The sequence below is a fragment of the Hyperolius riggenbachi genome, chromosome 4 (assembly GCF_040937935.1).
Source record: "Hyperolius riggenbachi isolate aHypRig1 chromosome 4, aHypRig1.pri, whole genome shotgun sequence".
NCBI classification, from domain to species: Eukaryota; Metazoa; Chordata; class Amphibia; order Anura; family Hyperoliidae; genus Hyperolius; species Hyperolius riggenbachi.
This window is the reverse complement of record NC_090649.1, coordinates 483,727,401-483,799,489: the sequence shown is the minus strand read 5'-3', so window position 1 is coordinate 483,799,489 and position 72,089 is coordinate 483,727,401. Positions and strand designations below refer to the sequence as shown.

Genomic DNA, 72,089 nt, shown 5'->3' with positions numbered 1-72,089 from the left:
AACCTAAAAAAATGAGTTTTACTCTCCTGAGTAGAGTGACCAGATTTTTGTGGGTCCAATCTGGGACGGGGAGGGGGGCGGGGGGGGGGGGGCGCGCGCAGGACTGAGGAGCACGCAGCGACGAAGACTGGAGGGAGGGGGTTGCGCCGCTGCGGCGTGGCCATGACATTGTATGGGCGGAGCTAACGTAATGATGTAACCGCGAGGCATAAGAAAGCAGTGTTTACGCCATGATGTGGACAAACGAGACTTTGCATCATGGGTGTGCAGAAACTGTGATGCTATTAGTATACCGTAACCACAAAGCAGCAAACATAGCCATCTATGACCATTAAATAATAAATGCAGTAACAGTTACCCCGGACACCAGAAAATAAACGCAATGGGCAACATGTCAGCACAAAATAAATGCAATGCGGGCAACATGTCAGTATAAAATAAACGCAATGCGGGCAACATGTCAGTACAAAATAAACGCAATGCGGGCAACATGTCAGTACAAAATAAACGCAATGCGGGCAACATGTCAGTACAAAATCAACGCAATGCGGGCAACATGTCAGTATAAAATAAATGCAATGCGGGCAACATGTCAGTAAAAAATAAATGCAATGCGGGCAAACATGTCAGTATAAAATAAATGCAATGCGGGCAAACATGTCAGTACAAAATAAATGCAATGCGGGCAACATGTCAGTACAAAATAAACTCAATGCGGGCAAACATGTCACCAGAAAATAAACGCAATGTGGGCAAACATTTCACCAGACAATAAACGCAATGCGGGCAAACATGTCAGTACAAAATAAATGCAATGCGGGCAACATGTCAGTACAAAATAAACTCAATGCGGGCAAACATGTCACCAGAAAATAAACGCAATGTGGGCAAACATTTCACCAGACAATAAACGCAATGCGGGCAAACATTTCACCAGAAAATAAAAGCAATGCGGGCAAACATTTCACCAGAAAATTAACGCAATGCGGGCAAACATTTCACCAGAAAATTAACGCAATGCGGGCAAACATTTCACCAGAAAATTAACGCAATGCGGGCAAACATTTCACCAGAAAATTAACGCAATGAGGGCAAACATTTCACCAGAAAATTAACGCAATGCGGACAAACATTTCACCAGAAAATTAACGCAATGCGGGCAAACATTTCACCAGAAAATTAACGCAATGCAGGCAAACATTTCACCAGAAAATTAACGCAATGCGGGCAAACATTTCACCAGAAAAGAAACGCAATGCGGGCAAACATTTCACCAGAAAAGAAACGCAATGCGGGCACACATTTCACCAGAAAAGAAACGCAATGCGGGCAAACATTTCACCAGAAAAGAAATGCAATGCGGGCAAACATTTCACCAGAAAAGAAACGCAATGCGGGCAAACATTTTACCAGAAAAGAAACGCATTGCGGGCAAACATTTCACCAGAAAAGAAACGTAATGTGGGCAAACATTTCACCAGACAAGAAAAGCAATGCGGGCAAAGTTCACCTAGAAAAAAAGCATTTACTCACCTGGCAGAAGTCTCCGGCCTCTGGCGCGCTCCTCCCGGGACCACCTTCCTCCTGCATATCTCCCGCGCTGACAGGGCTACGGCAAGATGGCGCCCGAAGCCCTGTACTGGAGACACAAATAGTCTCCAGTACAGGGCTTCGGCAGCCATCTTGCCGTAGCCCTGCTCGCCTGCCGGTGTCTGAACAGACACCGGAAGAGGAGGCTGGAGCGGGGCTGCAGGCAATGAACTGGCACGGCGTCTATAGATGCCGCTGCCAGTTCAAAAGGAGAGAGTGGCCAGAGTCCCGAGGCCGGGACGTCCCGCTGCTGAAAGCGGGACGTTTCCCGGGACCTCATTAAGCCTGGGACAGCGGACCCCGAATCCGGGACGCGTCCCGGGCAATCCGGGACGTCTGGTCACTCTACTCCTGGGGCTTCTACCAGCCCCCTGCAGCTGTCCGGTGCCCACGCAGTCTCGCTCCAATCCCCCTGGCCTCGCCTGCAGCCACTTCCGTTTTCGGCGACAGGCCCTACAGGCCTGGGAACGTGAGTGATTCATTGCGTTCACCGTTGCAATAACGCCCTCTATACTGCTATTGCGGCCAGGAACGTGAAGAGTCACACGCATTCCCAGGCCTGTCGACGCCTGTCGGCGAAAACGGAAGTAGCAGCCGGCGGGGGACAGGTGCATCGGAGCGAGACTGCGTGGGCACCGGACCGCCGCAAGGGGCTGGTAGAAGCTTCAGGTGAGTAAACTCATTTTTTTAGGTTGCCTTAAGTGTCCCTTTAAGGGCTCTGCCTTTGACATGGGAGACCTGCGTTGGAATCCTGGCTAGGGTCAGTACCTATTCAGTAAGGAGTTCAAGGCAAGACTCCCTAACACTGCAGGGTGGCATCTTATCTATATCCCAGTGGCTGCAGCTCTTGAGCTCTTTGAGTCCAACAGGAGAAAAGCGCTATACAAATGTTTGGGTTATTATTGTAGTGGGACTTGACACCTCTGGTGACAGTTCTGGGCCAAAAACAGGTCCGATCTGATTTCAGTTGTTTTTCTGATACATTTTGTACAGAAGTGATCAAAAAATCGATCAGAAAAAACATCAGAAATCAGATCCAACCTGTTGTAAATTATTGATTTGAGCTGAAATCTGACAGGTAACTGCATGGTGTGTAACGAGCATTAGGCTTTAGGTAAACATCAGGGAGAGGTAATTGGCACATTGTTAGTATCATTTATTCACAGCGCTCAAATTGTCATTCTGAGATCTGCACAAACAAGCTCCGGGTGACAAAAAGAGAGACAGAGTACTGGCTGTGCCTTTTCTGGTAACTTGCTTTGGGGCAGATTTATCACCTGCTTGTAATTAAACTCAAGTTATAGATAATTAGTCATTGTCATTGTTGCAATGTGTTGTTTTGCTTCCCAGAGATCTGTACCGGTCTGTTCTGCCTCGTACAAAAAACAAACAAACATTTAAGCGGACCTGAACTAGGAACTTCCTCTTTTTGCACTAAAAGATAAGTTAGCGCATAATAATAACAACCTTAAGGCTGCTTTCACAGTAAGACGTTTCAGGCGCACGTTAGTGCAGCCTGTAACGCAGCCTAACTTACAGCAATGTAAGTGCAATGGGCTTTTCACAGTGCTCACGTTGCGTTACATTGTAATGCTGCACGTCAATCTAGAGTGCAGCATGCTATAGCGTTAGAGCGGCTTTGCGCGTTAGCCTGCTTGCACAGGCGCAGTGATTAGCCACATGCCTAATTAATATTCACTGCACTGTGCTGACGTCACTGGCGGGACCACGTGATGCGGAGTGTTCCGCTCACGTGGTCTCCACCAGCGCATGCGTACTATAGTATGCATCACGGACACATCAAAGAGCCACTTAACGCGGCCCTTTGCTAACGTCCTCTGCCACCACCACCATGCGTTGCGTTAGGTGCACGTTATGCGACCTTAACGTAGCACCTAACGCAACGTCTTAGTGTGTAAGTAGCCTTAAAGAAAATGTCTTTGTAAGGGCTGGTGCACACCAAAACCCGCTAGCAGATCCGCAAAATGCTAGCAGATTTTGAAACACTTTTTCTTCTTTTTCTGTAGCGTTTCAGCTAGCGTTTTGCGGTTTTGTCTAGCGGTTTTGGTGTAGTAGATTTCCTGTATTGTTACAGTAAAGCTGTTACTGAACAGCTACTGTAACAAAAAACGCCTGCAAAACCGCTCTGAAGTGCCGTTTTTCAGAGCGGTTTGCGTTTTTCCTATACTTAACATTGAGGCAGAAACGCATCCGCAATCCAAAAAATGCCTCACCCAGGCATTTTTCGTTTCTGCAAAATGCCTCCCGCTCTGGTGTGCACCACCCCATTGAGATACATTGACCAAGCAGATCCGCAGCCGCAAGCGGATCGGAAAACGCCCAAAAAGCCGCTCGGTGTGCACCAGCCCTTATAGCTGATAGAAATCCTGCAATAAATCTGCAGTTTGTCTACTTCCTCCTTTCATGGAAGCAGGCATAGGGTTAATGTCTTGTGTTTACAAATTAGCATTTTTGCCAAGGCAGCCAGCTGTCAGCGCTGAGAGATCAAATTACAGTTGTGGCCAACATGACAGATCACTTCGGCAGATAATCGCTCATCATCAGTTAGTGTACAGAGCAATGAGCGATCTTGTCCAAGAATTCTAGGCCACTTCCCCCTACATCCTGCATTGTTGAATGAACCTATTGATTAACAATTGTTTGGTATCCTTCTTGCTGTCTTCTCATGTTGTTCATATCACATCGCTTGACGTCTACTGTATTTGATTGGTGGACAGTTTATCATTGGTTTCTCACAATTTAATCTTGTGGTGGCTATGTAGCTTTACTTAAGACCCATAAAAGAAACTTTATATAGATTTCTAACTTTTTCTCCCAAAATATTCCTGCATTCCAGGTTGTTGCAAAGTTAATAAGCAATGTAGGGATGATCGGAAATGCTGATTACCGATCTCGCCAATTTTCAATTTCCGTTTTCCAGTTTCGATTTACAAGGAGTCTTTTTTTTTGTTGTCATGATTTGCACTCCCTGATTGGCCAAAAACTTCAGAGTTGACTCTTCATTCTCTGATTGGTTTAATGCTTCAGAGTTCTGTGATGGAGTTTTAGCCACTCTGCGATCACCTGACACCAATTGGCGGCAGCAGTGTGGCTCCCCGAGGACCGCCTAACGCCATCCTGGGGGCGGAGATTAGCAGAGAACGCACGTGTGCATGTGCGACCGTTCCCTGTCGAGACGCGGAGCTCCGTGATCAGCCTTCCAGCCCACGGCATATGTTATTTATATGTACAGCACTGCAATCTCCTGCAGTGCTGTACGGGGTACAGCTCTGTCACTTCTGAAGCCTCCTTCGGCGGCGGAAAGCAGTATTTGACCAATTTGATCGAAGCGCTGGAACGAGGGATCCGTGAGAGGAGCGGAAGGCTCTATAGGACCCAGAGCCTCCCCTCTCCTCTACAGGACCCAGAGCCTCCCCTCTCCTCTACAGGACCCAGAGCCTCCCCTCTCATTAGGTGAGTATCAGGTTCATTTTTTAAAAAATATCGGTCCCCATTCACTTTAACATCCTGTGTTTACCAATCAGCTCTCTGCCATGGCAGAGACACAGCTGAAGAGCTCAATTAGGCTGGTGATTACTAATCACAGATGAGGGGGAATTAGACAGGCTGAACTCTCTAAATACATACAAGGTGCATTTCTCTGTTTCCTTCTGTCCTGTGCAAGAGTGCAGGGTCACTTTAAATGCTTAGATAAGAAGGCAGCTCTCTTTCATCGCACAGCGTGATATCGGATCATCATTAAAGTTAGCCGGACCTGCTGTGTATTTATTATCTGGTTAGCAAATATCTGCAGGCGAACAGGTTAGAAGCAATTTAATAATACCGCGGGCTGCGGAACTAATTGGAGCCCAGATGAGGATGACTAAGGGAGTGTTTTAGGCGGAAAATCTCAATTAGTCGGCACAGACGTTGGGAAAGGTCATCGTCGTCCAGCGAGTTATTTTCTGCAGATTGCTCGGATTCTCATTGGTGGAAATAATCGGGATTTAATTTTACTGCTCCCATTAACTAAAACCAGCATAGTAAAAATGGACGAGCGGGATTTTATTCATTCTTTGCTCAGGACGGGGTCACTGCTTGTGGTCCTGATGCCCTACAGAGCAATGGTAATTACGGTATCATGGAATGTACCCTTTTATTAACCATCTTAGCGGTATGGACGAGCTCAGCTCGTCCATCACCGCCGATGGCTGCCGCTCAGGCCCTGCTGGGCCGATTTCCACCAAATAAAAAGCAGCACACGCAGCCGGCACTTTGCCAGCCGCGTGTGCTGCCCGATCGCCGCCGCTCTGCGGCGATTCGCCGCGAGCAGCGGCGAAAGAGGGTCCCCCCAGCCGCCTGAGCCCAGCGTAGCCGGAACAAAAAGTTCCGGCCAGCGCTAAGGGCTGGATCGGAGGCGGCTGACGTCAGGACGTCGGCTGACGTCCATGACGTCACTCCGCTCGTCGCTATGGCGACGATCTAAACAAAACAAGGAAGGCCGCTCATTGCGGCCTTCCTTGTTTATTCTGGGCGCCGGAGGCGATCGGAAGAACGCCTCCGGAGCGCCCTCTAGTGGGCTTTCATGCAGCCAACTTTCAGTTGGCTGCATGAAATAGTTTTTTTTAAATTTAAAAAAAACCCTCCCGCAGCCGCCCTGGCGATCTTAATAGAACGCCAGGGTGGTTAATGAGTGCCATAGCCAAGCCATTAATAAAAGCCCCCCCCCCCCTTTTTTTTTCATTTTAAAACTTAAGGGACACCCAAGGTGAAAATAAACTTATGAAATATACAATTGTATCTATCTTCTCCTAAAAATTATATCTAAATAATATTTAAATCTACTTTTTAAACCTTGTTTAGACTATGCGCGCTGCCGTGTGCATTTTGGCAGTGCGCATAGTGTGCGACAGACAGCCCTTCTAGCGTTCCCATCATATTCGCTGCACTGCAGTGCGATGCGCTATCGCACTGCTGCACGCATTTTCAGGTAGTGAATGGGATCTGCAGCGCATAGTAGCGCAGATGGCGTGCGATCGTACGCATTGCATTCCGATCGCACAGCCATCTGCGCTGATTGATCTGAACGAGTCCTTAAGGTTTTACTGTTTTATTGTTTTTGCTCAATGACACATTCACTGAAATATGCCAGAGCTAAAATCTATGAACTCTTGACCCTTTTTATCTCTTTCCTGCTCTCAGAAGCCATTTTCTGCTAGGAAAGTGTTTTATAGTTGTAATTTCTTATCAGTGAGGGTAACACTGTAGTCACTTCCTGTCTGAGTCAGGACTGAGTCAGTCACTTGCATACCTGATGTTTAACTCTTTCAGGCAGAGAAAGAAAAAAAGGAACACAGCATAGTTATTTGTGTGCTAGGCACTGTACATACACATCTGTCTCATCATGTCACATGTCACCTCGGGTATCCTTTAAGGTGGCCATATACTCATCAATTTTCCCTTTTGATTCCTTGCAGATTCAATTTATCTGCTGAGAATCCATCTCCTAAAGTTGTCAGATTGATTAACTGTTGATCGATTTTGTCTAAAAAAAACAATCGAAAAAATATTGATCTGGCATGATGGAAAATGTAAAACAATCAGGAGTGGGGCATTGAAAATTGGCAGATCGATGGTTTATAGCTTTGCGCTAAATCGAACAGTTCAACAATACAATTGGAAGGATTTTCAGTAGATTCCCTGTTAGAATCTATTGGAAATTGATGTGCCGTGCATGGAAGGAATCAATTCCTTCTAAATTGATTTTTTTCAGAAAGGACTCAATCGTTTTGGAACATGGAGTGGAAATCTATAAGTGTATGGCCAGCTTTACTGTACTAGACAATGACAAGGGGGTGAGTAAATAAGTTTCTCTTTGTGAATTTTTGATAGTAACAACAGTTACTGGTAGTTCTAGTGACATAAACTTTATCCACACTGTAGGTGCTCTTTAAAGTGTATCCAAGGTGACATGTGACATGATGAGATAGACATGCCTATGTACAGTGCTCAACATATTTATAACTAGGCTGTGTTATTTTTACTGCCTGAAAGAGTTAACCTTCAGACATGCAAGTGACAGTTTCTCTCTTGTCAAATTATAACATAACCCACTGATAAGAATTACAGCCGTAAAACCTTTCCTGACAGAGAAACACTTCTGAGAGCAGGGGATGGATTATAAAAGGTCAATAGTTCATGTATTTTAGCTCTGGAACACTGAATAGACTGCCATTGAGTAGAGACAATAAAACATGAATCTAATGTACTACTACTACTTTGTCATTGTTAAAGAGGAGCTATCAGCCAGACTATCTCAGGAAGAAAAAACATATATAAGTAGATAAATACTTGCTTTACTTACATAACATATGTATTGCACTGTCCGCGTTTTGATTTTTGTGATTTTTCTATAGTAAAAAAAAGAGAGAAAATCCTTCCTAGGATTCTCCATTTTAACTGTCTATCTTGAAGCCAATCCTGATGTAATTTCCTCCCTTTCTCTCCTATGCCTGATTGTGTATGCATTGTTCACCTTCCTACCAGTCTTCAGGCACTCCCATTCAGCTTTGCAGTAGGAAGTGCATTGTCTCAGTGTAAGAAATATTCACCAATCAGAGAGGAACAGATGTGTGGAAGGGGAAAACAGGAGGGAAAGAGGCTTCAGACAATCAGGCTGCATTAGTGAGGGGGAAGTAGAGTAGCAGAAAAAGACAACCCAGCATGCCGTGCAACCTCCTTTGTGCGGCAGATGTACCAAATAAGAGTCAGGTAAACTGGGGAATGATCATTTATCAACAAAAAAAGTAATAGTGATATTAACTTTTAGATTGCCAGGTTAGAATCCTTATTACTTGTTTACCAGGTAAAAATAAAGAATTGATTTTTGATTTTATGCCCAACAGTTACACTTTAAACATAAAATAAAACCATGGGATATCTAAAAAGGTCATTTTAGGAGTAGGAGGATGCATACAATTGTTTATATCATCAGTTTGTTTTTACCTCGTGTTCACTTTAAGTTCTGCTTTAAGAAAAAAAAATACAGTGGTAAGAAGTTTTATAATACATATACAGTATTTGTTCTGCCAGCTATTCATCTTCTGCCTGAGAACAATCTGTCCCCGAGACAGACTAACCTCTTTTATTCTGAGGATAGATGAAATATATATATTCACAAGGAGGAAGAAACTGGAGCTGCATGATACATAAGCCTGAATGCTTAGCACTATATCCCCTGGCATATTTGCTTTATTGTAGACCTCACAGATGTATCAGATAACTATCAAATACTTTATGAATTATTTAAGGTGTTCAACTGAAACTGTCAGAGACAAATGAAATAGGGCCAGGCCTGAGCATATGCCATATGGGCATCACGGAGGACAGGAAACCCAGCTCTGGGTACAAATGTAACTATACCGCATGATAGCTTTGTAAGCAAGGCATCCACACCGTACTTTGTTGTGTGAAAGGAGCATAGTCCTGCCAACGATACTGTTTTTAAAAAAAATATGTGGCTAGGTGACTTGAAGCAGCAGAACTGGAAAATGAACGACAGAGTCTGAGGACAGGACGGCGTCTGTTGCTTGGCACAGCCAAGTGGGAGGGGCACGGACTGCAATTCCTGAGGAGACTGCAGGCTGCCGGTCTGTAAGTCTGCAAAACAGGAAGTGGCTAGTGAGTAGTGTTGCCCTCAAATTTTCGCCAAAGTTATTTTCGCATCGAAAATGGCATCTTTGATTTCGAGAAAAAATTAGCAAAAATACATTGTATTTTAGCAATATGGCAAACATTTGCAGAAAAAAAACTTTTTACTGTAAAAACGCAAAAAATCATTCATTTTTAGTGCAAACAAAATTGAAAAATCACAAACGTATTACAAAACGATTTTCAGTGGCATTTTCGCTCAAAAGTCTAATTTAACATTATTTTCATGAAAATGAATGCAAAAGAATACCAGAATTTTTCGCTCATCACTACTAGTGAGATTCTTTTTATCAGGTAGTTTATAATTAATTTATTTAAATGTATCAGAGACGTTGTAATCAAAGGGATTTATACTTACCTGGAGATTCCTCCAGCCTCCTGTAGTGCCCCACGCAATCGGTGTTCATCCATTCCCGTCCATTCCGCCGCTACCAGCCCTGAGTTAAAGAGAAAACATAACTAAGAATTGAACTTCATCCCAATCAATCAGTAGCTGATACCCCCTTTTCCATGAGAAATCTTTTCCTTTTCACAAACGGATCATCAGGAAGCTCTGTATGGCTGATATTGTGGTAAAACCCCTCCCACAGTGTGATGTCAGGGCCATGGTCTTGACATCACACTGTGGGATCCTTGTTGCATTGTGGGAAATAGCAGCTGTTTACAGCCGTTTCGAAATGCCAAAAAAGCAAGCAGCATCTCTTTCCACTGACATCACCTGTCAGCAGTAAAAATGTCACCATGTGATAAATGTCAGAATGTAAATCAAGGAGAGGAAATATTTTACAATGGGCAAACACTGACTAAATTATTTATACATAATTATTGTAAAAATAAAGCACTTTTTTATTACATTATTTTCACTGGAGTTCCTCTTTAACTTAAAGTACTGTACTTAAAGAGACACTGAAGCGGAAAAAAAAATATGATATTATGATTTATATGTGTAGTACAGCTAAGAAATAAAACATTAAGATCAGATACATCAGTCTAATTGTTTCAAGTACAGGAAGAGTTAAGAAACTCCAGTTGTTATCTCTATGCAAAAAAGCCATTAAGCTCTACAGACTTTCAAAGTCTTGGAGAGGGCTGTCTTCTGACTTTTATTATCTCAATTGTTAGTGAAAAATTTTCTTTTTCTCTGCCAGAGGAGAGGTCATTAGTTCACAGACTGCTCTGAAAGAATCATTTTGAATGCTGAGTGTTGTGTAATCTGCACATATTAGAGAATGATGCAATGTTAGAAAAAACACTATATACCTGAAAATAAACATATGAGAATATTTTCTTTGCTCCTAATCTTCTAGTAATTATTCATAGTACACAACCAATTCATTATATCATATTTTTTTTTTCCACTTCAGTGTCTCTTTAAAGTAAACCAGAGATCACAATATCCTCCAGCCCCATAAGCATGTGTGAGTCCCTCACCGTCCTCCCGCCATCTGCCGTTCAGCCGCGATCAGCCCCGGTAACAGCTCAGTCATGTCAGTCTGGGTCTATTGCATGTGCACAGGAGGTCCGCGCATGCGCAGAAGACCCAGGATGTACCGGGCTGAGCCTGTTACTGGGGCTGATTGCCACTGAACAGCAGAGGGACTCACACCCACACATGCTTATGGGGCTGAAGGAAGCCCGGGTAAGTATCGATTCTTTAGATATTGTGATCTCTGGTACTCTTTAATGAGTTTCTACATCAATAAAAAACAATTTCTGCCACAAGACTAGGAAAACATTCTGGACTTGGTGACATGTGACATGATGAGATAGACATGGGTATATACAGTGCCTAGCACACAAATAACCATGCTGTGTTCCTTTTCTTCTTTTTCTGCCTGAAAGAGTTAAACATCCAGATATGTAAGTGACAGTTTCTCTCCTGTCAGGGGACCTTGTCAGACTGCAGCGTAACCGTCACTGATCAGGAATTACAGCCATAAACTTATTTCCTGGCAGAGAACAGCTTCTGAGTTCAGGAGATAGACAAAACAAAGGTTAATAGTTCATACAGTATATTTTAACCCTGAGACACTGAAAGACCGTGTCACATAGCTGAGTCAGTAAAACATTAAACCTACTTTTACAGGTGTAAAACAGTACAGTAACTAGGGGTTCTAAAAAAAAGGGTCATTTCTAGGAGATTACCTAGTCACCGGGTTATTTTCACCTATGGGCTACTTTAAAAAAACTTAAGTCGTGTTCCAGGGTTTGAATTCTGTCTTAGCCAGTTACCTGTTCAATAAGGAGTCCTTGGGCAAGGCTCCCTAATGCTCCTAGGTGGCATACTGAGTGCTCCCTGTTATAAACTGTTCTTATCACCGTGCTTCGACACCAGTAACTTCTTACAGTTACGTCTCACAGACTGTGAGATCACTTGACTCTCCACACAGCAAACAGGAAATAGACTTTCTCAGGCTTCTCCAATGTTTCCGTTATTTATTCAAGTCACAGAAAGACAGATAGATACAGTCATCATATCCTAGCTATGCAAATCTTCATGTTGCTCGTGATTAGACTCCCTACCGAAGTCTATCAGGTACCTTCTTCCTACCTACGTTACACTAAACTACCTATGTACAGCAAACATTATATCAGATTACATAAAGGAAGAACATGCTTAGAGAAATAATTGGGTTCCAGTCAGTATTGCGAGCTAGTGCGGAAGGAAGAAGCAGAAGTGAGTTCCCCATCGCTCGCTCCAGATTTAATACCGACTAGGAAAGAGTTAAATATGACATCATCTTCGCCACCCCCTATATCAGTCTATTGGTGGACCCACTCATGGTGTCATCATACCCGCCTACTCGATTAATAATCAATGAGACATTTGACATACATGCAGGAATGTGAATATTTACAAAACATGACTGATGTTTATTGTTCCAGGCCCAGGTCAGGGAGACCTGCGGCCTTGTTCAGAACAGCTTCTTGGTATGTTCTAGTTCTGCTGACAGAACTGCAGATTTTCTCTCTTCAGAGAAAATCCCCTTAAAGGGCAGGTCTGCTCATCAAGCCTTTTTGACTAACTCAGTCCAAGTAACTGAGGCCTACTTAAATTATAACAATCCCCCCTAAAACGGCTTGACCCACAGATCCCAGCGTCTGAACCTCCCAGTACCTGGTTTCTTTCTTGTATGTTTCACTTTTCGATGTTCGTGCTCACACAACTTCTCTGCTCTAGGCGGTTACCCCTGGAAGAGAGAGAGCAAGACCTCTTGGTCTTCCTGTAACCAGGCTCTCTGGGGAAGCCCTACTTCTAAGTCCCTCAATACCACATGCTCAGCATTTGCGTCACTTGCGTATCACTCACAAACTTGCATGACCACAGAAAAGTGAAACTCGTTTGGTTGTTACAAAACGGAGCAGTGCCAGGTGCCTTCTAAAAGAGCGCCTTTATACAATCAGCTCCTAGGTACTACTAAACCTATACCCGTAACCCTGTATATCCCTTAATTTCAACTATTGGTTCAGTAGATTGTTTATGAGGCACCAATCTCTGGACCGGTTAATTTATTTTACGTAATTTTAACCCGCAACCTCACCTGGATAATGATGCCTAAAGTTGTCATCCCCATCCAGACGACCAGTGGGTGTAGAAAGAACTTTGGAACTGCAGATGCCCCGTCCGAGTGTCCCTGGAACATCACCGGAACCTTTGTCCACCAGGGCAGACTGGAACTCACCTGCTCATTTTTGTGCTCTACCTCGTTAAGATCACCTGTATCATGGTAAAATCTTACCTTTAACTTAGTGTACTGTTTGTTTAACCTTTGTAACAAAATGTGGTCGTCTTGGATCAAACCCTGTTCCCCTTCGTCCCATGTCGTGTTCTCTTTCAGGACGGGAACTACCCGTGAAACTTTGACCTTTAGAGTTCTCTTAACAATTTGAGAAACAACGTCATCAAACCTGGATGACAGGATCCATATGGGATCTCCACTCACACAATCTGTTCCCCTTGGAAACTCCCCCTTATCGGAACAATTATGAGAATATACCTTGAATGTATCATTAGACCTTATGTTAAAAAACCAAACCTTTCCTTCAGCCACCGGAACTATCGGTTGGGCTTCAGGGTGGATCTTTTGAATGGTAGCCTCGCCTTCTGCGTTATTGAGCCTGCAGGCTTCTTCACTAAATTTGACTTGCCCCGGCCAACGCAGGAACTTCTGCAAGAATTGCCCACATGAGGACAACTCTACTTGCTTCACCTCCCCGTCTAGCACCAAAAAAGGTTGACCTCTCAGGTCCTGGTGTAAGACACGGGTTGAGGTGGGAACTAAGGAAGTAGCTGTGCCTAAAGGAATGTTGCACCGTTTCCATTTGTTCACCCAAACATCTCGAAGCTGCCATGCAAAAGATCCTTCTCCAGAAAAATTAATATACCTCCCCTTGTCCAATCTCTCGCTGACAAAATATGTCCCCAGCTGTCCTGATTGGACCTCTTCCCCCCTTACATCCTGAGGCACAATATGTACCTGAGGTCGGGAAGACTGTACTCTCTGCAATCTTTCGATTAAGAGTCCCTCTTCACTTACCCAACTATCCTGAGGATAAGCTGCTGCATATGGACTGTGTAATATCGTCCCCTGTTGTGACCCGTGTGGTGTGAATGGGGTTCCCTGTGTGGGCTTTCCCTCCCCCGGGACCGCTCTCCCCACCCTCTTTGTCACCTGGAAATGTGGCTTGATCTCGATTGTTACTTCTTGTTTCGAGAACCACCCACCCTTGGCTTTCCAGCCTTTACGTGTGTATAGTTGTTTCAGAGGCACTCTCTGTTGGTAGCTCCAGAGTGTGATGTTGTCCCCTGCGTCTCTCTGGTATGAGAATTGACGCCTCCTGCTCGTTCCTCTCCAATCTGGAACCATCTCACTCTGCATAACCAAGACAAGGTACCCCTGAATCACACACTCCACCTTTTGCATGTACCCATTATACTGCAATGTACCTTTTAACAAACCTTTGGATCGGTGCATTGATTCTGGGAGTGTGGCATTCAATAGCAGATTTATACTGCCATTAAATTCCCACTGCCCGCACACCTGACCCTTCAGACCTTTTACCCACATTGTGCCATGAAATTTGTTTTCTCCTGGCACAAGTGCTCTTTCCCTCCATCCCTGCTTGGTCCATCTGTGCCAATCAGAGGGAGGTGTGAAAGGATCAGTACCTTTGTCACCCAACATTAACATGCTTGGGCCTTGCATTCTCATTAACCCCTTATTATACATGAGAATGTCCTCTCTTCGTTCTCCTAGGACGAAATGGCAACCTAGGATCACCATCAGCACGGTACTCCTCATTATAAAAGCACCACCTTGGGAAAGAAAAACATTAGCAATTTGCACTATGCTTTGCTCAGACAGTTTTTTTTAGACGTTTTCCGATCTCAGGAACCTCGGTTTTTAGTCTCTTTCCAATTTCAGGAATCTCGTGTTTTAGTCTCTTTCCAATCTCAGGAATCTCGTGTTTTAGTCTCTTTCCAATTTCAGGAATCTCGCTGTTCTCCAAGCTTAGATTGGCATCTGGAACCTTTCGCGTATCCGACTGACATCTCCAGCTTTGCTGCCAGCACGGCATCTGTCTCAAATCCATATTGCCAAACACCTGAAATCGAAATACAAACAAATCAATTCTTATTAATGATTTGGGATTCGCCCTGCGGCTTGTACTCTTTACACTTTAAATTGATCAATATATATCGTAATTGATCTCGTTGCTTTATGGTTCTCATGAACTCTGTTTACTCTTATTGGTAGATTGGAGTTAAACTTCACCCCCCTACCTCAGTACTATCCTCAGTACTTACCTGTTTAACATATGCTCCCGCGGACTTCACCTTTGGAAGCTCGCTTCACCTTTGGAAGCTCTCACCCCATTGCAGCTCACTCCACATCCCCCCCTATCTGTCCATGCGCGGCCGTCGCATGCACAGATTACGGATGCCACACCTGTTGCTGCTTTGCAGGTGAGCCTGCAATGCACTTACTCATTTTCGCATTTACTTATCTAGAACTTCATTGCGATACCAGCTCTGCTAGAAGTTCTGTGTGTTGTACCCTCTGATCAATGTTTGCCGTGCCACCACCTAAACTACCAAAAAATTGCTGCCTCCCTGTCGGAAGGAGCACTTTGCACTTAAACTACACAGGGTGCAGGGCTAAGCATACCAGCGTCACATGCCTGTATGCAGATCCCTGAATGCCCACTTGGTAGGTAGTCACATGGCAAACACCGTACTGATACACTGTCACACTGTAAACGGCAATTCTATCATCTGTATAATTGCCCCTTGAACTGCTGTCAGTCCTTGTTCTTTGTGCTACAATTGATAAGAGCTGGAAAAAACATATTTGACCAATCAGTGGACGAAAAAAAAACGCACAAAAAAAACCAGCCCCAGCCCAGCATAGACCTCTCAGTCCAGCTCTGGCCCTGTCCACGACAAAAACCGGAAACCCGGATTGGTCAACTCCCTTTTCTTCCAACTCCGGCACCCCCCCTGATGCGCTGTCCCCCCTTTCCTATTGGGAACTCATGCTGCACCACCCATTAAGGTGCCTAACTTACAGGAATAATCCCATAAGCAACACAGTACAGACCCATTTCCGATCTGTACTGCTCCGTGTGTCCCTGCACCGAGCTGGGAAACACTTCCTATTCTGGCATTCCTTTCCATGGACCCAGGGAAAAGCTCTGGGGAAATACTTTGAGAACCGAGACACCCAGGAGAATGTCTCTGTATTTCTACCCCCCTCCCTTTCAGCTGCTCTGCCCGGAGCCGCGAGCACAGCCTGACGTGACGTGGATCCCCCAGCCCCTCCTCCCCCCCTGCCATGACGTGTGGGGGCCATGACTCTCGGGGGCGGGCTCTCTCCACTGCCGCCATTTTGAGTCCTGGACTGCCAGCTAAAATTGGCTGCTCCCATAGCAGCCTCTTGTTCCTATAGACCTCAGGAGAGAAAACAAAACTCACACAAAACATACATTTGTTATGCATAGTTACACACAGCATCTATACATTTTACCGAGAGTTTCCGCTACCTATACTCTCTGGGATGCTTGCCAAACTTGAGACCAACCGCGTCACAGCTGCAATGCTAAATATTTTACATCCTAGCATCACCCAGGAACGTGGAACCCTCTCCCTCCTCACAAAACATCAGAACAACAGAACAACAGACGAGCTGGCTGAACAACATAACAGATGCAGATATTTACAAGCATGTTAGCAGCTCTGACTGGAAATAGATAAGCTTGCACCTCTCACTACACTCCTCTCTATCACCTCTCCCTCCCATCCAGTACTAACAGAAGCACCGCTGGCTTATCTCCTGCTGCGGGGGACCCCCCCCCCCCCTTTTTCCCAGCCTCTGTAGAGACGGGGAGAGAAGAGAAGAGAAAAAAAAACCCAATCGACTTCTTTCCAGCAAAAACATGCCTGAGACAAATGCAGAGATAACCACTACGTAAATATACATGCTTGAATCCGAAGAAAAAAAAAACAAGCACCTAAACTCTGAAAGCAGCCTCCCCCCTCCCACCACGCGCGAGAGAGAAGAGAAGCCTGCAGCCACCATGCTGCAATTAACACAGAATGTACACATTAACACATTAACCTCCTCTCATACAATAAAGATAATGCAACACAACAACGTAAAACATACTTGCCTGAGCAGAAGACTTTGTAAGCCTGCGAATTCGACCAGCTTTTGGCAACTTTCCACGACACTGAGTGGATCCCTGGAACTACTGAGCGTCAGCTCTGTGTACCCACACTGGCTCAGCGGATCAATCTCCAGCGGCAGCTGCCAGCCGGCCTCGGAGCTTCCAGACACCTGCGATCCGGTTTAGGCTAGGACTGATGTGCACTTTCAGTCTAAGTTTAACATCCACGAGTGTCGCCGCTGGTTCTCTCGAATTGCAGCCCGTGTGTGCTCGGCTCCCACACACTACTCACACCAGCTTATCAGTCTCAGCTTGATAAGCTTTACAGTCCGTGTCCGTCTATTCCGCTTGTTTTGCTGTGGAATATCTTGAAACCATTTTCCTTCGGCCCCGGCCCCGTCTGCCTGTATTGCTAGGCAGGGAAGGATTTCAGGCACCACTGTTATAAACTGTTCTTATCACCTTGCTTCAACACCAGTAACTTCTTACAGTTACGTCTCACAGACTGTGAGATCACTTGACTCTCCACACAGCAAACAGGAAATAGACTTTCTCAGGCTTCTCCAATGTTTCCGTTATTTATTCAAGTCACAGAAAGACAGATAGATACAGTCATCATATCCTAGCTATGCAAATCTTCATGTTGCTCGTGATTAGACTCCCTACCGAAGTCTATCAGGTACCTTCTTCCTACCTACGTTACACTAAACTACCTATGTACATAGCATACATTATATCAGATTACATAAAGGAAGAACATGCTTAGAGAAATAATTGGGTTCCAGTCAGTATTGCGAGCTAGTGCGGAAGGAAGAAGCAGAAGTGAGTTCCCCATCGCTCGCTCCAGATTTAATACCGGCTAGGAAAGAGTTAAATATGACATCATCTTCGCCACCCCCTATATCAGTCTATTGGTGGACCCACTCGTGGTGTCATCATACCCGCCTACTCGATTAATAATCAATGAGACATTTGACATACATGCAGGAATGTGAATATTTACAAAACATGACTGATGTTTATTGTTCCAGGCCCAGGTCAGGGAGACCTGCGGCCTTGTTCAGAACAGCTTCTTGGTATGTTCTAGTTCTGCTGACAGAACTGCAGATTTTCTCTCTTCAGAGAAAATCCCCTTAAAGGGCAGGTCTGCTCATCAAGCCTTTTTGACTAACTCAGTCCAAATAACTGAGGCCTACTTAAATTATAACACTCCCTTAGTGGCTGCAGCTCTCAAAAGCTTTGAGCCAGACAGCAGAAAAGCGCTATACAAATGTTAGCATTATTATGTTGGGCTGTTTTTTACTTTGTTGTACAATGTACCATCGATGAAGAGCATCCCAGGCGTGAAGTGCCCAGGGGGCGGACCTACCACGAAGTCAAATTAATCACATGATTCAGGCGGCAAAATCTAGGGGGCGGTGTTTGGACAAGCAGTTTGAACCACCTGGTACCTGTCTCCTCTCTCGCCCGCCTTCCTGTCACTCACACCACCCTCCTCATACATGCATTCCCGAATCCCTGTCCTCATTCAATCGGTGGCACTTGCCGCTCCGCCCTTCCCTATGACATCATAAGCAGGTGAGGTGTCGATATATGCCTCCTATCAAGGCATGCGACAGTAAAACCCGATTGCCGGCGAGAGATCGCCATGGCCAGTCAAAGAGGAAGCTTTGGCACGCGACCAATCAGGTGGGGGTGCTAGTACCAGACCGGCCAATCACAGCCGCCCGCTGCTCCTTTTGCTAACTGGTGCTGATGATCTTACAGGCGGGACCATGGCACCGTCATTGGGCCAATCACTGCACTCAATCAGTAGCAGTGCCAAGGCTTCCCTTCTGACTGGCCATGGTGATCGCTCGTTGGTAATGGGATTTATATGGGGGTACATGATATGAGGTATACATAATGGGGGTATATATATATATATATATATACAGTAAACATATATGTATGTGTTTCGGGAGTGGGGGAGGGTTGTTGGTCCATCCTCCAAAATTTACTTCAGGCAGCAGAAAGTCTAGAACAGGCCCTGGAAGTGCCAGAGTCATTTTTTTTTTCATTTTAGTGAGGGAAAAACTCTTTAATCACGACCTACAGAATCTCTCCAATGGGTACTCAGACAGCAGTAAAATCCTTGAATGTTTATATTCCCTGTCTACAGTATTTAAAAGAAAAAAATCTGGATTTTGACTTTATCACCCTGTGGAACTGTTCTTTAAAATCAATGATATAGTGATATATGGCAGGTGATATCCCCATCACAACGCAGGAAGGACGCCCAACACAGAATTTACGGTGAACCTCTCCTCGCTGAAAACTGGCAGTTTGTAGCAGTTATTGACAGTGTTTTATTGTATTGTTCTTTCTACAGGCCGGAGTCATCGTAAATTACTGCAGCATTTACATCTCAGGCTGGACGTGTTTATTGAAGTTCATTACAGGTTATCCAATGACGATATTTTAATTCAGCCACAGCTGCTACTTCCTGCCAGAGCAAACTTCTCTCTGTTCTGCACTCGCATACACGTGCAATTGTATTCTGAGGTACTGATGTTCTGGGCCCCGTATGTATCTTTTTGATATATTTGATTTGATACAATTTTAGAATAAAGCAGTCTACACTGAGTATTGCTGCATGTTGTTTCTTATGCTACAACTCCTGTATCCCACCGACATCAATTGGAGGATGACATCATAGTCTGGAGCCTGGAGGACCCACATGAACTCCTGGGGCAGGTCGAGCTTTTCCTGCTATTTTATAATGTGGGTTGTATGCTGGTAAGCATTATACCTTTGTTTGGTGTTGGAATACACACCTAATTGTGGAGATTCCAGATTGCACAGTGGAAATTACTATAAGATGCTCCTGACCATAAGACGCACTTAGGTTTAGAGGACAAAATTAGAGGGAAAAATATATATATATATACTTATCCTGGTGCATCCATGGTGAAGGGGCATCTTGTGGATTATGCCCCCTTTGTATCTTAATCCCCCTGTTACCTCATGTGTCTCCCTGCGCCCTCCTCTGTCCTCCTTGTGTACTCCTCTATGCCTCTTTGCGTCCCCTTGTGTCCTCCTCTATACTCCTTTGTGTCCTCCTCTGTGCCCCTTTATGTCCTTCTTGTGCCCCTATGTGTCCCCCTTGTGTCCTCCCCGTGCCCCTTTGTGTCCCCCTGTGTCCTCCGTTTGTCTCCCTTGTGTCCTCCTCTATACTCCTTTGTGTCCTCCTCTGTGCCCCTTTATGTCCTTCTTGTGCCCCTATGTGCCCCCCTTGTGTCCTCCCCGTGCCCCTTTGTGTCCCCCTGTGTCCTCCGTTTGTCTCTCTGTGTCCTCCTCTATACTCCTTTGTGTCCTCCTCTGTGCCCCTTTATGTCCTTCTTGTGCCCCTATGTGTCCCCCTTGTGTCCTCCCCGTGCCCCTTTGTGTCCCCCTGTGTCCTCCGTTTGTCTCTCTGTGTCCTCCTCTATACTCCTTTGTGTCCTCCTCTGTGCCCCTTTATGTCCTTCTTGTGCCCCTATGTGTCCCCCTTGTGTCCTCCCCGTGCCCCTTTGTGTCCCCCTGTGTCCTCCATTTGTCTCTCTGTGTCCTCCTCTATACTCCTTTGTGTCCTCCTCTGTGCCCCTTTATGTCCTCCTTGTGCCCCTATGTGTCCCCCTTGTGTCCTCCCCGTGCCCCTTTGTGTCCCCCTGTGTCCTCCGTTTGTCCCCCTGTGTCCTCCTCTGCATGGGCACAGTACAGGGAGTCCCTGACATTGCGGTGGGTTGGAGGTCCATACTGGCAGGCATTCACAAGTCAGGAACTCTCTGCAATTAGACTATATTACGCATTGACATTTTCCCCACTTTTGGGGGAGAAAAGGTGAGTCTTATAGTCTAAAAAATACAGTGGGCTTGATTCACAAAACAGTGCTAACTGTTAGTACGCTGTGAAAAGTGCTTTGAGTGAAATTTTGCGTTATCACGCGAGTGTTAATACGCAAAAAAATTACATTAACGCGCGAATGCGAATTTTTGCGCGCGAAAAGCCGTGCTAACAGTTAGCACCGTTTTGTGAATCAAGCCCAGTATCTGCTTTGACCTGCACTGATTTGTTTATATATTGTACAGCAGGAGACACTGGCAGCGCTTCCAAACAGAGGCTGCACCCGAATTGAGTACCTGCAATAGATGTGCAGAGCTCCACAATTGTGGACTAAAATACACAATTGTGGAGCTCTGCACATCTATTGCAGGTAGTCAATTCGGGTGCAGCCTCTGTTTGGAAGCGCTGCCAGTGTCTCCTGCTGTACAAAACTCATGTAATTATACTTATGGCTAGCTGCATCCATGTGCATCAATTTGCATTCAAATTATAGATTAGGACTAGTACATGATTTGCATTTGATTTGCATTCAAGGCATGTATTTAGCCCTGTGGGGCTCTGCATGCCTCTGTTGGTCTACAATTCAGTTGGAGCCTATGAGCGCTGTCATTTGTTTGTCTGTTTGTTTATATATATTGCTTTGGACTTTTGACATTGTTCTCTTTTAGCTGTGACTGGTCGTTTACCTACATCCATTGGCGCTGATTTCCTTTTGTTGAGTATTGTGTTTTGCCCCTCCAGGTTATTTCTGTATAATGGCTTTACCTCCAGTGTGCTATTACTTTCTCCAGCAGTTAGGTTCTCCTGATGCGGCAGGTGAATGCTGTGGACCCCTGGGTAGCACGCTCCCCTCGTACATCCTTTCCAGAAATAGAAGCAAGAGCCCATCGCACCTGCAGCAATCACACTGAATCATCAAACCATTAAACCCCAGCCTGATTTTCCATCTTGGCAACAAGCCATGCAAATGATTCTCTTTGAATTAAGCAGCTTCTCTGAAGTTCAGGGTGGTCCAGCAGTTGCCGTGTATAAAGAGGCGCCAAGTCTCACGCCGGACGTTTTATCCATACGTCGGCTCGTAAAAGGTACATTATGTCAAATATCGCAATAAGCGGCAGTGTGAGAGCCGGCCCCAGGAATTCTCTGAAGATGTTCTGCGTTTTAAAGATAAACGTTTACAAGTGTTATCCGAAGTGTCTCTACAGCGCGGCACCGATGTAAATATTTGTCATACTGTCGCTTTAATGTGGAATGTATCTGCTGGATAAAGGTCAGGATGATTCCGGGTGACGCCTGAGGATTTTATGGTTTTCTGTCTCCAGCAAGCAACTCATCCTTTCAATAGGCATTTCCACCTCTGAGAAAACTGTATTTCACTTTGGTCAGCTTCATATACTGCAAGGGTTAAAGGCAAACATTACACCTTTACAAGGGGAGGCTGCAAAGGGAAGAGGAGGCTACAAGTGGAAGAGAAGGCTGCAAAGGGAAGAGGAAGTTGCTAAGAAAAGAGGAAGTTGCTAAGAAAAGAGGAGGCTGCTAAGGGAAGAGGAGGCTGCTAAGGGAAGAGGAGGCGAAAAATGGAAGAGAAGGCTGCAAAGGGAAGAGGAAGCTGCTAAGGGAAGAGGAGGCTGCTAAGGGAAGAGGAGGCTGCTAAGGGAAGAGGAGGCTGCAAAGAGAAGAGGAGACGAAAAATGGAAGAGAAGGCTGCAAAGGGAAGAGGAAGCTGCTAAGAGAAGAGGAGGCTGCTAAGGGAAGAGGAGGTTGCAAAGGGAAGAGGAGGCGAAAAATGGAAGAGAAGGCTGCAAAGGGAAGAGGAAGCTGCTAAGGGAAGAGGATGCTACAAATGGAAGTAAAGGCTGCAAATGGAACAGGAGGCTACAAATGAGGCCAAAAAGATAAGAAGAGGAGGGTGCAAAGGGAAGAGCAGGCTGCTAAGGAAGAGGAGGCTACAAATAAAAGAGAAGGCTCCAAATGGAAAAGGAGGCTGCAAAGGGATGAGGAGGCTACAAGTGGAAGAGGAGGCTGAAAAGGGAAGTGGTCCAAGTGGAGGCTGCATATGTATGAGGAAATTGCAAAGGGAGGGGGATACAAACCAAAGAGGAGACTATCAATTGAAGCGGAAGAGGAGGCTGCAAATGGAAGAGAAGGCTGAAAATTAAAGAGGAGGCTACAAAGGGAAGAGGAGGCTACAAATGGAAGAGGAGGCTGCATATGGAAGAGTAAGTCGCAAATGGAAGAGGAGGCTACAAATGGAAGTAGGATAAAGATGTAGTTAAACATGATTTGGGAGACAGTTTTTTAATTGTATGTTATGCCAGATTGTAACTCAATTTGTAGTTGGGAAACCCATTTAAATGAACTGAAAGCTGGAAGTACCACAACAGAATGTAAGTATTAAAGTACAACTGAAACAAGAAGGATATGTGGAGGCTGCCATATGTATTTCCTTTTAAGCATAAGCAATGCCAGTTGCCTGGCTATCCTCCTGATCCTCTGCCTCTAATACTTTGAGCCATAGACCCTGAACAAGCATGCAGCAGATCAGGTGTTTCTGACAATATTGTCAGATCTGACAATGCATGCTTGTTTCTGGAGTGATTCAGACACTACTGCAGCCAAAAAGACCAGCATGACTGCCAGGCAACTGGTATTCACTTAATGCAAACTGGACGGATATATTTGTCCAGTGTAATTGTGGAGACCAGTTGTGCACCACCAGTTTGTTACTAAACGAGGCACATGTAGTATCATTTTAACCATGACAAGTTTTAGAATACATTTTGGTGTGTTTTAAAGCTTGGACCCACATCACATAAAAAATAGGTAGGGACAAACTCAATTCAACATAAAAAGTTATTTTCAAAATTGTTTGAAAATTGTGATCAAACTCGTGAAAGTTTTACTGAAATTACAAGAAACATACTGTATGTAGTAACATTTTAACTGTGATAAGTAGTAGAATAGAGTTTAGAGTGGTTTAGGGTTGAGGTCCATGTCTTGTGTATTCTTTTTAGTCACAAACTGAATCAAAAGCAATAACATTTTAAATATTCTGTACCAAAATAAAAGACTTGTACAATGAAAACAACAGTGACAGAATATCAAAGAAAATAAATATATATTGTTACCTTAGGAACTTGGCTTTTTAAGTATGCATGCCATGAGGGTATATTACCATTATTCTTGCAAATAAGGTCTTGTAATCATCATGAGAAAGCAAAGACACAAAACGGAAAAAAGACACCTTTATTTCCAAATACAATATTGTCACCATACATTGTATTAGGGACATAATCTAAATGTTGTAGTAACCAGGATGGATAAGAACATAAAATGTGTGGGTTTAACTTATAGTTCACTGTTTATTGTAAAGCTATAATGGATGAAAATGGAAAAACAGTGTATTTTCTATTTTTCCCATTATTTTCCCTTTATAATGCATAGAAAATAAGGTAATTACTAAACAAAAATATCACTCACTAAAAGCCTGTTCTGAAAAAAAAAACAATATATAGATTATTTAAGTATGATAAGTAGTAATAAAGTTATTGACAAATAAATGAGAGACGTGCTGATAACGTATGTGAAAATTGCTCTTGTGCTAAAGTGGTTTAAAGGAAATAAATATGGCAGCCTCCATATACCTCTTAGTTCGGTTGCCCTTTAAATGACCATAATACCACGTGATCAGCCAGTATGGCGAAGAGGGAATATTAGGCATGGAGGACAGTGTGCCTTGCTTTCTTCTCTCCTTGCCTTGCTGTCAGTCATAAATTAATAGCATGTTGAAGGACAACATTAAACGATCCATCCCTGTAAATAGATGTAGGACTTGCCATCTCTCCCTTCCTGTTGCTATTTTGATGCAGCCTTGGACGCAGGTGATACTAACAATGATGGATGCTGAATATCAGCTGCCAATCATACTTAACCATCATTTAACAGGACAATCAGCTCCATCTGTTAGTTCATGCCTTGAATACATTATATCAGTCCTTCTTTTACAACCTGACAGGACGGAGCTCGGCCAATGCTTCCTCATCAGATAGTCATGTTGGTGTGAGCAGAAGCTGTCACGTCAGATTGTTCTGGAATGAGCCGATTACAGACCATGATATTAATCACACAAAAAAAAGGTAAATATAACTGAACTAACTTTTAAACCCCAAAACGCTGGTCCTGTTACCTTCAACTGTCCAGATTTGTACTTTTTGCTGCCATAGGCCCACTATCACCAGCCACTCCCTGACCAATAGCATTTGTCTACTAATCCCCCCTCCCCTACAAACAAATTCGCATGCACACACACACAATTTAGATGCACCTTTTCCCAGCAAGAGGAGGTAGCCTCTCATTTAGTATAAGTTGCTGTGCCCCAGTATAGGTAGCCTTCCCCCCTCATTTAGTATAGGTATCTTTTTCCCATTATAGGTAGCTGTCCCTCCAGTATAGGTAGCTGCCCCTCCAAATATAGGTAGCTTCCACCCCAAGTATAGGTAGCTGCCCTCTCCCCATTATAGGTAGCTGTCCCCAAGTATAGGTAGCTGTTCCCCCAAGTATAGGTAGCTGTTCCCCCAAGTATAGGTAGCTGTTCCACCAAGTATAGGTAGCTGTCCCCCCAAATATAGGTAGCTTCCACCCCAAGTATAAGAAGCTTCCACCCCAGGTATAGGTAGCTGCGCTCTCCCCATTATAGGTAGCTGTTCCCCCAAGTACAGGTAGCTGTCCCCCCAAATATAGGTAGCTTCCACCCCAAGTATAGGAAGCTTCCACCCCAGGAATAGGTAGCTGTTCTCCCAAGTATAGGTAGCTGTTCCCCCAAGTATAGGTAGCTGTTCCCCCAAGTATAGGTAGCTGTTCCCCCAAGTATAGGTAGCTGTTCTCCCAAGTATAGGTAGTTGTTCCCACAAGTATAGGTAGCTGTTCTCCCAGCAAGAGCAGCTGTCCCCCCACCCCTGCATAGGTAGCTGAATGTCTCTGCTCTTTCCCATCCTTCCTGCCCACCACTCATAACAGACCTTTGCTGCTCCACCTCTCCTCATCCACAAAGGGCCCCCCTCGCTCTCCATGCTGTCAGCATAGTCAGCGGTGACCTGGAATGAAGAGAGACTGACATCGGTGAATGGTATTAGTGGCCAGCTGCATACAGGAAGTGACATAACAGCTAACTTCCTGTATACCGTGGCCAGTGATACCGAGCACTGATGTCAGTCTCTCTTCATTCCGGATTACCGCTGACTATGCTGACAGTGTAGTGAGTTAGAGTAACACTTTGTGGAGGAGGAGAGGCGGAGCAGTGTCACCAGGTCTTTTATGATAAGCGGTCAGGGGGCGATGGTGAAGAGAGGAGCCACTCAGCTACAGTAGCTACCGCTCTCAGGTTATGAGCGGCGGGCCGGCGGACTTACAACTACCCAAGAACCTATCACTCTAGCTTCCCCTGCGCCCTAGGCACTGGCCTATGCAGCCTTTGCCCAAATCCAGCCCTGCTGTCTTTCTTTTACACCTCATTTGGCTGTTTAATAAATTCAGAAGAATAACAGTCGAGGATAATTGAGGTGTAAGATGGATTTCCGGTAATTCATGGTGGACAAGTAAATCATGGATTAAAGGTCTCAGGTAGGGATGGTTGGAAGTGCCAATTTCTGATTCCGCAAAATTCCAGTTTCCACCAATGGGGATTACCAGTTCCACAGATTTCTGATTTCTGTTTTCCGATTTTCGAGTAGTTTTTTCTTTTTTAACAGTTAACAAGCAGCAGCAAGCAGTTACCAGGCAGCAGCAAGTAGTTACTAGGCAGCAGCGAGCAGTTACCAGGCAGCAGCAAGCAGTTACCAGGCAGCAGCAAGCAGTTACCAGGCAGCAGCAAGCAGTTTCCAGGCAGCAGCGAGCAGTTACCAGGCAGCAACAAGCAGTTACCAGGCAGCAGCAAGCAGTTGTGAGAGATAGTCAGCCTTGTGGAAAAGGGTCCTTAGAATAGCAGACTGAATACTTTAAAGCGGTTTAACACCCAGCATTACAACTTTGATTCAAAAGATTGCTTACAGCTTAGAAACTATTATGCCAGATTTTTTTAAGCAGAAATTCACTGAATGGGTTAAACATGACATTTTAGTGTTGGATTTAACTAGGAATTCGCATCTGTGCTTAGCTTAAAGCCCCATCTACACGATACGATTCTTTGTACGATTCAATTACGATTCTATTTACGACCCGATTAAATCCGACATGTCCGATCAGGATTCGATTCAATTCGATTTGCTATTGCAAAACAATGGCAAATCGAATTGAATCGAATCCCAGGAGCAGCTCAACAGATTGTGATCGGTTTCAGCCTGAAATCGATTCACAATCTGTTTGCAGTAAAGGCAGCCATACAATCCCTCTCTGATCAGATTCGATCAGATAGGGATCTGTCAGCTGGTCGATCTAATGGCACATCGACCAGTGTATGGCTACCTTTAAGTTACAAATGTATCTTTGTTTGGAATGCAAATAGACCTCTGAAAAGCCTGCTGGGGAAGCCTTCTTTGTTCTCTCAGAGAAGTGTTTGTTTATTACCTTGTAAATAGATACATTTGTAACTAAACCTAAGCACGGAGGAGGATTTCTAGCTAAATGCAGCACTAAAATGTCATGTTTAATCCATTCAGTGAATTTCTGCTAAAAAAAAACCTGGCATAATAGTTTCTAAGCTGTAAGCAATCTTTTGAAGCAAAGTTGAAATGCTGGGTGTTAGACCACTTTAATATGGGGGCGATGCTTGAAATCATTGTTCTTCCTCTGTTAACCATGGTTACCTGCAAGGAACCGCGAGCAGTCATCATTGCGTTGCATAAAAAGGGATTCAAAGGCAAGGATATTGCTGCTGCTAAGATTGAACCTAAATCATCCATTTATCCTATCATCAAGAAGTTCAAGGAGAGAGCACATTAAGAGGGAAAAGAGCCTTCCTATGCTGATTGATTCTTATCATTTGGCACTGTTATTGGCCTGAGGAAGTGGGCTCAGACCCGCGAAATGCGTTGCCTGTGCTAAATAAAAATCTTTTGTAATTTACAAAGATTTCATCATTGAGGTAAGACACCTCATTATTTTTTCATTTTTAAACAGTTTTTTGAAGCTTTTTTACAACCAGGGTGCCTCTTTTCACTCTTAATGTGCATAGTACACCCCTGTATATAATCTGGGTGGTTACAGCCCACACGTGGCTCCCACCACGGTGGACATCTGTCTCCGTTTTTTCTTCAAGAGAGCGACCATGTCCGGGTCTTTCCAGGACCACCCGGAGTGGAGTCGGGTTCATAGTCTCCACCTGCTACCAGTGGTTGGTTGCCCCTTGCAACCCTTCTTTGTGAGTAACATTTTTCTTCCTATTATTTTCCACACCAATTATTGACATACTGAACTACTGGGCTCCCGTCTTTTTGTCTCCTGACCCCATTCTTCAAGGAGAGAGGTTCAATTGTTGTGAAGACGGCTTCAGGACACACAATAAAAAGAACACACAATAAAAACAAACATGGATTAGGATAAAGTGGGGCTCTAGGCAAGGTAATAGCTTCAAGGCCCCCCCATGGCCCCTTTCATAAGCTGAGGTATAGAAGGGTCAAACTAAAAGGCCAGGTGGGCCCCTTGATGGCCACTAGGCCCTAGGCACCTGCTTAGGTTGCCTGGTGGATGATCCTGCTATAAATAGAAGTACCTCTTGACGTAAATTTACCTCATGTTAAGGACATAGTTTTGCATCCGTATATTCCGGCCGCGTGTAATTTGGCGCTGAAAGAAGCTGAAAGACTTCTCTCTCTGCTAGGTAATCTCTGGGAATATATCAATCATATTCCCTTACTGATTACCTATTATTTCCTTTCCATCGCATAATTTGTGGTCTGGCTATCGCCGGCACCTGAATTACAGAGATTCTGTTGCAATTCTGCCTGCTATAGCTGTAATTAACATTAAGGCGTATGGCGAAAGCTCAAACCCAGTGCAGCGCGGGGCCAAATGTGCACCAAAATGACCCGATTCGCTAGTTTCTGTCTACCTACATTGCTCAGTTCCTCATACAGGGAAATTTTCACAGCGAGTACCCATGTTGTTTTACCACTGCAACATTATAGATAACTAGGCCTAAGGCCCATTTAAAAACGGGCGCTAGGCTCTGGCCGCGACACCTGCACTCCCTGCCAAACTTCCTCAAAAGCCATGCTTGCCGGGCGTGCACACGCACTGCGCACCGCACACACATGCCCGCCCCCTGACCCCATCCACCTCCTGTCCCAACGGCCGCCCCGTGCTACACGTGCAAAACACGGACACAGGGACAGGAGGAGACACAGGGGTTTTATAGTGTAGGATGGCACAGGTGTGGTACCTAAACATAAATACACTGAGAGGAACTTTAATCAAGGATTCAACTTCATCCCAATCAGTAGCTGATACCCCCTTTCCCGTGAGAAATCTTTACCTTTTCTCAAATAGATCATCGGGAAAACCTGTATGGCTGATATTGTGGTGAAACCCCTCCCACAGTGTGATGTCATGACCATAGTCCTGACAGTTTCCTGTCTGTGAACCTTGTTGCATTGTGGGAAATAACAGCTGTTTCCAACTGCCAAACAACCAGTATCTCCCTCTGTGCATTTACTGTATATAGCTATAAAAAAATAACATTTTAACCTATCGCATTGTTAGGGGGAGTGGTTATCCATAATGGCAGTTGTTTTTTTCATGTCTGCCTGCCAGTAGAAAAGATGATGACCTGCAGGCTGATTGTCGATCAAACAACATGAACAAATTCCATTGCGAATATCAATCATTTCTTGATCTCTCTTCTATGTTTTCACTTCTGACTTTGCAATGTATTGATTTATTTTTTCTCCTTTTTGACTCAAGTTCCTGTTTAAAAGGGAACGAAAAACTACAGCAAAGAAAAGTGCGTCACAAATTAACATTCTGCCTCTGCGATCCCCGTGCCACCGTCAGCGCTGTAATTTATTCGATCTCCGATGCTAATTCCCATCTGAAGAAGAGAAGGTGGCCGGTGGAGCGCCGTGGGTGAGATGTGAAAATAAACATATGGGGTTTATTCAGAAATAGTACGGCAGGACTGGAGGAATAATTAGCTCGCTACGCGCTGCCAAGTCTCGGAGTAAAATGGAGTACTTCCCATTGTTATGTGGAGGAAGCGCCCTGGCTCGCCGCTGCTCTGTTCGCTGCCTTAAAATTAGAGATTACAATATGTAAATTATTGAAGAGTCTCAGCCCGCATCCTCCACCGCTTCTCACACTTGGTTCCATTCATCTTTGTAACCTTCATCATTCGGTGCATCGGTCACGTAAAACCGTCTCATGATCAAATACAGCTGCCGGAGCGTAACTGATGTGTCCGTCAAAAACACAGGAAGACACAAATACAAAATTCAACAAAGAACAGAGTTACCAGCTTGCCCAGACTTCCAGGACAGTTCATGACTCCAGAGACGGGATTGGTTCCTGTGTAAGATTGGGGTTGCAACCACCAATAAATCAGATCTTCCTAAAGTTAACCTGAAATAAAAAAAACAGAGATACATGCTTTTATTTATTTATTTTTTTAAATCTATGTACTATGAGTTTTGGCCGATTTTTTGTGTTGTTTTTTTTTTTTTTTTTTTTCTGGTGCATTCCTTTGACTGTATGGCCACATTATCCAGCTAGTTAGAACTGGAGGTGGTTTGCTACACGAAAAAAACAATGCTGCACTTTATGTTGGGAATGCGGCAGTTTGGATACTTCCAGCACACCGCGTTGCATCTTGTTAAAGGGGTAATACAGTGAAAAACTGTAAAATTTAAAATATGTGCAAACATATACAAATAAGAAGTACATTTTTTTCCAGAGTAAAATGAGCCATAAATTACTTTTCTCCTATGTTGCTGTCACTTACAGTAGGTAGTAGAAATCTGACAGAAGTGACAGGTTTTGGACTAGTCCATCGCTTTATAGGGAATTCTCAGGGATATATTTGTTTTCAAAAGCACTGAGGGCTGGTGCACACCAAAACCCGCTAGCAGATCCGCAAAATGCTAGCAGATTTTTAAACGCTTTTTTTTATTTTTCTATGGCGTTTTGCTAGCGTTTTGCGGATTGCTGCTGCGGTTTTCAGTATAGTAGATTTCGTATATTGTTACAGTAAAGCTGTTACTGAACAGCTTCTGTAACAAAAACGCCTGCAAAACCGCTCTGAAGTGCCGTTTTTCAGAGCGGTTTGCGTTTTTCCTATACTTAACATTGAGGCAGAAACGCACCCGCAATCCAAAAAATGCCTCACCCAGGCATTTTTCGTTTCTGCAAAACGCCCCCCGCTCTGGTGTGCACCACCCCATTGAGATACATTGACCAAGCAGATCCGCAGCCGCAAGCGGATCTGAAAACGCCCAAAAAGCCGCTCGGTGTGCACCAGCCCTTAGTGAATGTCAGTTGCTCTGTCCAACTACCAAAAAAACTGTGTAGTGAGCAGGGAAGCTGGCCAGCATCATTGTTTAAATCCTTTTTAGGTAATATCTTTATAAAGAAGAATAAAAGCCTTGCTGAGAATACCCTATGAAGAGATGGACTAGTCCAAAACCTGTCACTTCTGTGAGATTTTTACTACTTACAGTAAGGGACAACAACATAAGAAAAAAGTAATTTATGGCTCATTTTACTCTGGAAAAAATGTACTTCTTATTTGTATATGTGTGCATATATTTTAAATTTTACAGTTTTTCACTGTAGTGTCCCTTTGAGGGCTCGTTCCCACTGTTGCGACGCGATTTCGGCCGCATTCCGACGCTTGTAAAAACGCATGCGGATGCGTTTCCACATGCGTTTTTTCCCGCGATTTCGCGTGCGATTTCGCATGGCAGGGTGCCATGCGAAATTAACCATGACACTGCCAGGACAAAATAAAATTGAAAAAGGTGCGAAATCGCACGCGAAATCGCGGGTAAAAACGCATGTAACAAACGCATGCGTTTTTACTATTAAATACATTAGCGGCGATTCGCATGCATTCCACTCGCAGGCGAATTCGTTGGCTCTTTTGTGCGTTTTTTTACCGCTGAAAAAAACGCACCTCAACAACGCTACAGTGGAAACAGGCCCATCCACTTGCATTACATGTGCGAATCTGCATGCGTTGGACGCATGCAGATTCGCGATAGTGGAAACGAGCCCTGAGTGTGCAAGTGCATGAATGCATATGCAAATGCATAAACTTGCATGGCCCTTGCGACGGGAATGCGTCAGGGAATCGTAACCCTGGGTGACGCAGATCGCAAGCGTGCAAGGGCCCTAAAGAGGAACTGTAGTGAAAATAACATTGAATAAAATTGCTTTTTTTTTTTTACAATATTGATTTATAGATTATGTAGTCAGTGTTTATACATTGTATAATCTCTCCTCCCCATGTTTTTCATCTACATTTGAAATTTATCCCTGGTGGCCAGAGCTGGGTCCTCCAGCACCCAAAGCTGAGACACCGAAGTGCGCCCCTTTATCCCTCCCACTGACTGCTATTAGACTAAAAGGCACTCCAGGGCCCCCAACACCTTCATCTCAAGTTATCTGGCTTGCAGTCACTGCCATGTATCCCCTTTTCTTTTTTCTCTCTGCTTCAGCACAATAGGGGAATTATAGCTGAGTGAGTTGTGTGCCCCCCTTCTACACTGCGCCCTGAGGCTGGAGCTTCTCTCGCCTCTGCCTGGGCCCTGCTGGTGGCCACAGCTTTAGTCCTGTCAGGTGATCTCTGCAGAAGAAGAAAAGAAGCACTCTGATAGTGTATTGGACAAAGGCGCACCGCATCAAAATGTGCGGTCTACACCTCAGCTGACGGAGCTGGCACCACACCCCTCTGTGCACGGCGTATATCGATGTATCCGTGACAGGAGAACATTGGTGTTCCAGGACGTCTATTGTGGAGAGATAAGCTTTTATACTTTTAAATCTTGTAAGTGCAATGGCATTTGTGCCTTTAATTCTTATTAAACGGTAATACACTATTTGAGCGCTCCTTTTCGTCTTCTTTTTTTTTTTGCTTAGTTTCACCACTTATCCCAGTGACAAAGACCAGAACCGCAGAGTTCCTTCATACCATTCAAGAGAGCTGTGAACATGTGAAAAACATTATACCACCAAAGGCTAACCATTTGCGTATCTTAGGTGGCCACTAACGGTCCAATTTCTAGCGAAAAATCGTTCGAGCGATCAGAAATTCTGATCGGATGAAAAATTGTTCACTACACCATCAACTAACCAATCATTGCTTCCTATCGATCACGACCACCAAGAAAATCCAAATTTCCTTTCGACGAAAATTCATTCGGGCGACATTTTTCTAACTCGTTCATAATCGATTGTGTCCACCAATAGAGATTATTTACAACCAATCCGATCAGAATTTCTGATCGCTCGAACGATTTTTTGCTAGAAATTGGACAGTTAGTGGCCAGCTTTAGTGGGGTTTTTTTTTTTAACTCTGCAGAATGTTCGTTACTGAGAGTTCTATGCACAGAGGGAGGTACCGCTTGCTTGGCAGTTGGAAAAAGCCATTATCTCCCACAATGCAACGAGGTTCACAGACCAGAAACTGTCAGGGTCATGACATCACACTGTGGGAGGGGTTTCACCACAATATCAGCCATACAGTCCTCCCTGATGATCTATTTGAGTAAAGGAAAAGATTTCTCATGGAAAAGGGGGTATCAGCTACTGATTGGGAGGAAGTTCAATCCTTGGTTACAGGTCCTCTTTAATTGTCAAATTGAAATGACAGCGATATTTTGTCAGTAACACGGCTGTTTCCTCTGTTTATTTGTGTCTTCTTGTCTCCTTGAGCCACTCTGTGCCACGCTGAGAGGCGTATGAATCCGCTGTGTTTGTAGCATTCATATAACTGTCAAATTTCAAAGGATTCTGTTAGTTTTACATGAAAAACAAACAAGAGATGTTCCTGGCTGACAGTTAGGCGTGAGTTGCTGCCTGAGTGGAAAAAAACAAGACCACAAATAAATAACAGGCATGAAAACATCTACAAGCTGGCAAAGCATCCCTTGTCAGAAAATATCAAACCTGAGATTCAGATAATTACATATGCGTGTTTTTATGTGTGTGTTTTGTGAACAAGTGGCACTGTGGCACTTTAAAAATCAGTAATGAATAATATTAATGATAGAAATGTGTAACTTGTAAATAGTTACTTTTTGACAAAAAAAAATTGCCTTCTGATCAAATACAGGAGTCCTCCGGGCCCCTTATTAGTTCACTGCATTGACTCCCTGCCCCTAAAAGCTCCTGCATCCTCAGGCCACACCTCCCAACTTTTTGAAACAACAAAGAGGGACACTTAAAGCGGTATAACCCTGACATAATATTCAATAAAAACATGTTTTCCTACTTTTTATATGCCATACGGTTAGCATATTTGCTTTTGTGCATAAGTATTATTATTCATTTAGAAATTACACGTTTCTAAAGTACACTTATTTTGCTCTGAGAGCTGACTTTGCATTTTATTTATAACTGCTTTATTCATCCTCCAACTTAATCAGAAAGCATCAGAAAGCATTTATGCTTGTCTGACTTTGTTCAGGGGACCCGGCAGTGTAAGAGAAGGCTTTGTTTACATTTCTCAATTGATACAATAAAACACAAGTTAACATTATGTAAAGTTCGGAAGCGGCCAGCTCTGCTGGAAGGGAAGCTTCTAAAGCCTGTGTTAACTCTTCGAATGCAGTTCTAGTAAAAAACAAAATGCTGGTTGTATATAATATGCTGTAAAAAATGTATTAGAGCAAAGTAGAAATGCTGGGTTTCATTCTGCTTTAAGCCACACCCATAAACACCCCCCCGACACACCCCTAGTCACGCATACCATAAAGATTTCATTGGAAAAATAGGTTGTTTTATAATTCAAACCACACTTGTCCTTTTTTATTATTATTAGTTTTTCTTCAAAATAACATTTGAAACTAAGAAATAGATCAATGTAAAGGACAGGAATGATGTTTAGAATCAATTAAAATCATTTTTTCAGTAGAAAAATACATATATTTACATAGATCTGGTACATCAGTCCTGAAAGAGTGACAAATGAGGAGGAAAGAGGGACAGGGCCCCCAAAGAGGAACAGTCCCTCCAAAAGAGGGACAGTTGGGAGCTACGCCTCAGGCGCCTTCAGAAATTCTGCCCTCCCACCACAGCTTCATAAGAACTTAGAAGATAAGGGGATTTTCATGGCAGGAGTGGAATAATAATTCTGCAGCACGCATAGGGCTTGATTCATGAAGACAAATAACATGCCTTATCCGAGTTAACACGCGTTATCAGAGATAACACGCCTTATCAAAGTTAACATGCCTTAACAGAGTAGCATAGCGAGCACTACGAACCCGCAGGAGCTCAGGGCAGGAGCTAGTCATTGCCAATTAGCATGGCATAAGTTTGTAGCGCTACTCTGATAAGGTGTATTAACTTTGATAAGGTGTGTTATCTCAGATAAGGGGCCTGATTCACAAAGCGATGCTAACCCAGTTAGCACGCCTAGAAGACTTTAGGCGTGATAACCATTGCACCACGCTGGTGAAAAGCAAGTTTAGGCGTGATAAGTTTAGGCGTGATAAGTTTAGGCGTGATACGTTTAGGCGTGATAAGTTTAGATTGCGCACAAAGTCCCGCTCGCAAAGCAGCGCCATTAAACTCTATGCGAAGTGCACCAGACTTTGCTAGCGCGAAACTTTTGATCAGCTGTGCACTGCGGTGCTAACCCAGTTGGTGCTATAGTTATCACGCCTAACCTTATCACACCTAAACTTATCACACCTAAACTTATCCTGCCTAAACTTATCACACCTAAACTGAGTTTAGGCATGATAAAGGGCTTTTCACCAGCGTGCTAACTGTTAGCACCGCTTTGTGAATCAAGCCCAAGGTGTGTTAACTTGGATAAGGCATGCTATTTGCTGAAAATTTCTTTAAACAGAGGCACCAAAATAGGATAAAAGCCTCCAAAAACACGCGTCTAAAAACATGCTACTGTAGCGTGGCCGAGCGCCTCTGGGAAGTGTGGCCGATCGCCCCTTCCCAGAGGCGCTCGGCCACGCTACAGAGTTTTTGGAGTTTCTCCGTTTATTGCCTGATGAAGCGGGATTGTGCCCGTGAAACGCGTTGCAAAGTGGAGTATTTATACATTTCATTTTATTTTATGATATAAATAACAAATCCCTGTCTGTTTGATCTTGAGGGAAGTAAGTCCACCGCTTCCCCCTTTTAAACTGTTTTTAGATGCTTTTATCCTATATTGGCGCCTCTGTTTAATGTAATTCTCAGCAGTATATAGTCCACCCTTGGTGGAGGGGTGGACTGCGCAGTCCGCTCCGGCCCACGAGGCGGTGATTGACAGCGCCGATCGCGCAGGCGCAGTACAGAGCGACCTCCAGGTCGCTCTGACGTCATCGCCGGGGCCCAGGTCAGAGCTCCGGCAAACGGGTGCGGGCAGAGCTGCGGTGAGAGAGGTCCTGGGAGCTTGGGGCTGGAGGAAGCCCCCGGTAAGTAGCGTTTATTTTACTATAATTTCCCTCAACTCCTTTAAGGCTAACTAGTTCATCAATTATAGGAATGAGGTATTTATGGCAAATATAAGACCCTTAATTATTTGACACCTACATAGTCTTAAGGTGCGTGCAAACGCACTACCGCCGACACCGACGGGTCTTTCAGACCCTCCCGCTGGGCGGACGTTCAGCTGACAGTAGTGCATGTATACACGCTGTCGGCGGACTGATTAGGCCGTTTCTGAACGATCCGCTCAGCGGATCTGTCAGAAACAGTCTTATCAGTCTACCAATACACGCTATTGGTACACACGCACTACCGTTGGCTGAACGTCCGCCCAGCGGGAGGGTCCGGCGGACCCGTCGGTGCCGGCAGTAGTGCACCTTAAAGGTGCATACACATGTCTGATTTTATGCCCGATTGTCGTTCAAACCGGACAAATGAACGACTTGTCATTCAAACAAAAAGTCATTCAGACTCCCTTGTACACACAGACGACAAAACATTTGAAATGCTAATTACAGGTAATTTACATGTCGTTTGACTGGTCATTGGACTTGATAGAACAATGGACTAGATCAAATGACTGATCAAACGATTTGTTGTTTATAAGTTAATTAGTGTCAAACTAATAGACTTTCAAAAAACAAGTGGTTTGTATACATGTATGGACAGTTATTCCACGGATCCGCCAAGCAAATCAGTAAAAAATGCGGCAATCAGTCTGACGATCGTTCGTACACACGCCAAACTGCCGTTCAAATGACCGGTTTGAACGATAAGTCGTTCAGAAATATCAGACGTGTGTACGTACCTTTAGGCTTACATGGAGAGTGTTTTACAGACCCTATCCTGTTCAGTGGCGCTGGAGCCTGGAAACAGTTAAAAAGGACCCAAATTTAAAATACAAGATTTCAGAAATAAAATCTATTTTCTAAATTATAATAATAAATAGCAGCCTTTTTTCAGTTGCATGATGACAAATATAAAATATTTTACATTTATTGGAGGAACCCCTCCCTCAGTGGCGTAGCTAAGGAGCTGTGGGCCCCGATGCAAGTTTTACATGGGGCCCCCCAAGCACTCTATACATAACAATTGATACGGCGCACCAAAATCTGCCATTGGCAACTACAGTGTCAGAGGTGCAAGAAGGGGATGGGGAGCAGCTTGTTAATGATTACCCCCAAGCACTCTATACATAGCAATCCCTGCCAATGGTAACTACAGTGTCAGAGGTGCAAGAAGGGGATGGGGAGCAGCTTGTTACTGATTACCCCCAAGCACTCTATACATAGCAATCCCTGCCAATGGCAACTACAGTGTCAGAGGTGCAAGAAGGGGATGGGGAACAGCTTGTTACTGATTACCCCCAAGCACTCTATACATAGCAATCCCTGCCAATGGAAACTACAGTGTCAGAGGTGCAAGAAGGGAATGGGGAGCAGCTTGTTACTGATTACCCCCAAGCACTCTATACATAGCAATCCCTGCCAATGCCAACTACAGTGTCAGAGGTGCAAGAAGGGGATGGGGAGCAGCTTGTTACTGATTACCCCCAAGCACTCTATACATAGCAATCCCTGCCAATGGCAACTACAGTGTCAGAGGTGCAAGAAGGGGATGGGGAACAGCTTGTTACTGATTACCCCCAAGCACTCTATACATAGCAATCCCTGCCAATGGCAACTACAGTGTCAGAGGTGCAAGAAGGGGATGGGGAACAGCTTGTTACTGATTACCCCCAAGCACTCTATACATAGCAATCCCTGCCAATGGAAACTACAGTGTCAGAGGTGCAAGAAGGGAATGGGGAGCAGCTTGTTACTGATTACCCCCAAGCACTCTATACATAGCAATCCCTGCCAATGCCAACTACAGTGTCAGAGGTGCAAGAAGGGGATGGGGAGCAGCTTGTTACTGATTACCCCCAAGCACTCTATACATAGCAATCCCTGCCAATGGCAACTACAGTGTCAGAGGTACAAGAAGGGGATGGGGAGCAGCTTGTTACTGATTACCCCCAAGCACTCTATACATAGCAATCCCTGCCAATGGCAACTACAGTGTCAGAGGTACAAGAAGGGGATGGGGAGCAGCTTGTTACTGATTACCCCCAAGCACTCTATACATAGCAATCCCTGCCAATGGCAACTACAGTGTCAGAGGTACAAGAAGGGGATGGGGAGCAGCTTGTTACTGATTACCCCCAAGCACTCTATACATAGCAATCCCTGCCAATGGCAACTACAGTGTCAGAGGTGCAAGAAGGGGATGGGGAACAGCTTGTTACTGATTACCCCCAAGCACTCTATACATAGCAATCCCTGCCAGTGGCAACTACAGTGTCAGAGGTGCAAGAAGGGGATGGGGAGCAGCTTGTTACTGATTACCCCCAAGCACTCTATACATAGCAATCCCTGCCAATGCCAACTACAGTGTCAGAGGTGCAAGAAGGGGATGGGGAACAGTTTGTTAATGATTACCCCCAAGCACTCTATACATAGCAATCCCTGCCAATGGCAACTACAGTGTCAGAGGTGCAAGAAGGGGATGGGGAGCAGCTTGTTACTGATTACCCCCAAGCACTCTATACATAGCAATCCCTGCCAATGGCGACTACAGTGTCAGAGGTGCAAGAAGGGGATGGGGAACAGTTTGTTACTGATTACCCCCAAGCACTCTATACATAGCAATCCCTGCCAATGGCGACTACAGTGTCAGAGGTGCAAGAAGGGGATGGGGAGCAGCTTGTTACTGATTACCCCCAAGCACTCTATACATAGCAATCCCTGCCAATGGAAACTACAGTGTCAGAGGTGCAAGAAGGGGATGGGGAACAGCTTGTTACTGATTACCCCCAAGCACTCTATACATAGCAATCCCTGCCAGTGGCAACTACAGTGTCAGAGGTGCAAGAAGGGGATGGGGAGCAGCTTGTTACTGATTACCCCCAAGCACTCTATACATAGCAATCCCTGCCAATGCCAACTACAGTGTCAGAGGTGCAAGAAGGGGATGGGGAACAGTTTGTTAATGATTACCCCCAAGCACTCTATACATAGCAATCCCTGCCAATGGCAACTACAGTGTCAGAGGTGCAAGAAGGGGATGGGGAGCAGCTTGTTACTGATTACCCCCAAGCACTCTATACATAGCAATCCCTGCCAATGGCGACTACAGTGTCAGAGGTGCAAGAAGGGGATGGGGAACAGTTTGTTACTGATTACCCCCAAGCACTCTATACATAGCAATCCCTGCCAATGGCGACTACAGTGTCAGAGGTGCAAGAAGGGGATGGGGAGCAGCTTGTTACTGATTACCCCCAAGCACTCTATACATAGCAATCCCTGCCAATGGAAACTACAGTGTCAGAGGTGCAAGAAGGGGATGGGGAGCAGCTTGTTACTGATCACCCCCAAGCACTCTATACATAGCAATCCCTGCCAATGGCGACTACAGTGTCAGAGGTACAAGAAGGGGATGGGGAGCAGCTTGTTACTGATTACCCCCAAGCACTCTATACATAGCAATCCCTGCCAATGCCAACTACAGTGTCAGAGGTGCAAGAAGGGGATGGGGAACAGTTTGTTAATGATTACCCCCAAGCACTCTATACATAGCAATCCCTGCCAATGGCAACTACAGTGTCAGAGGTGCAAGAAGGGGATGGGGAGCAGCTTGTTACTGATTACCCCCAAGCACTCTATACATAGCAATCCCTGCCAATGGCGACTACAGTGTCAGAGGTGCAAGAAGGGGATGGGGAACAGTTTGTTACTGATTACCCCCAAGCACTCTATACATAGCAATCCCTGCCAATGGCGACTACAGTGTCAGAGGTGCAAGAAGGGGATGGGGAGCAGCTTGTTACTGATTACCCCCAAGCACTCTATACATAGCAATCCCTGCCAATGGAAACTACAGTGTCAGAGGTGCAAGAAGGGGATGGGGAGCAGCTTGTTACTGATCACCCCCAAGCACTCTATACATAGCAATCCCTGCCAATGGCGACTACAGTGTCAGAGGTACAAGAAGGGGATGGGGAGCAGCTTGTTACTGATTACCCCCAAGCACTCTATACATAGCAATCCCTGCCAATGGCAACTACAGTGTCAGAGGTACAAGAAGGGGATGGGGAGCAGCTTGTTACTGATTACCTCCAAGCACTCTATACATAGCAATCCCTGCCAATGGCAACTACAGTGTCAGAGGTGCAAGAAGGGGATGGGGAGCAGCTTGTTACTGATTACCCCCAAGCACTCTATACATAGCAATCCCTGCCAATGGCGACTACAGTGTCAGAGGTACAAGAAGGGGATGGGGAGCAGCTTGTTACTGATTACCCCCAAGCACTCTATACATAGCAATCCCTGCCAATGCCAACTACAGTGTCAGAGGTGCAAGAAGGGGATGGGGAACAGTTTGTTAATGATTACCCCCAAGCACTCTATACATAGCAATCCCTGCCAATGGCAACTACAGTGTCAGAGGTGCAAGAAGGGGATGGGGAGCAGCTTGTTACTGATTACCCCCAAGCACTCTATACATAGCAATCCCTGCCAATGGCGACTACAGTGTCAGAGGTGCAAGAAGGGGATGGGGAACAGTTTGTTACTGATTACCCCCAAGCACTCTATACATAGCAATCCCTGCCAATGGCGACTACAGTGTCAGAGGTGCAAGAAGGGGATGGGGAGCAGCTTGTTACTGATTACCCCCAAGCACTCTATACATAGCAATCCCTGCCAATGGAAACTACAGTGTCAGAGGTGCAAGAAGGGGATGGGGAGCAGCTTGTTACTGATCACCCCCAAGCACTCTATACATAGCAATCCCTGCCAATGGCGACTACAGTGTCAGAGGTACAAGAAGGGGATGGGGAGCAGCTTGTTACTGATTACCCCCAAGCACTCTATACATAGCAATCCCTGCCAATGGCAACTACAGTGTCAGAGGTACAAGAAGGGGATGGGGAGCAGCTTGTTACTGATTACCCCCAAGCACTCTATACATAGCAATCCCTGCCAATGGAAACTACAGTGTCAGAGGTACAAGAAGGGGATGGGGAGCAGCTTGTTACTGATTACCCCCAAGCACTCTATACATAGCAATCCCTGCCAATGGCAACTACAGTGTCAGAGGTACAAGAAGGGGATGGGGAGCAGCTTGTTACTGATTACCCCCAAGCACTCTATACATAGCAATCCCTGCCAATGGCGACTACAGTGTCAGAGGAGCAAGAAGGGGATGGGGAACAGTTTGTTAATGATTACCAGTATTCAAAGCATCTATAGAAGTGATTATTATGAGCACAGGACCAATAAAGAGCTAATACTGCAGTTTAGGGAGGGCCCTTCGGGGCCCCTCTGGCCCAAGGGCCCCGCCCCCGATGCGGTCGCAACCTCTGCAACACCTATTGCTACGCCCCTGCCCTCCCTTCCTCATATTGCTGGGAGTCTGGGACAGAATCCGCCAGACTGTTGGAGAAGATAAGAAACAAAAACAAAACACAGGCTGCTACTGATGATGTCACAGGGGAGGTGATCTCAGCTTGTGTGAGATTTCACATAGACGACGCCCCTGTGAGGGAGGGTAGCTGATGACAAACACACCTATGATCTAAAACCTCCGACTAAGCTCAGAAGTAACGGCTGCCACCTGTATAACCCTAGTTATGAAGAGAGAAGGGTGAAAAGCATGCACTGAAATGCTCATAGGCTTGAGGAAGTGTTTATTTTTTTTGTATGTGTCAGAATGGTGCAACTAAGTTATTTGAATTACAAAAAATGTTTGGTTTGGGTCCACTTTAACTGTATGCTACTGAGTGGGAAGGAGGAGGGGGGGGGGGGGCAATGCCCCAGTGTAGTTCCACCACTGATGGTTGTATTCTCTGGATGTAGAGCTAATGTGACAAAATTTGCCATGCCCAGAAACTATTCCCCCTCCCCCCAGATTTGGTCTCTTTATCCCTCCCTTTCCCTTACGAGCCACTAAATTTTTGGTAACGAGGAGGAGTAAAAGGTGTGTATTGAGTGGGTGTGGGGAGCACTCTGCACCAATCTGGTCTTTATTGTATCATTATAGTTACACTTTTTTTATACGGTCCAGCAAAGTTGAATTTTGTTTACATGGCGCTGAGCCGTCACCAATACTCTATTTGTACAACAGAGGAGGGCATCAGTAGATCATTGAAGGGGTGAAGCAGACAATTTGATGTGTTTTTATATGAGATCAGAGACAGGATATGAGGCATGGAATGATTTGTGGCTCGTTTATCTGTTTCTTTATTCTAACGAGGACCCGATCTGCTGCAGCGACTTTAATTACTGTAAAAGGTATCATTTGCCTGTAGCCCTGAATATCGCAAGTCTAGAATCTAGGGCACCCAGACCGTGTTCAAAAACTAATTTGGCCGGCGTGGCGGTAACCTCGCCTCCTGCGAGAGATCGTTTTACCACTTTCATCTGCAGGAAAAGCCATTTAATCAATTTTCCAATCATGTCTCCTTTAGTACATGTGAATTTATTTGTAGAGAGGGGGGGGGGGGGAAAGGCAAACATGAAATTTAAACCTTTCCAGAATGATGTTTCCATAAACAAAACAAGAGGAGACGCAGCAATTTGGTGTTCTGTGCCGCCCACACGTTTGTTCTCTCCATCATGTAAGAACAAACCTGCGAGCGAGGATTTATGAGTATAGACATCTGAGCTACAACGCTGGTAAATCATATCTGTGAGTCCGTTACACATACTTCCACCTTAGCAACAACAGCGGTGATAACGGCGCTGTGATGTGGCGGCAAGGACACATCGGAATAACAACTTAGCTATTTTCAAGAAAATTAAAGTAGACTTGCACTGCAATGGAGAATGCTAAAAAATATCTCTTTTTTTAAAGAACTATGAAATTTGACATTCCACTCCCACACTGCCAATTTACGAGGGTAACTTAACCGCCCTGGCGATATTGATGTATATACACGTCAATACAAAATATGCTGTGAACAGTATTGACGTGTATACACGTCAGTACTCTCCTGCAAGTATACTAGACCCGTGCTTGACACATTTTGGCAAGTTACAGGAAAAAAAAGGTTATGAAAATGAATTACGGTAGATCACGTTTTGCCCAGAAATCCTGGGGAAATTGAACACCAGGGAGGTTAAAGGACAACTGAAATGAGAGGGATATGGAGGCTGCCATATTTATTGCCTTTTAAACAATACCAGTTCCCTGGCTGTCCTTCTGATCCTCTGCCTCTAATACTTTTAGCCATAGCCACCGAACAAGCATGCAGATCAGGTGTTTGTGACATTATTGTCAGATCTGACAATATTAGCTGCATGCGTTTCTGGTTTGATTTAGACACTACTGCAGCCAAATAGATCAGCAGGACAGCAAGGACCAACCACTACGCCACCGTGCTGCTCAACCACTACGCCACCGTGCTGCCCAACCAATGCGCCACCGTGCTGCCCAACCACTACCCCACCATGCTGCCCAACCACTACGCCACCGTGCTGCCCAACCACTACCCCACCATGCTGCCCAACCACTACGCCACCGTGCTGCCCAACCACTACGCCACCGTGCTGCACAACCACTACGCCACCGTGCTGCCCAACCACTACGCCACCGTGCTGCCCAACCACTACGCCACCGTGCTGCCCAACCACTACTCCACCGTGCTGCCCAACCACTACTCCACCGTGCGCTGCCCAACCACTACGGCACCGTGCTGCCCAACCACTACGCCACAGTGCGCTGCCCAACCACTACGGCACCGTGCTGCCCAACCACTACGCCACCGTGCGAGGCCCAATCACTACAACACCGTGCTGCCCAACCACTGTGCCAGCGTGCTGCCCAACCACTACGCCACCGTGCTGCCCAACCACTACGCCACCGTGCTGCCCAACCACTACCCCACCGTGCTGCCCAACCACTACGCCACCGTGCTGCCCAACCACTACGCCACCGTGCTGCACAACCACTATGCCACCGTGCGCTGCCCAACCACTACGGCACCGTGCGCTGCCCAACCACTACGGCACCGTGCTGCCCAACCACTGCGCCACCGTGCTGCCCAACCACTACGCCACCGTGCGCTGCCCAACCACTACGCCACCATGCGCTGCCCAAACACTACGGCACCGTGCTGCCCAACCACTACGCCACCGTGCGCTGCCCAATCACTACACCACTGTGCTGCCCAACCACTGTGCCAGCGTGCTGCCCAACCACTACGCCACCGTGCTGCCCAACCAATGCGCCACCGTGCTGCCCAACCACTACCCCACCGTGCTGCCCAACCACTACGCCACCGTGCTGCCCAACCACTACGCCACCGTGCTGCACAACCACTATGCCACCGTGCGCTGCCCAACCACTACGGCACCGTGCTGCCCAACCACTACGCCACCGTGCGCTGCCCAACCACTACGGCACCGTGCTGCCCAACCACTACGCCACCGTGCGCCGCCCAACCACTACAGCACCGTGCTGCCCAACCACTACGCCACCGTGCGCTGCCCAATCACTACACCACCGTGCTGCCCAACCACTGTGCCAGCGTGCTGCCCAACCACTACGCCACCGTGCTGCCCAACCACTACGCCACCGTGCTGCCCAACCACTACGCCACCGTGCTGCCCAACCACTACCCCACCGTGCTGCCCAACCACTACGCCACCGTGCTGCCCAACCACTACGCCACCGTGCTGCACAACCACTATGCCACCGTGCGCTGCCCAACCACTACGGCACCGTGCTGCCCAACCACTACGCCACCGTGCGCTGCCCAACCACTACGGCACCGTGCTGCCCAACCACTACGCCACCGTGCGCTGCCCAACCACTACGCCACCGTGCGCTGCCCAAACACTACGGCACCGTGCTGCCCAACCACTATGCCACCGTGCGCTGCCCAATCACTACACCACCGTGCTGCCCAACCACTGTGCCAGCGTGCTGCCCAACCACTACGCCACCGTGCTGCCCAACCACTACGCCACCGTGCTGCCCAACCACTACGCCACCGTACTGTCCAACCACTGCGCCACCGTGCTGCCCAACCACTACGCAACCGTGCTGCCCAACCACTGCGCCACCGTGCTGTCCAACCACTGCGCCACCATGCTGCCCAACCACTACGCCACCGTGCTGCCCAACCACTACGCCACCGTGCTGCCCAACCACTACACCACCGTGCTGCCCAACCACTACGCCACCGTACTGCCCAACCACTACACCACCGTGCTGCCCAACCACTACGCCACCGTGCTCCCCAACCACTACGCCACCGTGCTGCCCAACCACTACGCCACCGTGCTGCCCAACCACTACACCACCGTGCTGCCCAACCACTACTCCACCGTGCTGCCCAACCACTACACCACTGTGCTGCCCAACCACTACGCCGCCGTGCTGCCCAACCACTACACCACTGTGCTCCCCAACCACTACACCACCGTGCTGCCCAACCACTACGCCACCGTGCTGCCCAACCACTACTCCACCGTGCTGCCCAACCACTGTGCCAGCGTGCTGCCCAACCACTACGCCACCGTGCTGCCCAACCACTACGCCACCATGCTGCCCAACCACTACGCCACCGTGCTGCCCAACCACTACGCCACCGTGCTGCCCAACCACTACACCACCGTGCTGCCCAACCACTACGCCACCGTACTGCCCAACCACTACACCACCGTGCTGCCCAACCACTACGCCACCGTGCTCCCCAACCACTACGCCACCGTGCTGCCCAACCACTACACCACCGTGCTGCCCAACCACTACACCACCGTGCTGCCCAGCCACTACTCCACCGTGCTGCCCAACCACTACGCCACCGTGCTGCCCAACCACTACGCCGCCGTGCTGCCCAACCACTACGCAACTGTGCTCCCCAACCACTACACCACCGTGCTGCCCAACCACTACTCCACCGTGCTGCCCAACCACTACTCCACCGTGCTGCCCAACCACTACTCCACCGTGCTGCCCAACCACTACACCACTGTGCTGCCCAACCACTACGCCGCCGTGCTGCCCAACCACTACACAACTGTGCTCCCCAACCACTACGCCACCGTGCTGCCCAACCACTATGCCACTGTGCTGCCCATGATAATAAAAAAGAAGGTGTTAGACCCTCATCCCTTTTTTTCCCCTCAGATATGCTCTATTCATCCTGTGAAATGGAGAGGGGGACAGAGGTGGACAGAGTTTATGAAACTTCACTTCATTATTAGTTGAATAGCTCACATGAAGGAGTTGCAGCACATGATTGTCTGCATAGCAGAAAGATATCTTGATGACTCTCTGTAATTCAGATAAAAAAATATCGATCTTACGGCTTCACTTCAGCTATCTGACGGCACGCTACAGAAACGCTCGCAGCAACTGGCAGCATTTAACTTGTTTGTTCTCGGAGGGAACACCGCCGGCAACCTTTCAGACATTATCGAACGGCTAACCCCTCTCACCGAGCGCGTCTCGCTAAAGACCGTGCGAGTGCCACGGAGACAAGCACTTAATGAGCTACAAGTGGTAACCTTTCGTGGAAATGCCACTTGTCTGTTATCAGAGCTCCTTTCATCTGGCTCGGGCATCTCCCCACCTTGCCGCCAACAAAGACTTCAAACATTCTCACCATCCCGCGCTGAATCCCCCAGTGCCAGGAAACCAGTCCCCGCCTTTCATGTGATTTTCTGACGGGTTGAAAATAACAATAAACCGAAATGTAAAACATCATTTGAGGGTATTTTACAAAACATTTCCATTTGCTTTACTGATGAAGAACAAAGTTGTATCCTAGACTGCACTTAACAGCCTGTTAATGTTATTTTCATGGATGGGTGGATGGTATAAGTGTCATTTTAGTTGAGCTATTTTAACTGTCATACATGGATGTGAGTCCATAAATAGGCATTATGTGCAGTGGGGGGGTATAAGAATTAAAGAGGCCCTGTAGTGACGCACACATGAACTAAAGGCACCAAGAAAAAAGGGCGCAAGAGCATGCCGTAAGTAGAATATCGCTACTAGGGACTAGATTGTGAGCCCCTCTGAAGGGACAAGACAATATACTCTGTACAGCGCTGCGTAATATGTCGGCGCTATATAAATTCTTAAAGGACACCCGAAGCGAAAATAAACTAATGAAATAAATGATTGTATCTATCTTCCTTCTTCTAAAAATGACTTGTATGTTTAAATCTACTTTTTACATTTTAACTGTTTCATCGTTTTTGCTCAATGACACATTCATTGAAGTATGCCAGAGCTAAAATCTATGAACTATTGACCCTTTTTATCTCTTTCCTGCTGTCAGAAGCCATTTTCTGCTAGGAAAGAGTTTTATAGTTGGAATTTCTTATCAGTGAGGGCCACACTATAGTCACTTCCTGTCTGAGTCAGGCCTGAGTCAGCCACTTACATACCTGATATTTAACTCTATCAGGAAGAGAAAGAAAAAAAGGAACACAGCATAGGTATTAGTGTGCTAGGCACTGTACATACACATGTCTATCTCATCATGTCACATGTCACTTTGGGTATCCTTTAAATAAATAGTATTAGTGATATTCTATTGCTGGATTGCGATAGTAAAATATCATTAAGTTTTACGTATATTTTTCTAGGAGTAAACCTTACCCTACTCTCACACATAACCCTCCCTCTACTGATTCCTAACCCTAAGACTACCCTAAACTCTAAGATCCTCCCTGATGGTGCCCAAACCTATGGTCCCCTCAGGTACCTAACCCCATCCCCTCTGTGGCGCCTAACTCTTTTCTTTGCAACAAATTTTCCATTAAGCCCACTAAAATACAAGTACACTAACACTTTTATCATAAAACTTCATTTAATTTGAAAAAAAAATCCCGTAGAAAGACTGCAACGATTGCAAGGTTTGCGGGTAAGGAGAGCTGTTTATTGCTTTGGTAGTCAGGTGAGATTAGGAATTAGTCATCTGAGTGAATCTGTACAAGGTTAGATACAGATGCGGTCTGTGGTCCTTTCTCTGGGAAAAATATAATTATTGCTTTGCAGCTCCAACAAAACATAATAATGGTGATTTATGTCTTGTTTGTGGATACCTTTACTGCTATCTGGTAATTGTATTTCTGTATTGATTAAGTCTCTGTAAACCCAAAATGAAAAAAACATACTCTCACATTTCCTCATCTGTGTGGCTGCCATGCTGTGCACAAAGCCACCGTCTCCTATTTTATACCTGGATTTAATAAAAATCCAATTATATACTATATAAAATCTACATAAAAATACATTTCTGAACTCACAGTTTGTGCAATATTAACCAGTTCATCACTAAGCTCATGTGCAACTCACATTTTCTCCTGAGTTTTATCCCAAGTGATCCTTACACAACTTTTCATAAAATGCCTTTCAAGCCACCAGCAAGCTAGAAAATACTCAAAATAAATTTGATAGTACTTTTTTCGCCTACTTTTTGGTACTTTTTGAATTGTAAAATGCTGAAATTTTAGTTTATGCAATTATATATAGAAAATGTACATAAAAATACATTTCTGACTCACCTATAAATTAGGGCTGGGGCCCACTTGAGTGGTTTTGGCAGCAAATCCCAAAAACACTTTGCCAATGAAAGTGAGTAGTAGGGGATCCACTAGCTCGATTGCAATTTTGGGTGATCGCAATTGCAGGACATGTAGCATTTTAACCGTGTTTGCGCTGAATGCTAAGTACATAAGCGCCTGCAAAACTGCTTCTCAAATCTATTTCGCAGCGATGTGAGGGGGCGATTGTGCTTTAAATAAACTTTTTAATAATTACCAGGTGTCCACATTTACTGCTTCCGTTCATAACCACAAGGGGGGGGGGAGGCACCCAATGGGTAACGAAACTGTTAAAAACAGCTAAAATAGCACAAATGAGGTGGCTTACCACAAAAGATGACAAATTCGTATAACAGAAAATATACTTTTAACCTTTTGCCGACCGCTCCACGGCAATTGGCGGGAACGTGGCGGCAGCCCCAGGACCGCTCCGTGCCAATTGGCGTGAACAGCCTTCTATGGGGCTAGCAGGAGATCGCGCACGCCAATGCTTGGCAGCCAGTCTCCCAGCAGCGATCGCCGCTCGGAGACTGTTAGACGGCAAAACCGCCGTCTAATTAGGCTGTAGAGCGCTGTGATCTAAGGCAGAGTTGTACTGGGGACAGCTGCATGACACTACTGTCCCCTGGGGGACACAGAATCGATCACTGTGAGGGAGGGAGGGAGGGACCTGGGGGGGGAAAAAAACCAGTAAATTTATTTAAGGGCCCGTTCAGACTGCATGCGTTTCCAGCTGCGTTTTGGAAACGCGTGCAGAAGGCAGACACGCACGACATCAGACATTGCATAGAGTGCACTGTCTGGTGTTCACACTGCATGCGTTCCGGACCTGTGCGGTCCGGGAACGCATGCTGCACGCAGATTTTACAAAAACGCACGGCTGTCCCATTCACTTTTCAGTGATGGGATCAGCCACGCAACGCACACAAACGCGGATGGCCATGCGTTCGTACGCGTTGTGGTCCGCACGCGTTCCGCACGTATGGCCATCCGCATTTGTGATCTGAACGGGCCCTAAAAATAAATACGAAAAATATTTATAAAAAAAATAAACAAACAGCTGGGGAGCAATCAGACCCCACCAACAGAAAGCTCTTTTGGTAGGGAGAAAAGGGGGGGAGGGGATCACTTGTGTGCTGTGTTGAGCGGCCCTGCAGCGAGCCCTTAACGTGCCCACACACGCACTACAAAAGGAAGCGACGGGTCCACAGGACCCTCCCGCTGGGCGCTCTGTAGCTGACAGTATGCGCGTGTGTACACGCGGTCGGTGGACTGGTAAGGCTGTTACCAGTCCGCCGACAGCGCGTACACACGCGCATACTGTCAGCTAAAGACCACCCAGCGGGAGGGTCCGGCGGACCCGTCGCTTCCTTTTGTAGTGCGTGTGTACGCACCTTTAAAGCTGCAGTTGCCCATTTGAAGAATAATGGCCTGGTCTTTAGAGGGGGGTTAACACCGCGGTCCTCAAGTGGTTAATAAGCACATTTAACCACTTCAGCCCAACCGGGCGGGCGATTATGGGGACAAGAGATGTATCTACGCCCCGGGACATTAGATGAAGTGTTTAGATATACTGCCTTGGTGGGATAACTAGTTAAAAAGGCACTGTAGTGGCAAATAGTAGAATGCAATACATTATTCAGGATACACATTTTTATGGTAATTTTCCTAGTTTTAGCAACAGAAACACTTCCTATCTCTATATATTACTGTATATTGGTTTGTAGCCCCGCCCTTCCAGTGATGCTTAGCTTAGGCTATTTAGCTATGTGGAATTATTTCCATCGGCTTCAAAATTTTCTGAAAAATCCACAGAGCTGCACCTGACAGGACTAAAGATCTTGCCACCTATTATAAATTTAGGAATGTAAATCAGGGTGAGGAAAGATTTTACAATGGGCAAACATGAAATAAATAATCTGTCAATTAAAATTGTAGAGTTTTACCAGTTTAATTCATTAGACTATTTTCTGTGCAGTTTCTTTAAAAAAAAATCATAATCAAAAGAATCACAAGCCCCCAGGCCAATTCTTCCTCCCACTGCCAGACTCCTCCCCTTCCTTACCAGCCTAAACACACCACCACATATCTCCCAGCCATGCCTTCCTTGCAACTGACTGTCCATATATTGGCTGTCAGTCACTAGGAGTACATGATTGCAAACAGATGCCCTCCACTATGCTGTCGAGTCAGTGAGATGCAAATAATTCTGATTTGCAAGCAAATATAACACAAATTGTAGTCTGGAATTGGGCCAATCAGGGGCATAACTAGAAATCCTCGGGCCCCCCTGCAAAAAAAAATCAGGGCCCTCCCTAGGGCCCACTCAGGGACTTATGGGGGGCAGGAGGGGTCGCACCATAATAGGAGAGCGTGGCTGCAGATCGGTGAGGAGGGAGGACATTCCCCTCACCTCGGGCTCTCCTCTCTGCGCTCCCCTCCTGCAATCACTAGTGGCAGTGGGCGGGCGGAAGCAGGCTGGACACATACCTCCACGGGGCAGGAGGTCTCTGATCACTAAGAGCTTCATGCTACTTCCTGTTTACACAGGAAGTAACATGAAGCACTTACTGATGGGAAGCTCCGGCGCTAAAGAGGTATGTGCTCAGCCTGCCGCCGCCTGCCCACTGCCACTAATGATTGCAGGAGGGGAGCGAAGAGAGGAGAGCCCGAGGTGAGGGGAATGTCCTCCCTCCCCACCGATCTGCAGCCATGCTCTCCTCTTATGTTGCGACCCCTCCTGCCCCCCATAAGTCCCCTAGCGGGCACTAGCCCCCCCCCCCCCCCCCCCCCCCGCGGGGACAGGGGTCGCATCCTCTATTGTTACGCCGGTGGGGCCAATCAGAATCAGCAAGACGTGAATTTGATTGGCCCAGTTCTAAGCGGCATTTGCATGTGCTCTGGAGTTATTTGTAACTTACTGACCATCTTTAACCCCTTTGCATCCAGACCTTGGCCCATATGCCATTCATTTTTTCTACTGAGTTTTCTCCTGTGTGATTTCTGTAAATTTGTCAATAAAAAGCATTTTAAGCCATCAGAAAGAAACAAAATGTTCAAAATAATTGTGATAGCACTTTCTTAGGTACTTTTACTTTTTGGTACTTTTTTAGTTGAAAAGTACTGGAAAGTTATTTTAATTTGAAGATAAATAATTATCTCCTAGGAGAAAACTCAGGTGAAAAAGTGAATTGCATATGGCCGCTTGTTTCCCCTTATGGACCAGAGCGGTTTTGACATTTTAGCTATGTCCTTATTTATTAATCCGCAATAACTTTATTCCTACTTATGACACCTAAATGAAATACATATTGTTTTTTTTTCAAGACAAACTAGGCATGTAGACAAACTGTATGGCGTTGTTTCCCTCGAACAATTTTGTTTTCAATGCATTTAAGTGGGAAAAAGAGGGGAAAAAAACACATTATCTCTCAGTTTTAGCAATTCCAGTTTAAAAATGGAAAATGCTACTGTAGATAAAAAACACACATTTTGTTTGACCATTTCTACAGTTTATCACACAAATTATGTTCCTGTCACAATTTATGGTGAAGACATTTGATTCTGAAATAATGCTACAGTGTGAATTTTTCACTATGAACTGAGAAAATAAAGGTATTTTTATTGGTAAACATCAATCTTATTGGCTCAAGGAACATATATTCCCTTTCACCAACTAGTGCTGCAGCCGATTGTTGCCGGAGGTGTGCACAGGAGCAATGCCCAATCGTGCACAGCTGTGCTTCAGCTACAAGACATATATCTACGTCCTAATGGCTTAGATGAAGTCACAGAGGGTGTAGATATACTGGATAAAGTGGTTAACCACTTCAGGTTCCAGGTTTTTTTACCCATTAAGATTCCTGACAATTTTAGCAAATCAGCTGTGTCGCTTTTGATACAGCAACAACTTATTACCTATGCCATGAAACTGATACATATATTGTTTTTCTGACATTCTAGGCATCTTAGTGTCATTTTTTTTATCATGAGCCTGTGCGTCTGTAGCGATTGCATGCGAACACTAGAGTGCACCGTTTGGGGATCCCAGTGCTGTATAGATGCATTGCTAGGCAACAACATTTCGATGCATCTATACAGCGTTGGGTCCCTGAGCTGTCACCATAGTGATCGCATCCAATCTCTATGGGCGGCTGCCATTACAGCTGCGCACGAATCTTAAAGTCAAGTATAGGTGACACAAGGGGTTAATTAGTTTGGTAGGGGTTAAAAGTTCATAAAAAAGAAATACTTTATATTTTTTATTTTACACTGTCACTTTAAATTTAATGTATTTTTAATCCCTGCCTGTGTCCCTTCCCTGCCTCTGTGTCCTAATAGGATTTCACAAACCCACCTCGAGTTCTCTTTAATGTTGACCACATCACAGTGAGTTCCACGTGACCCTCCACAGGCTGGGATTTGACTATGACAATTGGAAGGAGAATGCTAGGTGGATTAAGCTCATGAGAAAGGACCAATGAGGTGCAGAGAATTACTGCTTGCATGCACATACAGGGAGTGCAGTAATATTAGGCAAGTGGTATTTTTGAGGAATAATTTTATTATTGAACAACAACCATGTTCTCAATGAACCCAAAAAACTCATTAACATCAAAGCTGAATATTTTTGAACGCAGTTTTGTTTTTAGTTTTAGCTATTTTAGGGGGATATCTGTGTGTGCAGGTGACTATTACTGTGCATAATTATTAGGAAACTTAACAAAAAACAAATATATACCCATTTCAATTCTTTATTTTTACCAGTGAAACCAATATAACATCTCAACATTCACAAATATACATTTCTGACATTCAAAAACAAAACAAAAACAAATCAGTGACCAATATAGCCACCTTTCTTTGCAAGGACACTCAAAAGCCTGCCATCCATGGATTCTGTCAGTGTTTTGATCTGTTCACCATCAACATTGCGTACAGCAGCAACCACAGCCTCCCAGACACTGTTCAGAGAGGTGTACTGTTTTCCCTCCTTGTAAATCTCACATTTTATGATGGACCACAGTTTCTCAATGGGGTTTAGATATGGTGAACAAGGAGGCCATGTCATTAGTTTTTCTTCTTTTATACCCTTTCTTGCCAGCCACGCTGTGGAGTACTTGGACGCGAGTGATGGAGCATTGTCCTGCATGAAAATCATGTTTTTCTTGAAGGATGCAGACTTCTTCCTGTACCACTGCTTGAAGAAGGTGTCTTCCAGAAACTGGCAGTAGGACTGGGAGTTGAGCTTGACTCCATCCTCAACCCGAAAAGGCCCCACAAGCTCATCTTTGATGATACCAGCCCAAACTAGTACTCCACCTCCACCTTGCTGGCGTCTGAGTCAGACTGGAGCTCTCTGCCCTTTACCAATCCAGCCACAGGCCAATCCATCTGGCCCATCAAGACTCACTCTTATTTCATCAGTCCATAAAACCTTAGAAAAATCAGTCTTGAGATATTTCTTGGCCCAGTCTTGACGTTTCAGATTGTGTGTCTTGTTCAGTGGTGGTTGTCTTTCAGCCTTTCTTACCTTGGCCATGTCTCTGAGTATTGCACACCTTGTGCTTTTGGACACTCCAGTGATGTTGCAGCTCTGAAATATGGTCAAACTGGTGGCAAGTGGCATCTTGGCAGCTGCATGCTTGACTTTTCTCAGTTCATGGGCAGTTATTTTGCGCCTTGGTTTTTCCACATGCTTCTCGCGACCCTGTTGACTATTTTTAATGAAACGCTTGATTGTTCGATGATCACGCTTCAGAAGCTTTGCAATTTTAAGAGTGCTGCATCCCTTTGCACGATATCTCACTATTTTTGACTTTTCTGAGCCTGTCAAGTCCTTCTTTTGACCCATTTTGAAAAAGGAAAGGAAGTTGCCTAATAATTATGCACACCTGATATAGGGTGTTGATGTCATTAGACCACACCCCTTCTCATTACAGAGATGCACATCACCTAATATGCTTAATTGGTAGTAGGCTTTCGAGCCTATACAGCTTGGAGTAAGACAACATGCATAAAGAGGATGATGTGGTCAAAATACTAATTTGCCTAATAATTCCGCACTCCGTGTATAATGCAAGCCATATGCATCTTGGGCCAATACAAATTGTCAGGATGTGCATTTGATTAGCCCAGATGCAAGCTACTCTTCAAAAACGCACATAATGAAAGTCAATGGAAACGCAATGGTATGCGTTTTACATGCGTTTTACATGCGTTTTTCTATGCGCAGTGTTCTCCCCAGATATTTCTTCCAGCCGGGTGGCATGAAATAGTAGCCGGGTGGGGCGAGATGCGAGAATGCAGGGGCGGTGCTTCTGTGCGCTACTCTGCTTACAGCATAGGAGGAGGTGAGCCGATGATAGCCGGGTTCTCACCAAAACTAGCCGGGTGGCGCACCTGGCTAAGAGTCTGGGGAGAACGCTGATGCGGTCTTGGAAAAAAAAATAGTTTTGTGATGTATTTCCGCTTCCTGTTGTCTTTCTAATGATTTGCATAAACCGCAAAAGAAAAACGCATACAAAACGCATATGCGAACCGCAAATGCATTAAAATGCACGCAAAACACTTGTAAATTGGAGAGGGCGACCTCGAGGTCGTCTCTAGTGTGCCTGCGCCACTGTCAATCAAGCCCATGTTGTCCACAGTGTACTGCTCAGGTGCAGAACTACTGCGCCTGCGCAGTACACTGCGGACAATGTGGACTTGATCGACAGCGGCGCTTGCGCAGGCGCAGTAGAGGGGGTCAGCCTCTGCACCAGCTGGGACCCCTGGCCGGCGGCTGTGAGCGGAGATGCTGCGTGGGACGTCGGCGCCAAGGGGCTGGAGGAAGCCCCGGGTAAGTGTATCATGTGGCAGCAGACCTGAACTCAGAACTTCCTGCTCTAAAACATAAGCGACAGCATAATAACCTTTTTAAGGCCTTGTTCACATTGCGTTCCGTTTGCGTTGGGGTTTTTTTTGAGGCATCTTTTTTTTCCCGGTGCTTGAGTGGGCGTTTTGTTTTTGTGCTTAGCGGTTTTCTAAGCGTTTTTTCTGTACGGTTTTGTAATTCACTCCCTGACGCAAGTCAGGAAGTGAACTCTTTGAAAATGTATTTATTTTTAAAAAAACGTGAATGCAATTGCCTTAACCTGCCTGGCGTTCTATTAAGATCGCCAGGCAGGCTGCGGGAGGGTTTTTTTTTAATAAAAAAAAAACTATTTCATGCAGCCAACTGAAAGTTGGCTGCATGAAAGCCCACTAGAGGGCGCTCCGGAGGCGATCTTCCGATCGCCTCCGGCGCCCAGAATAAACAAGGAAGGCCGCAATGAGCGGCCTTCCTTGTTTTGCTTATATCGTCGCCATAGCGACGAGCGGAGTGACGTCATCGACGTCAGCCGACGTCGTGACGTCAGCCGCCTCCGATCCAGCCCTTAGCGCTGGCCGGAACTTTTTGTTCCGGCTGCGCAGGGCTCAGGCGGCTAGGGGGGCCCTCTTTCGCCGCTGCTCGCGGCGAATCGCCGCAGAGCGGCGGCGATCAGGCAGCACACGCGGCTGGCAAAGTGCCGGCTGCGTGTGCTGCTTTTTATTTCAGCCAAATCGGCCCAGCAGGGCCTGAGCGGCAGCCTCCGGCGGTACTGGACGAGCTGTGCTCGTCCAGACCGCCCAGCAGGTTAATACGCGTTTTTGTTTGCGTTCGCCGATTTTCCTATAGCTTCCATTGATGTGGAATCGCCCTGAACATGGAACACGCACCGCTTTCCTAGCTGCACCGTGAACGACCCGCGCTGATATGAACCATCTCATAGACATGCATTGGCCATGCGGTTGGGGAGGAGGGGGGGGGTGGGTTAAAAACCGCAGGCGGCAGAAAAAAAGATGAAATCGCCTACAGTGTGAACAAGCTCTGAGAGAAACATTTCTTTGTTACAGCTGATACAAATCCTGCAATAAATCTGCAGTGTCTACTTCCTGCTTTCACGGTGTTTACCTATTAGCTTCTCTGTCTTGACAGTCAGCTGACACAGGTGAAAGTTTAAATTACATTTGTGATTAGTCACAGATAAGGGAGCAATAGACAGGCTAAACTCTCTACATACAAACAGGGTGCATTTCTCTCTGTTTTCCTTCTGTCCTGTGCAGGAGTTCAGGTCCACTTTAACTATCCCAGCTCAGCTCTGCGTCACGTGACACCAGCAGCACGCGCCTCCAGCCTGTGTGACAGCTCTGCATCACGTGACGCCAGGCTGTGAGGGTGACCGCGCTGTGCCTGGGGGCCTTCCTGGTTCCACAAGGTGACACGGCGGGTCTGTCTATCCGCTGCCTGTATGTATCCTCCCGGCATTTCTGCACAAAACACGATCCAGTTGGCGCTTCTCGTCTCTCCTGGACGGACTCATGATTTTAGAATGACCTTCTTTGCAGTTTTCCTGCTTAAACCCGAGTTCCACTGGTCACCTTGGTGACAGGCGGCATGGAGACAGCCCTACGTCATCAAGCTGCGACGCCGCGGAGCCTGAGGTCCTTCCTGCCTGAGAGTACCCGGCGTCTGTGTGGAGCCCGGCGTCAGCATGTATTATAAGTTCAGCAGCTTCACGCAGAAGCTGGTGGGCGCGGCGCCGGTGGAGGCTTACAGTCCGCAGGTGAGGGGCTCCTAGGTTACCGAGATACGGGGGAGGGGCTCCTCGGTGACCCAACACTGGGGGGGTTCTCTTATGTAATATTTTGCTAGGCCCACTGGACCAGCTTTTGACATGGAGAGAGTGACAACATATCTAGTGCAACAGTATAATGCTTAAAGGAGAGTCTCCCAGTGGGGTGATTAGTGATGGGGCCCAATTATATTATGGACCCTAAATGTATTTACTCCTGTTAGTGGGGCACCACTGCTTGGGGGGGGAGGGGGGGTGTTGTTAGGCATTATAAAGGGAGAAGGTTAGTGAGGCAGTGGACATAGAGTAGTATAAAAAGTCGTCCCAAGTGACGTGACCATAGCTGATATAAATCTGCAGTGTGTCCACTTCCTGCTTTCATGGAAGCAGACATATTGTTCACATCATGTGCTTTCAGATTGGCCTGTGCCGTGACAGTCAGCTGACAGCTGATGGATCAAATTACAACTTGTGATTAGATAGGCTCAACTCTCTAAATACATACATACATACAGGGTGCATTTCCCTATGTTTTCCTTCTGTCCTGTGCAGGAGTTCAGGTCCTATTTAAGGGCAATCAGCATTTGGCCCCCAGCACTCTAAGGAATGGCAATATGGCCCTTGGTCTAAAAAGTTTGGCCACCCCTTTACTAACCTTTGTTACCTGATACTGACCAACTCCCTAACTGCTGCTTTATGCTGGGAATACACGGGTCGATCTGGCGGATCGACTCCTGCCGCGTCCCTGTGGTGTCTGCATTTCACTGACCTTCCCCCGTGGCGTCTGCATTACACTGGCCTTCCCCCGTGGCGTCTGCATTACACTGGCCTTCCCCCGTGGCGTCTGCATTACACTGGCCTTCCCCCTTGGCGTCTGCATTACACTGGCCTTCCCCCTTGGCGTCTGCATTACACTGGCCTTCCCCCTTGGCGTCTGCATTACACTGACCTTCCCCTGTAGCCTCTGCATTTCACTGACCTTCCACTGTGGCGTGTCATCTGCATTCCACTGGCCTTCCCCCGAGGCGTCTGCATTCCACTGGCCTTCCCCCGAGGCGTCTGCATTCCACTGGCCTTCCCCCGAGGCGTCTGCATTCCACTGGCCTTCCCCCGAGGCGTCTGCATTCCACTGGCCTTCCCCCGAGACGTCTGCATTCCACTGGCCTTCCCCCGTGGCGTCTGCATTCCACTGGCCTTCCCCCGTGGCGTCTGCATTCCACTGGCCTTCCCCCGTGGCGTCTGCATTCCACTGGCCTTCCCCCGTGGCGTCTGCATTCCACTGGCCTTCCCCCGTGGCGTCTGCATTCCACTGGCCTTCCCCCGTGGCGTCTGCATTCCACTGGCCTTCCCCCGTGGCGTCTGCATTCCACTGGCCTTCCCCCGTGGCGTCTGCATTCCACTGGCCTTCCCCCGTGGCGTCTGCATTCCACTGGCCTTCCCCCGTGGCGTCTGCATTCCACTGGCCTTCCCCCGTGGCGTCTGCATTCCACTGGCCTTCCCCCGTGGCGTCTGCATTCCACTGGCCTTCCCCCGTGGCGTCTGCATTCCACTGGCCTTCCCCCGTGGCGTCTGCATTCCACTGGCCTTCCCCCGGCCTCTGCCTCACACTAACCTGCCCCTCTTTGCCTCACATTGATTTTCCCCTGGCCTCTACCTCACTACCCTCCCCCTCTCCATTGCTTCACACTAACCTCCGCCCTGGCCTATGCCTCCTACTAAACCCCCCTGACCTCTGCTTCACACTAACTTCCCTCCATGCCTCTGCCTCACAATACCGATACTAGTATGGTTGAGGTGAGCCAGCATGTAAGTCCATAGGGAAATTCCGCTAATGTGGTAGTTGGACCCTCTTGAACTGCTAGGTTTCAGGTAGGTTGTAGTATTAATATGCCCAAACTATTCACCCAGTTAGAATGCTTCAAATTGTAGATGTTGCAGTGATTGGCGAACTGTTCCCATATGGACTTTTATCGTCGCTCACCTCAACCATACTAGCTACCAACAACTTCTCCCTATGCAATTCCCCACACTAACCTGGCCTCTGTCTCATTCTAACCTCCCCCTCTGCAATGCCTCACACTATCTTCCCCTTCCCCCCCCCCCCCCCCCCCCAAAAAAAAAATAATTTCCGGACTACTGTACCAACTTTTTATCATACCCATCCTGTTTTGCCTCTGCTATATGAAAACATTGACAACCTCATAGGAGACGGGTGTCCAGCACTGATGTGGTTTTATTTGCATACTTGTACATACATCTTAAACTGCTTACAACAGAAGGTAAGAGTGCACAAACCTGGTGGCAAGTGGTGTGGTGGGTGCAGGGCACTGAATTCTATCCTTTTAAGTTCCTATACCTGTTCTAATGTGATCTGGCTTACTGCAGCCTTTTCTAGTTGCACTGTCTCTGATATATATATATATATATATATATATATATATATATATATATATATATATATATATATATATATATTGCACGTGCAAACTACTTAGCACTCTAGTTTGCACATGCAAAGCTTTTAGGTGTGATAACTTAGTTTTTAGGAGTGATAACTGAGTTGTCAAGCATTGTCGACCCAGGAAGAATTGTGCTGCCTCTGCTGTTATAGGGAGAAGTTATGCACGCCCCTGCAGGCTCTGTCTGTGTGCTGTATGTATGAGTCACAGGCAAGGTATCTGCTCACAGCCAGCCTGTCTGTGACCTTGTGAACATCTGTGAGTGCAGAAAGATCAGTTCAAAGCCCAGACAAGCAGCTAAGGCAACAAATGGAGTAACATTCCAGCAGTCAAGTCACGTTTGGGAGGAGCCTCTGCAAATGGGCACCTGCTCCGATTATGTATTTCCTGTTTGTCGGCCATGTTAATTGTTTACAAAAACAATGAACAAAACAGTGATTTATCACCAAGAAAGCAGCGGGGAGCGGCGAAAATGTCATAGACGGGGCTAGGAGGAGAAAACAAACAGGCTGGTACTTTTATGTAAGATTTTCACCGTACAGATTCTCTTGAATGTATACAGCGCCACAGAATATGTTGGCGCTTTATAAATTTATAAATAATCAGTGCCCTGCAACCACCACACCACTTGCCACCAGGTTTGTCTTTTGTTTTGCCACCCTTATCTTCTGTTGCAAGCAGTTCAAGATGTATGCAAATAAAACCACATCAGTGCTAGATACCCATCCTCCTATGTTTTATCAACATTTCTTCAGCTTGGCTCAGAGCACGCAGTGAGACACAGCCTCTGCAGAGGGAACCATGTACGTTAGTGCCGATACCATTTCATTTTTCTCCCACTTGTTTACTAAAAGATAGACCTGCAACTCTTCCGCCACATCAGAGAGACCTGTGTTGCACCGCTACCTGTCCCTAGCTCCCTTCATGCCGGCTCTGCCTGCGCTGTGTTCAGCGTCGTCCTCTACAGGAAAGATAGCAGCCACGAGTTGCAATAGTGACATCTGAAGGGGCGGCGATGGGATATGCTGTGCAGAGCTGGCGCCTCCTCCCTTCACTGCTTTGTGGAGGAGAGGAAGCATAAGCTCTGCTCGGCACATTGCGTCACTGCCCCTTTAAACGTCACCAGGGCAACCCGTGGAGGACAACGGACACAACGCGGTCCGAGGTGGGAGAGACAAACAGGTAGATGTCCACAGGGCTGTGGAGTCTGTACAAAAATCCAGACTCCGACTCATCCGTTTAGGATTCCTAGATTCCGACTAATTTGCATATTACAATCTTGTTGATTGAAAGTATGTAACATAAAATGCATCTCTTAACTGCCAACGCTTAGGAATTTTAAAAGACTGAAGTGAGAGGGATATGGAGGCTGCCAAATGTATTCCTTTTTAAACAGTACCAGTTACCTGGCTATTTTTCTGATCTTCTGCCTCTAATACTTTTAGTCATAGACTAAAACTAGTCCTTGGTAAGAGTATTTGTAGAAGGTACAGACCGGAACAAAGATCATCTATCAGGCCCTAGGCAATGTAAGTGTGGGTACATGTAAGAGTGACGTGCAGGTACTCTGCAGGGGAATGAGGAGATTCTTCCTCTATTACACATTCTTCATGCACAATCTGAACCAGGTTTATGGGATGATAGACAACACCTCTGTGTTCAATGTGCACAACATTCTCAGTGGATTCCCTGCAGCTCTGTGGAGAGTGCATAGAGTATAGTACTACTGTGTAACAGAGTAAACCTGAGACAGATGAAATTAAAGTTTATACATACCTAGGGATTCCTCCAGCCCTTTTTTAGGCTAATCAGTCCCTCGCTATCCTCCGCCACCTGGATCTTCTGCTATGAGTCCAGGTACATGAGCCAGTCTGGCATAGTGCGCATGCACACACTCCACCGCCGGGAGCGTACTACACCTGCGCAGCACTATTGCGCAGGTGCAGAACGCTCCTGGCTGTGGAAGCGGCATGCGGTCGGACAGCGCTGACTGGCTGAATTACCAGGACTCATAGCAGAAGATGCAGGTGGTGGAGGAGAACAGCGAGGGACTGATTAACCTAAAGGGGGCTGGAGGAAGCCCCAGGTATGTATAAAATTTTCTTTTCATCCGTCTCAGGTACCCTTTAATTTGTAGTCACCAAACCAAATTTTAACATATCAAATGATTTGCATAAACCAGCATCAACGCAGAATTATTTCCATCTCATTGACCATCTCTATTAGTGACACAGCTACACATCAGGCTTTATTCTTACAGCATAGATGTTGTTTAGTGTATATATAAGAGATTCCGGTGTACACATCATATATACTCTACAGTCACAATCAGATATGTATATCTGACTTTAAAAATATGGGGACTGCAGTGCAAGTAACTATTTTGTGATTGGTTTATTTCATTTTTGTGGACTAAGCACAGCTATTACTGTATATATAAATAACGTATGAAGACTATTATCTGAGAAATAGAACATTTTATCATATTGTCTATTTTAATTATAGTTTAAATTCATTAGGAGTCGGTGCATTTTTTCCCCGACTCCAGGTACCCAAAATTGCTCCGACTCCACAGGTCTGTCTGGTGTGGTGGGGAAGCACAAGTCAATCTTTTGATGTACCGTAGCAGGGACAGCACAGGCCGGCGGGCCGGCCCTTTTGATGTGGGGGGCCGGTTTCGGCCCGCTGGACGTAGTTTGAGGATCTGTTCTACATCTTTGTTTCCCTTCTAGCCGCTTCCTTGCTCTGTGGTCCCGCCCACCTTCATTTCAGTAACATTAGCCCTAAAATTGCAGTGATGATGGAGGCTGGCTGCTTTGTCAGTACAGTATCCTACCCTCCTGCAAGCTTGCCCCCTCTTTGTGAAGAAGAGGATTTGCTTCTACACCCATGATCCTCTCTCCATTATGTGCAGGGGTGAGGGACATGGCAGAGGGCTTCCCTTTCATGCATTTCCTTATCATGGGGGGATGTGGATTAAGGGACAGTATGGCCCTGTTCACACCATAAATCGCCAGAGCTTTTGCAATTTTTTTAAATCGCCTTTCCCTGCGCTGTATAAAGCGCTTTTGCAGAGGAATTTTTTTTCACTTCCTGAAGTCAGTCAGGAAGTGAACTCGTTTACTCGGAAATGAATAAATACAATGTATTCATAAAAACGCTGGGGAAATCGCTATACAAAGCGACAAAGTAGGCTGAGAAGGGAAATGCACCTCACCACCACTGCAGAAGCTGCTGAAATGCAATCTATGCTGTGCTCACAGGTTTACAAAGCAAGCTAGATATGACAGTGCAGTTTTTACATGTGGTAACAGCCTTAGCAAATTCAAATTTGACCAAATATTTGCTAAAAGCAGCTGTTTTCTGCATTTTTGAATGAGGGTCACGTTTAGTAAATTGATCTGATAGCCTGTCTGTCTCATCTGGGCTGATTGATGATTACTTGAAGGGAGAAACCGATTTTTTTTTTTTTTTTTTTTTTTTTTTTTTTTTTTTTTGCTCATTGTCTTCTTCTGTCACATTGTCACATTTATGATTTTCTCTTATTTCTGCTGGAGGAAAATGTGCCTTGCAAAGAATGTATGAAAGTGCCTCCTCCTGAATGGCCTTCATCAATAAAGACTTGTTTATAGGCAAAAAGTCCTCTTTGAAGAGAATAAAGCGCTCAGTACATTGTTGGCGGAAGAGCTTTATCCTTGACACTGATTATCTGCTGCCTCTATACGGCTCTATACAGAAAGAGCTTGAAGAATTTCCTTCTAATAGGGGAATAATGGAACGTGCATTACGCTTCTGTCTTCAAGGGAAATTTCGTGCATTGAAGTATTTATGGATGTGTTTTTAAAGGGACCCTAGTGCTTTTTCTCTCTTAGTGATCTGCACTGAGATTTAGTCTAATGTATGCCCCAACATTTCAATTCATTTTGGCAGGAAAATGACCTATATTATCGATTGCAAACAAAAGAGAAAAACAAACGAGAGCCCCCTATAGTGTAGTTTATTCAACAAAGGTAACAGGAGGATCAGCCATACTATGCCAGGGTAAAAAAAACTCATAAGTAAATAAATACTTGATCTACTTGCATAACACATGTATTGTACTGTCCATGTTTGGTTTCAGTGAATTTCATATAGTAAATTAAGAGAATTCTGTTCCTGGTTGGGGCCATGTCTTTTGCCCACAGTTTGAGGCTAAATACTGATGTCATTTCTTCCCTTAACTTTTTTTTTTCTCTTTTCTCCTCCAGTGCTGAGTCACCTCAGCGTTGCTTATAAACACAAGTGAGTAGGGGATTAGGTTTCAGATAAGAAGCTGGCAGGGAAATAAAGGGAAGAAGAGGAATATATTATAGATAAAAATAACCTCCAGCATGCAACTGAATGGCAATGGCTACTAAAGTGCCAGTGCTTCTAAGGTATTTGATAACTCTAGAACATAACAGCAGAAAAAGTTTTGACTGCAGGATTAGCATCTTTATCACTTAATACACTCAGACCAGTTGCTGTTGAAATGTGATTTTTATGGTGACGATCTCACTTTAAATATAGTATAGATGTAAGAATACTACTCGCAAACGTGTCTTTCCTCCATGGCAGCCACTGTATATGCTAATGGGGAAATTGGCCTGTCCCCACTCAGGTTAAGAAGTCGAAAACCGAGTCAAAACCGAGGCTCCAGAGCAAAGTATATTGAAACGGTGTAAAAAGGGGGTTAGTGGTGGACTTGCCTCCCCACTGACGCCTCTAAGTATCAATTAAAGAGGAACTCCAGTGAAAACAATGTAATAAAAAAAAAAGTGCTTCATTTTTACAATAATTATATATAAATGATTTAGTCAGTGCCCATTGTAAAATATTTTAAATCCCTGATTTACATTCTGACATTTATCACATGGTGACATTTTTACTATTGGCAGGTGATGTAGCTGCTGCATGCTTTTTTGGCAGTTTGAAACAGCTGTAAACAGCTATTTCCCACAATGCAACAAGGTTCACAGACAGGAAACTGCCAGGAGTACCACGGTCCTCAGTTTCTTGTGGGAGGGGTTTCACCACAGTATCCGTCATACAGCACCCCCTGATGGTCTGTTTGTGAAAAGGAATAGATTTCTCATGTAAAAGGGGGTATCAGCTACTGATTGGGATAAAGTTCAATTCTTGGTCGGAGTTTCTCTTTAAGAACAAACATTTATTCTTTCTCCAACAGTGCTGGCTTTTGCACATGCATGCATCTATAAATCAGACTGTTTTCACTATAAAGATACAGAGCCATCAATAAAATCCAAGCTGAAATTCCACCTGCACCACTCCTGCATTTCTACCCTCGACTTATATTTGAGTCAATCAATTTTTTCCTTAGGTAAAAGTTGTGGGGTCGGCTTATACTCGAGTATACACAGTATATTGCGCTTTTCTCCTAGCAGACTCAAAGCGCTTGAGCTGCAGCCACTAGGACGCGCTCTGTAGGCAGAAGCAGTGCTAGGGAGTGTTGCCCAAGGTTTCCTACTGAATAGGTGTTGGCTTAAAGTGGTTTGAAAGCCAGCATTTCTACTTTGCTCTTAAAGATTCCTCACAGCTTAAAAGCTACTATCACAGATTTTAATTTTTTTTTTTTTTTGCAGAACATCACTGAAATGGTTAAACAAAAGCACTTTGTCCTCCTATTCAGCTTCAATCCGCATCCAAACTGGAGATAACAGTATCTTTGTTTACATTCCAATGTTGTTACAATGTGTGTAAATACAGTGTAACAAGTGGAGAGGAGCTCTCTGTGCTTCAGACACATACACAGTTCAGAAAAGCTCATTAGAAGATGTTAAAGGGAACCTAAACTGAGAAGGATATAGATTTTTTCCTTTTAAAATTAATACCAGTTACCTGACTCTCCTGTTGATCCTGTATCTCTAATACTTTTAGCCACAGCCCCTGAACAAGCATGCAGGTCAGGTTCTCTGACTGAAGTCAGACTGGATTAACTGCATGCTTGTTTCAGGTGTGTGATTCAATTACTACTGCAGCCAAAGAGATCAGCAGGACTGCCAAGCAACTGGTATTGTTTAAAAGGAAACATCCATATTCCTTTCAGTTTAGGTTCCCTTTAATATATAATAAAAAGCAGTTTGAATAACATGCAATGGCAGCTTTCAGGATACGATAAACTACACTTTGGAAACTTGTAATTTGTAAACAGACAATATTACTTATGCACAAAAGCAAATATGATAGCTGTATGGGTAATAAAAAGTAGGAAAACACATTTTTATAGAATGTTATGTCGGAGTTTCAGACCACTTTAAGGAACAGGAAGTGCGGAGATTCGTACCCAGGTCTCCTATATCAGTCAGAGCCCTTAACCAGTACACGATCCAGCCACAGCTAAAAGCCAGTTAGTGGCGTGGAATGCCAAATGTGTTTCGTTACACCTATTCAGTCTACAGGTTTATTTTTTTGTTTTTTGGAGGGGCGACGTCCTTCATCCATCTTGATTCGGTTTTTGTTTTGTGTTTTTTTTGTTTTGTTTTTTTTTTCCTATGACTTTTTCACGCTACTGCTGTAGGTTGCATTGCGTAGAAAGAACTGAAACTTTTTGGAGGAAATATTTTGAAATTCTGTTTTGTAGCCACTGTATTTGACCACCTTATTTTGTTACTGGACTTGTTTTATAACTACTGTTTCTTTTTAATTTGTGTTTTTTTTTTTTTATAGCAGGGTTTCAGACCATTCTCTAACCCAGAAGCCCCCCCACCCATCTATGCAACACCAACGAAACTCCCGGGGGATTCCGCAAGGTCTAAGTATGTGCTGAAGAACCGAGTGCCAGAGCTGCAGAAGCTCTTCCAGGTAACTGCAAGCTCTGTACTTCTTACTAGACTGTTGTTGTTGATGTTGTTATTATTTATATAGTGCCGACATCTTCCGCAACACTGTACAGAGTATATTGTCACTTAAAGTGATCCCAAGCCAAAGTTCGGGATCAAAATCGATACTCCCCTGAAGAGAAGGAAGCCTCAGGATCCTATTGAGTCTTCCCTCAGTGGTCCAATTTCCCCTGTCGCTGAGTGAAAGATTAGCAACAAGGTATTGTCACTAATCATATGGGGTCTGACTTGTGAGCACGGCTGCCCATGCGCATTATCACGGGGCCCGTTGCTCTGGCTTACTGTGCATGCGCGGGCAGGCTTGTTCGGCTATTCATTTATATTAAATGGCTCTCCACTGGTGTCCACCAACAGCTACACCTACCTGGGGCTGGAGATCAACCAATTAGGAAGCTTTAAACCAGCAGTAGAGGCCCTGAAAGAAAAAGCCTGCAGAACGTTTTATGCCATCAGAAGACAGCTTTACCACCTAAAACCACTGGTGAGAGTCTGGGTAAAGCTATTCAACAGCATCATCACCCCAATCCTGCTCTATAGCAGTGAGGTATGGGGCCCGGTCACCTACCCTGACCAATCAAAATGGGACTCCAGCCCAACGAAATCTTCCATCTAGAGTTCTGCAAGTATCGTCTCCAAGTCCATCGCAGCACTTCAAACTCAGCCTGCCGAGCAGAGCTAGGCAGATTCCCACTATGGCTGACTATCCAGCAGAGGGCGCTCTCATACTGGGCGCATATACAGAGCAGTAACCCCAGCACTTACCACCATAAAGCCTCACTGAGCCAGGGGGGGTGAGGCCATACCACGCGCTCTCAAGCAAAGCATCAGCAGCCAGCCCAACCAAGACCACCAACACAGGCTGACAAAAGCCCAAATAAAAGGGACTATAGAAAGCTGCAAAGGAATGATACATAGAGGAATGGAGAAGTGACATAAAGAATTCCAAGAAACTCGCTGTCTATCAATCACTACAGAGGGAGTACACAATGGCTCCATTTCTGGAGAGGCTACACCATCACAAAGACATACAGACCCGGAGCCTGTACCGTCTGAGCGCCCACAGCCTGGAGATAGAGACAGGACGACACAGACAGACATGGAAGCCCCGGGAGGAGAGACTGTGCAGACAGTGTGACCAGGGGGTCTTGGAGGATGAGGCCCACTTCCTGCTACACTGCAGCAAATGCGCACCTGTGAGGACCACCCACTTCCAGAGACTCTCCACCCACATCCAGGATTTTACCTCCACAGATGAGGAGAGGAAGCTCTACATCCTACTGGGGGAGGAGGAAACAACCGTGCAAATAGCTGCCCGATATGTCACAGCCTGCCACCAACTGAGAGGAACATGATACCACATGGACTGTATACCCCCAATACCCCCCTATGGACTGTATATCCCAGTCCCCCATACTGTCCCTTACATCCTCCACACACCTATGGACTATATACCCCAACCCCCTATATCCTTCCCTTATTCCCACAACCCCCTCCCGATGTTAATGCTTTGTTTTGCTTTGGCAATGCTAAATGTATTTGGTCCTGCCAATAAAGCTTTTTTGGATTGGAGAGATAGAAGAGGGGGGGGGGGGGGGGGGGGGAGAGAGAGAGATAATACACACACACACACACACACACACCTGTATGTGTCTTTCAATCGTCAACTAGTCACGTACTCTTACCCCAATGGAATGGAACTCACCGATTGGTGTAGACCATACATGTCAAACTCCGGCCCATGGGCTAAATCCGTTCCTCAGAGCCATTAAATTTGGCCCTTAAGGGGTTTTCCCACTTTGCATTATGTTTGGCCCATTCAAGACCACCAGGGAATCTATACTGGAGGTTAAGCCCTAGATCACCAGGGAAGGTAGGGGAAAGCACTAAACACTACGGAACTGTATGGGGGAGGGTGGGGGCCACTAGACACAAGGGAATTTGTATGGGGGGGGGGGGAGAGGACCACTAGACAACAGGAAACTGTATAGGTGTTGGAGGGAGCCATTAGACACCAGGGATCTTGATAAGGTGGCCAGTAGACATTGAGGTTGACCTACGACTTGTTTCCAGTCTTAAATTTCGGCCGACTTGGTATTAGAGTTTGACACCCCTGGTGTAGACTATTGATTACAGTAGTGCAATCATGCCTTTGTGACAGTACGTAGAATTCTCCTCCAGTTTTATTTTAGTCAATTTGCCAAAGAATATTCAGGCTCAATAGTTCTCAGAACCTCAATAATAAGCAAATATGCTGTCATTGCGTAATAGGTTTAAAAAAAAACAAAAAAAACCTCATATTTGGCAATACATTCAAGCTTATGAAGCGTTTAAAGTGGGCCTCCTCCACACGCAGTCTCCCGGGCTGACCGCTGCAATGTATGCTAGACCTTTTCCTTAGACGCTGCCACTCCAAGTCCCTGCCTTTTCCTTTTGCCCTAGGCTCCGCCCAACTGGTTTCGTCACAAGGCGTTATTAAACTACTGTAACCCAAAGTCTTCAACATTTGATGAGTTCCATTCCATGGGGTGAGAGGGCATGACTGATGAAGGATTGAAAGTCACATATAGATGTTGAAGAAATATCCCTCTATACATATGTAAGGCGAACATGTCAAATGGGTTTCTTCTGGCTGCACTCCCAGACTGGGACAAATGCATCCAGACTGGGCGTACTCTAGTAAGGTCTGCGCATGTCCAGTAGAGTGAAACATTCGTACGTGCTGAAATGAAAGCAGTGCACATGCAATAACCTTCTACTGGGGATGTGGGGTTCTTACTGTCCCATGCCCAGTCCTGATGCACTCATCCACCATGGCTGAGAAGATGTCCAGAAAATGAAGAGGGACAACTGCGCTGGAGCGGTGGGCTCTACGAGGATCCAGAAACCTCTGGACCATGTCAAGGTACTCACAAAACCAGCTTGCCAGAATGCAACTGGTGTTTGCACATGTGGGGAATCACCCATCCTGCCACTCCAGTGTTCCCCAACCCTGTCCTCCAGGCCCACCAACAGTACATGTTTTGCAGAAAACCACAACCGTAAACAGGTGGGGTAATTGTTGTCTCAGCAGAGCTGATTAACTACCTGTGTGGATTTCCAGAAAACACACACTGTTGGTGGGCCTGGTAGGGTTGGGGAACACTGCCGCAGTTGGCAAAGCGAAGGGTTACCGGTAGAAAGGTTGCTACTAGGACAAGTATCTAACTTCCACCTCCCTCCACATTACAGGCTTGCTTTAGAATAGTAATAGGAGCACTAAGCCTTTCCCTCTGACATAAAAAAATCCAGAACAAAAAGTTTTAGCTGGGCTTTTAATGCATTAACTTTTTTCTAATTTTTTTTTTGTTTTTGTTTTTCCCCAGAAAAACGATGGCGTTCCTGTCCATTTAAAACGCGGGTTTCCCGACAGGCTGCTGTACCGAACCACTATGGCATTATCCGTGGGAGGAACAATCTACTGCATCATAGCACTCTATATGGCGGCACAGCCCAGGAAAAATGGCTAGCACCGGGAGCGCTCAGAGTTCTTTGTCCAACATCCAGATTCTATATTTGTTCACTTTATTGTATTTTGCCGAGAGTTCTACTTACACCGGTTCCGGGCTTCTAGAAATGGCTTCATTGTCCAAATAACATGGCCATACTTCTCGATCAAGCAGGCTGTGGTTTTCGGGCAGATTTAAGGGTATATTTATGAAAATGGCTGTATTGATTGGACTGGTGGTTAGCATTCCTTCTCCCATGCCTTTGGATAAACTATTGTAAAACGTTCAAAGACGATCTTCCCAGCAGACGTATCACAGATTCGGTATCCATTTGTCGTCTCGAGCTGCTCAGTTCGCCATCAGCAGACCTTTTCTCCACTCTTGTTACTCCCAAAGCGTGGGATGTGGATTTAAAGATGCGGGTCATTTGTACAGTGAGACTTTATGGAGAAAATGATGTAATACAAGTACAATAAACAAATTTTCTATGAATGAGTGGAGTTTTGCGCTTTTAGTTGTACAGATTTTATTTACTGTTAAGGCAACTCTGTCACTAGGTTTGAGTCCCTTTCCACTCTTAAAGCAGCAGCGTCAGCCATACTATGCCAGGAAAAAAAAAAACATCTATATAAGTAGATAAATACTTGATTTACTTACATAACAGATGTATTGTACTGTCCACGTTTTGATTTCAGTGAATTTTGTATAGTAAATGAAGAGAATTCTGTTCCTCACAGGGGCCATGTCTTTTTCCCTAAGACTGAAGCCAAATCCTGATGTCATTTCCTCCCTTACTTTTCGCCAATCTGCAGTGTCATCTCTGGCTTGCTTCCTACACACGTGAGGACAGCATTAGGCTTCAGCCTAAGCCTGTCAGAGTGAACTGTGCTCAGCCCAATCAGTGAGGAGCAGGGATGTGGGAGGGGAGATAACCAGCTTCCCTCTCAGCGATGGTGAGAGTTTAGAGCCTGGCTGACTGTGATAAGATAATTACAGCAGAGACATTTCTAAATAGATTTGAGTGCTTGCAAAGCAGGGTGAAATTCCTGGCAGCATTATAAACACTCTGCAGCGTTCAAATGGATTTTGATTTTGTGGCTGACGAATGCCTCTTTAAGTGGGATGAAATTCAAAATTACACTTTTGCTCTTAAACATTAAAAACAGTAAAAAAAAATTATATGAAACCATATGAGTGATCTAATATCATTTGAAGCCCTATTCACAATTAAAGCATTCCCGCTTTCAGGAGAAATGATAAGATTGACTTGTCATTAACCTCCTTCGCGGTATGCCCGACACTGTGTCGGGCATACCGCTCTGTGGCCCCAGGAGTCCCCCATAAATGTGCCAAATGGCTGAAAATCCTAGGCTAGCTAGTAAAGGTGTCCGGAACCCCCCGATCCCCCTATCCAGCCAGTTTATACATTACCCTCCCTGGATCCAGCGATCGCGCAGCCTCCCCGCACAGCTCCGGTCTCTATGGGGAGGATCGGGTGTGCGTATGACGTCCTCTGCGATCCTCCCCATAGTGAAGTCCGGAGCTATGCAGGGAGGCTGCGCTGATCGCTGGATCCAGGCTGGGTAACGTATAAACGGGGGAGCGGCAGGGATAG

The 72,089-nt window shown here is 45.7% G+C and overlaps 1 protein-coding gene across 2 annotated transcripts; it reads left to right on the top strand.

Moving 5' to 3' along the window:
- The first annotated feature begins 57,505 nt into the window (after positions 1 to 57,505).
- COX7A2L (cytochrome c oxidase subunit 7A2 like) lies at positions 57,506 to 70,966 on the top strand. 2 transcript variants are annotated; one of them, XM_068233003.1, is made up of 3 exons: positions 57,506 to 57,643; positions 66,820 to 66,951; positions 70,352 to 70,966. In XM_068233003.1, exons 1-3 carry the CDS (start codon positions 57,572 to 57,574, stop codon positions 70,493 to 70,495), a joined length of 348 nt encoding a protein of 115 aa, XP_068089104.1. In that variant the 5' UTR covers positions 57,506 to 57,571; the 3' UTR covers positions 70,496 to 70,966. The 2 variants fall into 2 exon arrangements, with proteins under 2 accessions (XP_068089104.1, XP_068089103.1); XM_068233002.1 differs by having other exon boundaries at positions 66,817 to 66,951.
- The last annotated feature ends 1,123 nt before the right edge of the window (positions 70,967 to 72,089 follow it).

What these genes read in the sequence shown, in the direction of transcription:
- COX7A2L (XM_068233002.1), top strand. Translation starts at nt 57,572, where the DNA reads ATGTATTATAAGTTCAGCAGCTTCACGCAGAAGCTGGTGGGCGCGGCG. An exon ending in TGGAGGCTTACAGTCCGCAG is followed by an intron (nt 57,644 to 66,816) that starts GTGAGGGGCTCC and finishes TTTTTTTTATAG; the next exon opens with CAGGGTTTCAGACCATTCTC. An exon ending in AGCTGCAGAAGCTCTTCCAG is followed by an intron (nt 66,952 to 70,351) that starts GTAACTGCAAGC and finishes GTTTTTCCCCAG; the next exon opens with AAAAACGATGGCGTTCCTGT.